Genomic DNA, 72,089 nt, shown 5'->3' on the forward strand with positions numbered 1-72,089 from the left:
CCAACACTTTCAGGACGTGTTGTCCTTCCCTGTGGTTCCTAATGTAGAGATAGCACGGGCTAGGTTGAAATATCAAGAGGTCAGAAAAACACTTGTCTAGAATTTTGACACCTAGAGACTCCTCTAACTCTAGAAGTAGTTAAAAGAAGTTGTTGACGTTATGGCTGAAGGGAAGAATCATGGAGAATAAGTCTTCCTAAATTTTATAAAGTTTTTTGGGAGCATGTAGGTCCTTACCACCCTCCTAGTCTAGTAGGAAAGCGTAACAAGCTTACAAGTACCTCACAATTTAAATGGTAGGATAATCAAGCTAATTCCAAAGGAGGGGGTAGATGTGAACTTAGAACATGGAGACCTCTTGATATGCTTAATTGTAGCTACAAGATATATGAAAAGTATTTGTCCTTACTAGTTTAGAAAAGAATGGACAGGAGGATTCTCTCTAAGCCAAAAGGGTTCATTAAGGCATCTCCTTGAGGCAATCATCAATATATGGGAAGGATGTGGATATGCCAAGCGCATTGGACAAGACATTTGTTTCCTCAAAGTAGACTTTGATAAGGCCTATAATAGGCTAGAATAGGGCTTTAAGCAACATGGGCCCTAGCTTTGTGTCTTATGTCAAGATCCTTCTCACTAATGGAGATAAAGGTGTGTGAATGCAAAAACTTCCAACCTTGTCCTCTTAAAAGATCAATTAGATACGTAGCCCCCCTTCTCTTTACAATAGCTACAAATGCTTTGGGTTGGCTCTTGAAGAGCAAGTCAAAGAAGGGGTCATTAAAAGGATAGAGCTTCCCTTAGGAAAATAGTTAATTAACCAAACGATTGTAGATGACACCAACCTCACCTCCAGGAACGCCCCCTAAGCTGTCGAGGGAGTATTAGAGTGCTTAAATCTCTTTTTCTCTACTTCAAGGTCTATTATAAACCACACTAAGATAGGGTATGCAACACGAAGAAGGAGGCCTAGGTGTAGCAAACATTGAGCAGGCCTCCAAAATCCTCTCTACATCTTAGTTTATTAAAGATCTGCTCTCTCGCAAGAGTGATTGGGAACAGCTTCTTCTAAGAAATTTGGAGCAAATCAAAACCATCCCGAGCTCCTAAGTGAAATAAATAAGCTCTCTTATCTACCCTCTGCAACCATGAACCTTATAGCTCTAAAGGAAGCCCTCTATGTCAATCTCTTTTGAAAGCTTTTGAAGACATCAAATGCTATATAACTTTCTCTAGAAAGGGAGTTTTCATGGCTTTTGATTCCATTCAATCTCTGCTGCTATCTTTCCAAATCAATCCTTAGCAACCAACATTTTAATAGAGCTAACATTTTTTTAAAGAAAGGACTTCAAAGCTGGGGACAACTATAGGGCAAAGTGATCTTCAAGCTCAAGACGTGGCCATAGATCAAAAGAGAATTTGCTCTTCTAAACCAGGGCTCAGCGCTCATTTTGAGCAAAATTACTCTGTAAAATGGGGACATTCAATGGAAAGGGATTCTATCTTAGTATTGAATAAAGAATTGAGCTCGGTGGGCTCTAATATTCTCTTCCCTATTCCAACACCTCCCTCCCACACACAATACAGAATGTTGGAAGAATAGGCTCACTGGGGTTTGGATCAAGAACATCCTTGAGAAAATGTGCTCATTGAGATGGCTAATTTTGCACAAGGCTACTTGGGCAAATGCCAGGAGCTTCTCCATTGGCGAGGGGGTGGAAACTACAAGAGATGACCTGGTCACAAGGAGGACATCTTTCATTTGTTTTGTAGCTTGCCCAAATGCTAGGAGAGTTTGGAAGATAGTATAATTGCAGTTTGGGGACCCTATTAACTGGAAGACCATTTTGTTAGGAGATGCCTCTGACGTTAAATAAGATCTATGGAGTCAAACTAGTTCTCATGCCCTTTGGTTCAATTGGGTGACTAGAAACAACCTCATGTCCGATTCGTGCTTTTTGACAGCAGAGATAGTCCTAGGTGGCACATAGAGCCCACCCTTGCTCGTTAGGAGCCACATCATTTTGTTCTCGGCAGGCAGATGGGTGTGAAAGCTTGTTCAGCTATGTGAGAATTCTGATTGGGTAGGACCGCGTTTGCTTGGAGCTCCCACAAGCGGATGGGGTCCTACTTAATCAGGATTCTCGACAATGTGCGATCTGAATACAAGAATTTCTAGACACAAGCAACGGTTTTGGCAAGGAAGGCAGTTGGATGTATGCCAAAAGGCAATTAGCAATTTTGGCAAGGTTTAGAAAGGCAATCAGATGCCTGACGGATGCAAACGGACCACACAGGCAGGCAAGGGCTGGCAGGAAGGGGGAAATAAAGAAGGTTGCTTCTTGGATTTCAACTTGAACATGTACCCGTAATTTCGGTAGGGCTTCAAGCTGACATGTGCCCTTGATTCCGATTACATTCAATAGGAAAATTTATCTAGAGCCTCTCGCCCTAGGCACATGAGAGGTTCTGTAAGCCATTCAGGTAGCTTCTAGTTGAGGTGGCAAGCGGAAGGCCATCGGAAGGTTAAACCTTGCATGACCCTTGCAATCGGACTTTAGAGGCAAGTAAGGGTCAGCAAGGATCCGGCAACCAATGAAATGCTGCCGTCAATCTCAGAGAACATTCGCTAATCCGGCAAGGTAGAGCATACTTCAGGCAAGCATGTGCCTCTAGATCAGGAGGGACGTTAAACGGAATGGAACGGAACACATACCATGCGCCCAGAAGCGTTCTGAATAATCAGCAATAGCAATGGATGCTGTAGGCCACGGAAAGATTCAAGTTTGCTTGAGCTCTGCTAGACGCGTTCTGAACGATCAGTGAAAAGATTTAACGTTATCGTCTTCGCCTACTTCAAACTAGCAATGGATGCTAAGCCCCATCGCGTCATCGCTTACTTCGTGAGTATCATTTGTTGCATTCTCGAAGCCAATTTATAGTTTGCCATTTTGCTTGTTCTACTTTGTCTCCACCATGCGCTTTCAAGCTGTTGGAATAACTGTCCTGGTTATCTTATCACGAAAGCCGTAGATAGGCGTCGTCTCAATGCAAAGGAAGAAAGCTCTTGCAAAGCATTTTGTTTCTTCGTTTGGATTCGGGATCTTCCTTAACAGGAATTTCTCATGGCTGCTAAATTCCGCAAATGTGCAGGACATCGACTGCTTTTATGCTCAGGCTGAAATTTTACGACGCCCTGGTTTACAAGACAGGCCTGTTGGCGTTACACAAGTAAGGCAATTTCTACTTTTTATGATAAAGCTTTTCAAAATTCGATTCTGTCCCCATCTTTTTGCTATCATCCTTGTCAATACCTGTCTGGCTTTAATGTTGTTACTGGGTTCTCATAAACTTCCGCGAACATCTAGCGCATGTCAGCTCTTGAATGAAGATCTGCACAGAATTTTAACTCATGTAATTGCATCTTTTTCTCCAGATTTGGCATGTCAGGTGTATAGCAGAGTTAGTGTGTGGAGCTAGAGGAGATCTAACCGTTCGATTCGATTAATCTCATCCCGTGGGATCAACTCGAGCGCTGCATCCATGCTATACTGAAATGGGGGAGGCTAATTCATTTGAATGTCGTGACTGGCAAACCATGCTGTACCTGCCTCACTCTTTGCTAGTTGTATGGAGGACTCTAGTGCCAGCCTTGGAAGTCTCTCGTGAGGTAGGTCCCAAACTCTATGGAGGAAAGTCACTGTACTATCTGATGGGGGACCGAGGGCTTACTCCGAATCATCCTAGAGCCCATAATCACCAATAGCCGCTGAAATCTCCTCCATTCTGCTGATGGCAGTCGACCTCACTAGAGTGTTGAAAAGCCAACACTTCGTTGGTGGATCCTGGAAGTGCGCCTGGAAACATTGTCGCTCTAGTTGGGCCAAAGCACCGTGCCCTTGTGTGAGTCGTGCTCTGGCTGTGTGGGTCATCGTGAAAACTCGCCTTGTGAAAACTGCACCCAAGTATGTGCAGGACTGCACAATCTCCACTGGTTGACTTTGGTATGTAAAGCTATGTTGGTGAAGCACTGTGTAAGAGGTGATGAAGATCATGACCTTGGTCTTGCCAGGGTTAACCATCAGGTCTCTCTCTCTGCAGAACACCTCTAGGGCATCTAGATGTCTCTGTAGTCTCTCTGCCGAAGATGACAGGAGGACTATGCCATCTGCGTATAGTAGAATCTGTATCATCAAGTCACTAGTGGTGCTCCCTCGCCTCCTAAACGGTCTATGAAAGATGTAATCTCATCAATGTAGAGCTCGAAGAGAGTCGGTGAGAGAGGGCATCCCTGCTTTACTCCGATCGTGCTCTCAACCGAATCTGATAGGCCTCCTTGGACACGAACTCTCCCTCTAACGGATTCGTATAGGCTCACCACTCCCTAGATCAAAACCTTTGGAATCTGCATATCCTGTAGTCTCCTGATCATGCGGGATCGCGAGACAGTGTCAAAGGCCTTCCGAAAGTCTACAAAACAAGCGTAGACTTTCTGGCGTCTCAGCCTCACCTCCTCAATGATAGTCCTTAGAGTGAAGATGTGGTCTAGTGTGGAGTGCTGTCTTCGAAAACGTGCGTGCCCTCGAGCACGTTGCCCATGTGCCTCTATATGGCTGCTGATCTCCCTCTCCAGTATCGATCCATAGATCTTGGCCAGCGTGTGGCCAATCATGAGAGTGTGATAATTCCTAGTATCCATGGGGTCACCTGCCTTGTGTATCGGTACTATGGTGGTGGTACTCCATGAGGGTGAGAAGTTGTGACAAGGCGTGGTTGAACATCTGTGCTAGGACCAGAGCCAAAATCTCTTGTCCATGATCGAAATGCTCAGTTCGTAGCCCCTCATGGTCCTGTGCTCTTCGGTCATGAAGCCGGCTGAGTGCAGGCCGCACATTCTGTGCAGTGAACAAGTGGCAAGTGGTGGGCCTGGGCATAGTGGACATATCAGGTGTTGCCTGCATTGGAAGATCATAAAGAGAGCATGCATAAGTGTGCCAAACACTTGGGTCTGTGATGGGTATAGGTGGCTTCCCCTCCGATAGAAGCCCCTAGCCAATGGTGGGATCCCCCCCTCGAAATGAACTGATCACCTCATCCATTCTGTGGGTGAGGAAGGCCAGCCGCTTACGGTGTGTCAGTCGTCGTGAGATCCGCTGTGCCTCGGGTGATGTCAAGTGGCCAAGGGCACGTGTGAGGTGAGCTCTCATCTCTCTGCACTCATCATTATACCAAGGATTTTGTGGCATCTTCCCTAGTGAGGCACGTGCAGATCGAGTCGTGGGGAAAGACCTGATGGCTGCGTCCATGACTACTGTGGCAAGGGTGTTTGAGGCGTGGGTGAGGTCTACATCATCTCCAAGTAGTAGGGCTGGAAGCACCTGCGCTAGGTTGCTCACATAGATGGGGTCCAGGGCATGATCAAAGTGAACCTGTACACGAGTGGGCGTGGGGGGGACCCTCCCTATGACTGGCATAGTGGTAGAGATACAAAAGGCTAAGTACGAGAGATCATCACCAAGTGGGGAGGGGGCACAATAAAGTTGTATATCCGTGCAGTAAAGGCCAAGGGACCCAATAGGTAGTCCACTGTGCTTGTCCCTCTGCTATGCGGGAAACAAATGAGACCACCAGATGATGGCCATCTTTGTAGACCAATGTAAATGATCAAATCATGGACAGCAGCCCCTAGCTCAAGTAGATGTCGTCCATACTCTTTCACCTGTGGTGCATCTGCAGAGTGTCTCACTATCCCGAGCTCAGCTGCATCTAGTTCTGGTACTATGAGGGAATCCGATGCAAAGTCCAGTAGGCCCACCTGCATGTTCCTTGTGCGTGCATTGAAGTCACCAAGAAGGCGGATGTCCCCTTGTCTGGAGAATTCAGTGATATCATCCTAAATCGACTCATACGGGCTGTGCCCCTCTATGGTGACCTCACGTGCATAGGATGAAGTACCAAATGTCCTGCAAGAAGATCCCAATTTGACAGACATGGATTCCCCACAAAAGCAAGTACGAATGTAGTGCAAGAGAAGATGTAGCTCAATGAGATAGACAGAAGTAAATGCTGCTGTAATAGCACCTGATGCTGTGCACAACACACAGGAATGTCGATGTACAAGCTCGATATAGAGGCTTCGAAACGGAGCCCAAACGAGCCCAAACGGGGCTGTGGAAGGTCTTGATTAATTATGTTCTATGTTTGGAGTTCATCTACTCTTAGGTACTTGTTTGGTTTAGTTTCGTTTTGCGGTGTATATCTATATCTATATTTATATGTCCTATCTATCTATCTATGTATGTGTGTGTGTGTGTGTGTGTTTTGGCTGTCCCTTTCCTGGGACTATTCTTTGTAATATAAGGACAACTGGCCCTAGTTAGTAATTTAATCCTACATAGAATGAGAATCAAAAGTGGGGAGCTTGATAGCCCATTTTCTTTTTAGTTCTTAGGTACGTTCTAAGTTTGGAGTTCATCTATTCTTAAGTACTTGTTTGGTTTAGTTTCATTTTGCGGTGTATATCTATATCTATATGTCCTATCTATCTATTTATGTGTGTGTGTGTTAGTTTTGGATGTCCTGTTCATGGGACTATTCTTTGTAATATAAGGACAGCTGGATTTCACAAAAAAGAAAAGAAAAGTGTGGGCACGCAAACTTTGTTTAGTATGTTTTCCCTCCCACTCCCTTATTTAATCACTTATTATCATTTTTAAATTTCAGATAAACAAATAAAAAATAAACTAATTTGAAAACAATGATAATAAATGTTTTGTTGTGTTTGTGTTGGGTGTTTCATTGTTTTCTTATTTGTACGTTGGTTTATCTTTGTTCCTTTCTATTAGCATTAGTTGTTATAGTTGCTGTTTCTTTCTTTTTCTTCTTCTTCTTCTTCTTCCTCTCTTTTTTGGGATTAGGTTGTGTTGTGGTGGTGGAAATTTAACCTATTTAATTCTTTGAGGTTTGACCAAGAGATTCTGGAAGCTTTCGAAACCCAAATGGCAGCTTATGCTTGGGTATTGATGAGAACATAAGAGTAGCTTTGCTTACCTTTTTTTTTTTTTTTGGGGGGGAGGGGGGGTAATAACTTTCTATTTCTATTTTGTAAAATTTTTTAATTTTTTTCCTCATTTTGTCTAAAGTCGCTTACAAAATCCCTTCTTTTGTTTGTTCTATAAAGAATTATACTTTGCAAGATTGGGTATATTCTAGTCTTATGAAGGTATATATCTTTCTTCTCAGTGTCGCAGAAGATTGTTGAGTCTTTTGGCACAAGATGACTCCTATGCAGCGCTTAGATGATTGCAGCTCTAAAGACTATGTGAATCTGTGAATGGGCAAACAGCCTTTGTGCAGATAAACATACTGTGTACTCTTACTGCTGACTTTCATTGTAAAGCCATGATATGATCTCAGATAGATTCCAGTGCATCGACATGGCTTGCTTTAGGCATACCTACCTCAGGAGTGCTCCCTCACCTTGTTTATGTTGCGATGGAATGGTTCTCATCATTGAAACTGATCCATCAGGTGATCTAAAACTTAAATCAGAACATCCAGCACTACACGCATCAATCTATACAATAAAAAGGCAAAGAGAAGCTATGAGAACAATGTCTAATGTGTGTAGTTTACTGATATGTATATTTGATGATGGTTTTAATTTTCTGGTTGGTTTAGCCTCAGTTAGTGAGGCGCTTTACCATTTTTCTAGGCATAGAAACTTACACTGGATTTGGTGCCTGGCATGCAGAAATTTTTGGTTGTCACCTGCAATTATGTGGCACGCCAACTCGGCGTGCCAAAGATGGCTCCAATTCAAGAAGCTAAGCAACAGTATGACATTATTCTGTTTTTTCATTGTGTTTACTTCTTAGATGTAAATTATTCAAAATCAAATAGCTTCACATCAATGATCATGTTCCTTCCTTTTAGCTTAATTTCAAGGACCGGCCTGCTTCTTTCATAATGTTTCTGTTTGAAATTTTGTTTCCAGTAGGTTGTTAAAATTCCTCTTTATCTCTAACCTTGAGTGCATGGAAAGACTGATCTCATGTAGAACTTTGCCTATTGTCTGCATTTGGGTGAAGCGTTGCACTGTAACGGGGCTATTACATGACTTGTTATCTGAGGAATTGCATAAGAGGCATAGCCTCTTCCAGTCTTACTACTTAATTTGAAGACAGCCTATGATGGGGTGGACTAAGGCTTTTTCAGAGGGCACAACGAGCCAGTTTATGCTGGTAGCTCCAATTAGATGCTCATTGCAGGCTGCACAAAGGGGAACTTCTCGTTCTCAAGATCGATCAGACATGGCTGCCCTATAGCTCCCTTCCAATTTTCTTTTTGTTGATTAGGTCCTGGGCTATTTCACTAGATAGTTTGACTACATTAGTGTTGTCTAGAGGCATAGTCTAGACTCTAGACTAAGAGACTCTAGAGACTAAGACGCATCTGAAGTGTCCCTAGGGCCTAATCTAGTAGTACTAGGCTAGCACTATCCAACTGAAGGTACAGTACTAGTCTCATCTCCATCATCTCCATCATTTGCATCATCCATCGACTCGGCGTCCTCTTCCTCCTCGTCCTCAAATGAGTCATGGGTGTCACTGTTTGAAGAAGAAGAAGCATCATCGGGTGCAATTGAAGTGCTAGCACCATCTCTAGATGGCTGCGAACGTGTGCGATTTGCTGGTGCTGACATCTCCTCGTACAACATGGCATATATGTTCAGCTCCTCTCATGGAATATTTGGTGTGGCCTTCATCTTCTCCATGTCCACCTTGTCAACATCCACTTGGCGAGGTTCGCAGGAGTTGGCGGAGTACTCAAGGAGGCGGAGGTTGCAATGGCAGAATACCAACTGCTCCAATTGAGCCGTGCTGAATCTATTCCTCTTCTTTTGGGGAAGAGGGCCCAAGTGCTAGTTTCTCTCACAAGGATTCGAATTGCAGTTTTGGGAGAGAACTCGTATAGCAAGGCGTTTTTGCCATAATCCATTCAAGCAAAGATAGATTTCAGTAACTTATTATTTATATAACTTCAAACTGCTTCAAAGTGAAGTTACAAGTAGTGAAGTTTCAAGTTGTGTCTACCATAAGTAGGAGCACAGCTGCCATATTTCTCCCACCAAGAGACAGGCTGCAACTGTATCTCTTGGAGTCGAGCTGTAGGTCGACCAAATGAGAGGCTGTGATTGCGGAACAGAAGAAGATCATCCTCCAATCTTCGTTGCATTTGCACATCACTATGTGTCCACTTGTGTAGGTATTGTTGCAGCCCCTCCTCCAACTCCTCATTTTCATATTGACCCTCACCATGCCATAGAGGATGCAATACGTGTGCCACCGCATGGATTGGGCGGTGGAACCAATTTCACCTATAATTCCACACTCCACGGATGTCCAGGATCCTAAATCACACACAAGATACAGAATTCATACATAAACTAGAAATTGCAGCAATGAGCTTTAGCCTTTCATAGTAATTTAGTGATTGTAGTCTTACTTGTCAAGCGATAGGGAAGTGATTCTGTTGAGGGCCTCTCCAATCTTGTCCATAAACTCATACAAGAGCCCTAACGTGCTTCCCTCCATGTCCGTGATGCGAAGCACTATGTAAATAGGATTTACAGCTTTGACTAATGCCTCTGCCTCATGCCACCAAGCTTCATCCATGATCATGCATGCAAACTTGGTAGACTTTGCATGTCCTTTGTCATCCCAATAATTCCACTCCCGAGACAAAACCGTGCGTACCAAGCCCTGGCGCACTGGCACAAGCCTCTCCACCACTATGAACATGTAAGCAAACCTCGTGGTTGAAGGTTTCAATAGCTCAAGGTCACTGTAGGCCTGATAGATGTTGAGGATTTTGGGTCTCTTCGTGACAAACTTCACGCTTCTACGGGCAATGGAGAAAATAGCACCAATCCAAGCTATCTTTCCTAGGTTCTCAATCAAAAGATCAAGGCAATGTGAGGCACATGGTGTCCACACAATCTTTGGGAACTCATCTTGCAACATCTCACCCATAGACACACAATTACTGCCATTATCTGTCACTACTTGCACCACATTGTCCGCACCTATCTCCAAGATGGCTGCCGCAACTCCTCTTGTGTACATCTGACAATCCATCACATAAGAGTATGCACCCATACTTTACCCAAGCCTATTTCAAGGGCTTCATTTGTGCTTCCACATGTATCCTCTCTCTTCTTAGCTCTCGTCCTCAACATGTAGGGCCTTCCCATTCATACCCAACGCGACTGACAGCTCTCATGGCCTTCGTCCATCGCAAAGTCTTCGCCACATGAAAGGGTATTACACATTGTATAAAGAGCTTTGTGAGCTCACTAGGTGGCATGTCTCTAATACACATTTTTCAGCATTGTGGAGAGGAGTAGGTAATCGGTATTTGGGAAAGGAGGAGGAGGAGGAGGAAGAGGAGGGAGAGTATGAGGAGTAGGAGGAGGACTCAGGGAGGGGGTAGAGTGAAGAGGATAGAGGAGAGTAGAGAGTGAAGAGGATAGAGGAGGAGGAGAGTGAAGAGGATAGAGGAGAGTGGAGTGGAGTGGAGGGTAGGAGAGTGGAGAGTATGTAGGAGAGAAGAGTGGAGTGGAGAGTAGGTACTAGGTAGACCGTAGGAGAGTGGAGGGTAGGAGAGTGGAGAGTATGTAGGAGAGAAGAGTGGAGTGGAGTGGAGGGTAGGAGAGTGGAGAGTGGAGGCGGGTAGATAGGAGAGCATGCTGCATCGCAAAACGTTGCAAAAGGGCGGAAAAACCCGATATTAGGGTTTTTCACAAAAATAGGGAACCAAAAACGGCGTTTCGGCCGTTTTTGTTTCCCCATCATTTTCCTTTCGGCGAAACGACGTTTCGTGCAACTATGGATGAGATGCCGTATCGATAACACACCTGATAGTAGTGATGCGTGATGTGGGAGCAAAGGTCTCCTCAAAGTTAATGCTATGCTGCTGTGCATAGCCCTTTGCAACCAAGCGGGCTTTGAGGTGGTCAACCCTGCCATCAGCTTTCCTTTTCACCTTGTAGACCCACTTTGTGCCTATGGCATGCTTGCCTTTGTTGGCAAGTCACACAACTCCCAAGTGTTGTTGGCATGAATGGATTCAAGTTCAGATTTCATGGCATCCATGCCTTGAAAATGTCAGCATTCCCCCTTTTTTCTCCATGCAAAGACCCAATAAAGAGTCATGAAAAAGGGAAAATATGCTTAGGTTTCTCTTACGAAAAGTTAAGTTAGTCTACATGTGGCATAATACTGGCCCACCAATGCCTTTAGTATTGGGTATTTAAGTTTTTCACCAAGTTCAAAATTTTTTCTCATTTGTTTGGGAAAAACTATATCCTCTCTCTATTGCGATTCATGCGATGCCCTTACATTTTGGAAAATATTAAAAAATCCATATGCGCAACCCCTTACATTATGAAAGACATAGGGGTGGGCAAGTGAGCCTTTTGGGCTACTTTGCTGGAGATGATGTCCTCGGCGCTGCTTGAGTCTGCCAGGATAAGGACCTTCTGATCACCGACTTGTCCATAAAACTGAAACATATTGGGAAACTGACGAGGCTCCCCCTTTTGCTGAGCTTCAAGCCCCTCTCATAAGGCTAAAAGTGATGTAGAGAAGCTAAAGAGGAAGGGCATTTGTCACTACTGCAAGAAGCTGGGTCACTACATTGGTGAATGCAAGAAGCGAATAGCTAAGGAGAAGAAAAAGGATTTTGGCTGTCTCAGATGCATCAGCTCCTAATGCACATGAAGAAGAGGATGTTAACAGCCAACTTTGTGGAAGAGGATTATGCCTTTTCGTCTTGCATTTCAAATTTTCCAGTGGCTGGTCCAGATACTACAGCCACTCTTGAGGATGACTCATATGCTTTCTTGACTTGCAGCTATGACCCTTGAAAGGATGCGTGCTCTTTCAGTGTCAATGAGACACTAAACACTTGGTATTTTGATAGTGGTGCTTCCAAGCACATCACTTCAAGGAAGAGTCTTTTTGCATCTCTGCATGCACCACTCGCTAAAAAGAAGGTGACATGTGCAAACAATTCTTCTTATTCAGTGTGTGGAGTGGGTGACATCATACTCATCTCCACGGATGGCACATATTTGAGAATTACTGATGTTCTTTCAGCGTCCTCTCTCAGTCGAGGAGGATTTCAGGTCATATTTGATGATGCTAAGTGTGCAGTCAAAGACAAAGAGAATGATTATGCTTTGATGTTGTCTGGCACTTTGTATCAAGGTCTTTTTCAGCTTGATATTTATGAGAAAAGATCCAATCTTGCACTTGCAATAAGCACTCCCACTGCTGCCATGCAGAATGCCGAGTTATGGCATGCCAGATATGGGCATATGGCACCTTGATGACACTTCAGAAGCATGCTATGGTTGATGCATTGCTAGTCACCTCCTCCTCATGCCTGTGAGGGATGCATCCTTGGTAAGATGCATAGATTTCCTTTTAAAAAGGATGGTGCAGTACGAGCTACTCGCAAATTACAGCTCATACACAGTGATGTCTGCGGTCCCATGAGGACACCTGCTTTTGGTGGTTATCTGTTTTATGTTACATTTATAGATGACTACACAAATTATACTTGGGTCTATGGTTTGAAGAAAAAATCAGATTTGTTTATGCATTTTAAACACTTTGTGGCCATGGTTGAAAATGAGAAAGGACTCAAGGTGCAGACACTTCGCACTGACAGAGGGGGGGAGTATATGTCTCATGAATTTGAGGCATTTTTGAAGGAGAAAGGCATCACACATCAGCTTACAGTGAGGCTTATCCCTCAGCAAAATGGCAAAGCTGAGCAGAAAAATGGCACTCTCATGGAGATGGATAGATGCATGCTAACTAGCAAGAAGTTGCCTCACAGATTTTGGCTCGAAGGCCTCATGTGTGCTAATTATGTTTTGAATCGGGCTCCCACAAAGGCTTTGAAGACAATCACTCCCTATGAGGTTTGGCATGGGAGAAAGCCTTCTGTGGATCACTTTAGAGTTTTTGGTTGTATTGCATATGCCCACGTGCCTGTGGAGTTTCGACATAAGTTGTCAGATAAGGCACTTAAGTGTATCTTTGTTGGGTATAGTACACAAAGCAAAATCTATCGTCTCTACAATCCTGCTACACACAAGATTTTTGTGAGTAGAGATGTTATTTTTTCAGAGAATTCAGCTCATACACATGCTGAATTCATTATTCCAGCTTCTTTAGATGATGTTTTTAAGGGGATGCTTCCTATAGCTTTTGGTTCCCCGGCTGAGGCTCATGCTGAAAATCAGAATTTACAGCAACCTCCTCTTGGTCCACATGCCCCGATTCAGCCACATGCTGATTTTTTTCCTTCATAAGCAGTGGATGATGTTATAAGGCAAGAGACTTAAGAGATACCTGTAGCCAAAACAGTTCCGAATTGGTTGCTACAGACTCTTAGGGAGAGTAGACTTGAGGCACCTTTGCCTGGTAGGACTCGTAGTGTAGTAAGGCAAGCAGGGGGGGCTCTTTCTGTTGAGTCAGCTTATGCAGGTACTCTTCTTGATGAAGAAGAACCCGACTCTTTTGAAGAAGCCAAGGATAATGTGATTGGATGAATGCTATGCACAATGAATTGCAGTCCATTGAGAAAAATCAGACTTGGGATGTTGTGGATTTGCCACTAGGGAAGCATGCCATTGGTACCAAATGGGTTTTCAAAGTGAAAAGCAAGCCAGATGGGTTCATTGAAAGGTACAAGGCACGGCTGGTTGCCAAAGGCTATCCTAAGAAAAAGGGCATAGATTATGAGGAGACTTTTGCGCCTACATTCCGGATGACCACCATCAGGTCAGTTATTGCCATGGCTGCAAATTTTGTTTGGAATGTCCATCAGTTGGATATAAAAACAGCTTTCCTTAATGGGGACTCCTAGGAAGAAGTTTATGTCAAACAACCTCCTGGCTTTGAACTTTCGGGCAATGCACTTCAAGTTTGCAAGTTGAATAAAGCTTTATATGGGCTGAAACAAGCCCCACGTGCATGGTATGCCAAGATTGATGCCTTCCTGGCAAGTAAGGGGTTACACAATAGTCCCATGGAAAGTACCCTCTACATCAAGAAGGATGGGGGGGGATATTTTGGTCATCATTCTTCATGTAGATGACATGCTGCTCATAGGGTCAAATGAGGAAATAATTGCAGATTTCAAGGTTGAATTGAAAGCTGAATTTGACATGACAGATTTGGGCATGTTAAATTTCTATTTGGGGATCTAGTTCATACAAGACAAGCGTGGCATTGTTATGTGTCAATCCAAGTATGTGCAAAAGCTTTTGGATAGGTTCAACATGCAAGATTGTAAGCCTATAGCCACTCCCATGGAGCCAGGGCTGAAGCTTACTATGTATGATACAGATGAATCAGTGGATGCCACACTTTACAACGAGGCTGTTGGATGCCTCATTGATTTGTGCAATACAAGGCGTGATATTCAATATGCAGTATCTCAGGTGTGCAGGTATATGCATAGTCCAAAGACAACACATTGGCAGGCTGTAAAGTGCATCTTTCGTTATTTGCAAGGCACAAAGTCTTATGGCTTGATGTTTCCCACCAAGGGGGGTGACTTGCGGATGCATGCTTACAGTTACTCATATTGGGCTGGAGACTATGACACCAGGCAGTCCACTAGTGGTAATTGTTTCTTTTTGGGCAAAGCTTGCATTTCTTGGCTGAGCAAGAAACAATCTATTGTGGCCACTTCCTCATGTAAAGCTGAGTACAGGGTAGCTTTCACAGCGACAGTTGAATGTGTTTGGCTGCGTCATTTGTTTGCTGATCTTCATCTCTTATTGGAGGGTCCTTCTCCAATTCTCACTAATAGTCGGAGTGCTATAGTAGTGGCAAATAATCCCGTGTTTCATGCTCGCATGAAGCACATTGAGGTTCATTACCATTATGTCAGAGAGAAGTTGCGTGCAGAGGAGATCAGTATGATCTATGTGTCAACACATGACAATGTTGCAGACATCTTCACCAAAGCACTTTCACGTGAGAAGTTTGAGGCATTTCGCAGTGCCCTGAACTTATCTCCTTTTGGTGATTGATCACTTCCTTGTACATCACATTGGCACTGCAGGGGGGTGTTAGAATTATTGGCATGTTCTAGGCAGTGACCAATGTAATCCATAAATGAGTTAGGGGCACTTTTCCCTCTCTAGAGGTTTTTCCCCCTAACCACAGTTAGTGGGTTAGTATGGTTTTGTCACTTGGACAGAACCATCTCCTCACTTGTACTCACCTTCTCTTGTCTATTGTATTCTACGTTTTGCTCTTGCTCACTCTTGCTTCCTATTCCCACATTCTCACATATATATGTCCGTCCAAAGCTATGGACACAATACAAAAGAGAGATAGATCCAAAGTCCCACCAGAGCGTGGTCCTTTGATCTTACCACCACGTACTTCTACTATCTGCCGGATATCTCTAGACTTGAGCCCACGTGCTCTACCTCGAGCGTATGTAGACTTTCTATCCAGATCTCAGCTTCTTGCTCCCCTGATAGACAGCCTAAGGTTCAGCCCTGTGAACTCAGTCTACAGCACACCTCTGGCTCACCTTCACCTCCAGTGTTGAGGCCCAAGGGAGAGGATTGCTAGCTGCTCCTGTCTGCTCACTCTTGCTGATCTGCTGGATACAAAATGAGGCCCAGGACCTCTCCTTTTATAGGTCCAAGGCCTGGTCAAAATAGCCGACCAATCAGGCTGCTTCTGGCCGACCCAAATAGGCCGACCAAGCCCTGACCTGGTCTGCTTTATAAATGCCCTTGAGGGGCTCTGATTACTAGGGCCTTTGGCCGGGCTGGTTGGGCTGGGAATAGCTAGCCAACCAGGCCTATTTATAGGCTTGGTACTAGGCCAGGCCATGCCTGGAAGTGTGCTGAAGGATTCCGTACAGTGTATGGACGGGTAGCGGGCAGATATAGAGAAGGCACGGGTGAGTGTAGGTTGGCGTACGGACAGCAGTGGGAGAACGTATGGTCGTTGTATGGTGCTGTTGCAGATCAGTGTATGGATGAAGCAGCACACGGGCTAAGTACGGACGAGTAGGTCGGGAGCCGCTGACTCGGGCCACTCGTCTGCTGGTTTGTCCCACCAACTTGCGCCATTTCTAGGCCCTGTTGCAAGCTGTGTACCTGCCCACAGACCCTGCCAAACAGCTTGCCACATATGTGCCTATGCTCCCGGTTAACCCTGTCATCTGGTGCTGCTCCAAATGTGCCTCTGACAGGCTAGATCTAGGCTGAACATCTGTAAACTACTCGGTGCTTTCTATCAATTCAGACAACGGATTTTGTAGAGGCGTTTGAATGAAATGATTGCGAGTTGCCAAACACATATACTTGAACTTAAGAGATTGCAATTAAGCTGGAATTAAGACTTATACAACTTAATTGCAATATGATTTGAGGGGCCAAGATGCCCCCCGCCCCCTTATCCAGGCTCACTTTATTCTTGAAAATGGAGATACAAGACCAAGGTGCAATGCACCTTCCAAACTGATGAACTTAGTGAAAGCCTAGGACCTAGATACAAGACTCGAGCATATGTACAAGGTAGACAACAAAAAGGACTCCTCCAAGCTCAGGTTTCAACTCTTGGCTTGCCCAATCCACAAGGAAGAAGCCTGCAACAATCACCACTTACATCCAACATTAGAGGCAAGCACTAGTTTCTAGAAAGATAGTAGAAACAACATGAAATAGTGCTGTAGATGAGATAAACTTGACAATACAGACTCCCTTCGTGACTTGACCCTTTTGTAGATGAAGTCCTTGATGCCTCTGAAGCTACCTTGGGTGAGGAGAGTGTGGAAATGGGGCTGGAATGAAAACAGCTTAGAAAAAACAGCTTGTAGGCTAGAGAGAGAAAGACTTTATGGAGTGATAGCTGTAGAGAGAGAGTGCCAATGCTGATCCCAAGGGAGGGTATGCAAGAGAGGAGCTGCTGCTGTTCCAGAGGTGCAGAGAAAGGCAAATTTCTGCAAGGGGAAGGGGTTGGAACAGTAGAGAGAGAAATTCTGCAGTAGAGAGGGAAAGACTGCAGCAGGAGAGAGAAAGGGGCTGTGGCTGCTCTAGGCTAGGAGAAGGAGAGAGGATGATGCTGCTGTTCTAGAAGAGCTGAGAGGGGGGCAGATTTTTGGAGAGGTGGGGCTGGAACTGTAGAGAGACAGTGTGCTGCTGTAGAGAGAGAAAGTGTTGCTGAGGTGAGAGAATGGCTTGGGGAGAAGCTGGCTGCACCCAAGGAGCTGGAGAGGTTCTGCTGCATCAACCAAAAGGAGGGAGAAGAAAAGTGATGAATTTTTCATGTAAGGAATGAAGGGGAGAGGCCTTCTTTTATAGGCTCAGCCCCCCCCCTCCCCCCCGGCTTAGAGTGGAAGGTGGACACTTGTCCCCGGTTTTTGGTGGGCTGCAGTCCCAAAGAGGACAGCCCACAACCTGCCCCAAATCTACCAGATTTGGGGCCAGACACTTGGCCTGCATGCCGTGCCACTTGCCATGCGTGCTCCCACATGTGTGGGACAGGTGGACTGACCTGCCAGCTCAGATTCCATGTGGCAGTGTGCCACGTGTCACTCTAAAAAACCCTAAAATTTCAAAGTTGTGAGAATTTAATTCTGATCGCACCCACGGGTTCCTAACAGCTTGGACTATCTATTGACATACTCTAAGGTCATAATTGAGCCATACTGAGCTCATTTGTTTGTCGTCTTATCTTGTATCTCCATTACTCTTGGCATGCTGCCAGGCCCACACCCAAAGCTCAAGGAACATTCTCTTGAATGGAGTATGCAATCTGTGCATTTGATTGGTCCCATGTTTGGGTTAGACCTAGTCCCCATTGTCCGTAACTGAACAGTAGGAAAACATTTCATTTCTTAATAAGCATACTATTGAAAAACAAAAAGAAACAGTACCAAGCAAGTGGATACATGTCGAAGTAGGATGACATTCCCTCTGTCTTTCATTCGGTTGGCCTCAACTGAAATGCTTCCTCATAAGCATCCAGGATTTCAGGACACTCCTGAAATGTAGCTCTGTCCACCCATTGGGCATCGGTGGATGGGAGCCCTCTGAACAGGTACATCTTGTGAGTCGTGCCTCGACGTCCCGTAGTCAAGTTATGCAGAATAATTTGCTCTGGGATCAACAAGATCTCAGTGTAGAATCCCGTAGGATAGAATAGATGCATCTTGCAAGAGGTGTGAGAGCACAATGAAAGAAAGATGATAGTTCTCTATTATGATTGTGAGAGAGAGGACTCTCTCTTATAGAAAGGGGAGAAGGTAATACCTTCCCTACATAGTGGCAATCAGCCCCTACATCAGTGGGAATCAATCCCTACATCAGTGGGATTGCCTTTGTCTTACATCATCACTTAGGTCACACAACTAGACACATCATAGCACTTGATGTGCCTTTACAACACACACAAACACACATGTGACTCCCCTAGATGCACACATGCACCATAGAGCAAGCCCTTGATCATACTTACCCCAACAAACCCCCCCTCAAGGGGTTGCCTCTTGCAGTGTCAAGGATACATCTAGTCTCATAGTTTCTCATGCCATCTCATGGTGGTGAAGGATTAATCTATGGCTAGGATCTCATGCTAGCAAGGGTTCCTAAGGGTGTGAGGTTCACAGAAATGGGATAGTCAAAACACATATTACATGGCCTACATCATATGGTAACCAGAGGTGATTTACATAACATATTCTTTTTGGAGTACTACTCCAGGCAGAGAACCTCAAAATTTGACCAAGTGATGATAAACAAAAAAGACAAAGTGCCTAACAAGCATAGTCTTCATCATGTGGAGACTCATCAAATGAAAGTAGATTGGCAGTTTTTGACTTTGTAGTTTCTTCCTTTTTGGCTTTAGAATACTTTTCATGGTGATTGTTTTTGCCATAATGTTTGCATGGATTGATCTTGAAGCAATCTTTTGAGAGGTGATTAGTCTTCCCACAATGTTTGCAAGGTGAAAACTTACCCTTCTGAATTTTTATGGCATAGGCTGTGTCATTGCCTCTCCGGAGTTCCATGTGCCTTTCTTCTTCTTGAAGAGCAGTAATAAGACCTTGAAGAGTAGGATTAGGAAGATTTTTCAGAGTGGTAACAACATGATCATAATCTTCAGGTATACTTTTGAGCAATACTGCCATTGCATCATCTGTAGTGATTGGAGAGTTGATAGAAGCAAGTTGAGTCATGAGACTCCGCATGTAATTGACATGGGCAGCCAAGGGAGTGCCACTAGCCATCTTCAATTCAAAGAAAGCAATTTTAAGTGACAATTTTGAGATGTGAGAGCTAGCACAAAAAATAATGTCAAGCTTCTGCCAAGCTTCAGAAGGAGATTCTAAATCAGAGATATGATGGATATAGTCATCTCCTAAGCCAAGAGCAATGATGCCATAGGCTTTCTTCTCTCTAGCAGGATCTCTTGCCGGGCATGTCGGAGCTGAGGATTCTCTAGCATTAGAGGCCGTTGAAGAAGAAGTTGAAGCAGGTTTGGCAAGCCCCCAGAGGTTTTTCCTCATCAATGCAAACTTAATCTTCATCTGCCATGTGTGAAAGCCTTTACCATTGAACTTATCCATATTCAAGATGGTAGCCATGAGAGGGTCTAACCCAAAATGGGTAGTGTCTACTCTCTTACAAGGCTAGAAAGAGTTGAAGAGCTTCAAAATACAAGCATTTAGAGTAGCAAAGACTTGTAACCAAATTCCATACTACAAAACATAATGGAAATGATGCTTCCACTTGCATGCTTCATAGAGGTGGCTAAATGAAAGTATTCCAAGCAAATCCAGGTGTAGCAACTTAAAGCAAAGCTGTAGCCATAGTTGTACTGAAGCTATTCAACACTTTAAAACATCAGAAATGCTAAAGTAGCATCTAATGTAGCATCAAACTCACAACCTTGTCAAAACTGTCCAAAACAGAGATCAGAACTTGGAGGGTGCAATTCTCACAGCTCATAGCTCTATTCAAGGGGATTTTTATGCAGGAAGAAAGGCCTTATACCAGAGAACAGCTACCAGCAAGGAGGGGCGCAATGTTGCGCCAGGTCGCCATAGCCAAGCTTGAGAAGATAGACTGGTTTTTCGTCGTTTTCTCCTCCATCTCTTGTCCAAATGAGCTCAGATTTCAGCAGCAGCTTGCCCTCAGTGTCGTCGAGTACGGGCTCAGAGGAATTTGCAGATAGGTAAGTACAGAGGCGGCATTGCGCGAAATTTCGTCAGAGAGTGAGTGTTGGCATTGCGCGTACAGTTGAAATTTCTCTGATTGCTTACAGCTGGAAGTTCGCCCATACATGAGGAGTTTGCAGCTCAAAGGGTTTGGGCAATGGTCGTTTGTAGGCAGAGAACAGAGCTCTCAAAGATTTGGGGAAGAAGAAGGAAAATGGAGAAGATGAGAAACTAGTAGTTTATGCTAGAGATAGCATCTAATGCTAGGCTAGGCTAGATCTAGAACCTAAAGCTGTGATACCAATTGTAGAATCCCATAGGATAGAATAGATGCATCTTGCAAGAGGTGTGAGAGCACAATGAAAGAAAGATGATAGTTCTCTATTATGATTGTGAGAGAGAGGACTCTCTCTTAAAGAAAGGGGGAGAAGGTAATACCTTCCCTACATAGTGGCAATCAGCCCCTACATTAGTGGGAATCAATCCCTACATCAGTGGGATTGCCTTTGTCTTACATCATCACTTAGGTCACACACTAGACACATCATAGCACTTGATGTGCCTTTACAACACACACAAACACACATGTGACTCCCCTAGATGCACACATGCACCATAGAGCAAGCCCTTGATCATACTTACCCCAACACTCAGTGTCCTCTACTTCAGGTGCATCGTCCAGTGTGGGCTCTTGAGGTGAATCCCCAATGAAGGGTTTCACCAAGCTTACGTGGAAGACATCGTGGACCTTCCAATGCTCTGGAAGTCTCAATCGGACTGAGACATCATTTATTACCTGCAACACATGAAAAGGACCATAATATCGAAAGGATAGCTTGAAGTAGATGCGCTTTTTGCCCACTTTGGTTTTTAACCGGGCTTTCTCAAATTTCAATAAGACCCATTGGCCTTCTTTCACTGCAAACGCTCTCCGTCTTTTATGGAAAAGAGAATGTAGTGGCTGATGCCCTTTCTCGTAGACCACGGCTTCACCATATTTCAGTTCCCTATCTTGATGAGCTAATAGCCCTCAAAGAATTCTATGAGGGAGATGCTGATTTTGCTCAGGCATGGGCACATTTGAAAGATGGAGGCACCCATCATGCCTACCACCTCAGGGATGGCTATTTATTCATGGAGAACAAACTATGTATCACAAAGCAGCTTAGATCTAAAGTGATGGAGGAAAGCCATAACCCACCCTATGCTGGTCATAGGGGTATTGTGGCCACTTTTTCAGCCATGGATAAATTTTTCTACTGGCCTAATATGAAAAAGGACATTGCTACCTACATTTCAGCTTGTCTCACATGTCAAAAAGCTAAGTATGAGAGAGGAAAACCCAAGGGTTTACTTCAGCCCCTACCCATTCCTGAGAGACCATGGGAACACATCACCATGGACTTCATTACAAGAATTCCCAGGACCAATCAAAATCATGACATGATTTTAGTGATAGTAGATTGATTCAGCAAGCAAGCCCACTTCATTCCTTGTAGAAAGAATCTCAAGGCACCTGAAGCTGCCCATTTATTTATGAGACACATCTTTAGACACCACGGCATGCCCAAGTCTATAGTATCAGATAGAGACTCAAAGTTCACTTAGTAACTTCTAGCAAGCTTTGTTTGAGAGCCTTGGAACTCTTCTAAGTTTCTCCTCAGCTTTTCATTCTCAAACGGATGGCCAAACTGAAGTTACGAATAGTACACTCTTGGATTTGCTGAAATTTTATGTGCATGACCAGCAAACCTTTTGGGAGGAATTCCTTCCTCTTGTGGAGTTTGCTTATAACAACAAATGAAATGATTGCAGAAAGGTAGACCATTTCATATGTCTCTCTCTGATCAGAGGTTGAGTTAGAAAATATTTAAGACTTTCATGATCAGTTTTGACAAGAAAATCTATCCCTAAAAGATAATGTTTCCAAAGTTTGAGAGCATGAGTTACAGCTAAGAGTTCTTTTTCATAGATATCATATTGAAGTTCAGCATCTCTTAGCCGTCGGCTTTCAAAGGCCACCGCATGACCATCTTGGGTAAGAGAAGCCCCAAGGCAATATCTTTGATCGTTTAGGAGGATTTGAAATTTTCAGCCGCATAGATCTTAAGAGTGGCTACCATCAGGTACGAGTTGTACCTGAGGACATTCATAAAACAGCCTTCCGAACCACATTTGGGCTGTATGAATATAGGGTAATGCCATTTGGCCTTACCAATGCCCCAGCCACATTCAATCGGCTGATGGAACGGTTGTTCACGAACTATAGACAGTTCACTGCCGTCTTCTTTGATGACATCCTCATTTTCAGCCAGAATGAGAAAGAGCATAAGGAGCATCTAAAGATTGTATTTCAAATCTTAGCTGAAAATGCTCTTCACATCAATGAGAAGAAAAGTGAGTTCTTTCTTCCTGAGATTCACTATCTTGGTCACATTATCTCACGAGAAGGTGTCCGTATGGACCCAACCAAGATACAGACAATTGTAGAGTGGCCTGACTTGCCCATGAGGTAAGGTCTTTTCTAAGCCTATGCTCATATTACCGAAGGTTTATTGGCATTTTGCTGAACTTGCAGCTCCTCTACATGATCTCACTATGAAAAATCTGAAGTTCAGATGGACCCAAAAAGAAAAGGACTCTTTTAATGCTCTAAAGCATGCCCTGACTATAGCTCCTGTACTTATCATTCCTGACTTAAGGAAACCATTCCTAGTAGCAGCTAATGCCAATGGCCGTCTATACGAGGAATCGGGAAACGATTCTTAACCATCTGTTTGTTTAAGGCTCTATAGTCTATGCACATCCTGAAGGTTTTATCCTTCTTTTGGACTAGTAAGACAAGAGAGCAAAAAGGAGAACTACTGGGTTGGATCAATCCCTTGTCTAAATTCTTGAATGATGCTTCAATAATCTGAAATCAACATGTATCATGACTAACAAGTTTGGCATTACAAGAATCTGGAATTTAGAAGTTTGAAGTACTTTAAACTTAGCACACCAGTTGAAACTTGAAACTTGAAACTTGAAAGCATCCAATGTCCAGACTCCATAGATGATCATGATTCATGATCCACAAATTTCATGATCATGACTCATGAGTCATGCAAGACTCAAAATAAAAGCACCCATGGATGATATAATCCAATGCTTTGGAAGTCTCAATCGGACTGAGACATCATTTATTACTTGCAACACCTGAAAAGGACCATAATTTCGAAAGAATAGCCCCACCAGAGCGGGGTCCTTTGATCTTACCACAAGGTACTTCTACTATCTGTCGGATATCTCTAGACTTGAGCCCGCCTGCTGCACCTTGAGCGTAGTAGACTCTTCGTCTAGATCCCTTCCACCTTGCTGTCTTTGCACCAGCCTAGGTGGGGAGCACCCTCAGCTAATTCTGCAGCTTTCTAGTGATGAGGCCCAAGACAAGCTCCGTGCTGCTCCTTTCTGCTGGGACTTGTGCTGCTCCAAGTGAATGGTTGTATGAGGCACACTGGCCTCTTTTAATAGGCCCAAGGACTGCCCCAACAAAACCGACCAGCAGCCTCAATCTTGCTGACCCAAACAGGCTAACCAGGCTGCTGCAAAACCGCCCTAAAAGGGCTCTCATAACAAGGGCCCCTTGCCCACAACACTAGGGCTTTGGCCCTCACTTAAAGCGCAGATGCCCTCCTATATAGTCAGGGTCCAGCCCCCAAACCTGCTGCAAACCTGCACCTCCATGTACTAGTTCCATCGCAATCTGTCCCAGACTATCTCGCCTGTGCTCCAGGCTTGTTCCAGCTCTAGGGCACCTGCCCAAGCTCCGTACATGTCCCTGAAACCAGCCGTACAGCAGGCGCCTGTAATCCGTACAGATCTGCCATGCTTCTGTACTATTATGGCCCTCTGATCTGCCCATAACAGCTCTGTACTGTTCTTCTCTGCCAGCCGTATTGCTGTCGTCACATGCCAGCTCATCGTGGCTGTTCGTGGGTCCATGCTGTAGCCCTCTGCTCCGCCATTTGCTCCTGCAGTCCATGCTCAGCTCCATGTACCTCACTGGGGTGCTGTCCACATGGCAAGCCATGTGCTGCCTATGTGGCATCCCCTTCTCTTGTTTCTCTCTTTGATTCCTGCCCACATGGCAGTCAATACTTTGCCCATGTGTCAGTCTCTCAAGACCCAGGTCCACCTCCCCCATGCTTTCCTCATATGCGGCTTACAGATGGGGAGGTGACCTTTCCAACAAGATGGTGTAGATATCCTTGAATGTGTACCCTTAACTTGTCGATGAGAGGGTATACCTTTTCTTCACTACTTCTGAAAGCCCCATGTGCTTCCTGGGCCTCTCCTTGATCTTCTGGGGCTATCCCAAGTTCTGAGCCATCTCAAGAGAAATAAAATTGTGAGTAGCACCATTATCTAGCAGAAAAAACGGATTTATCCTTTACTTGATCCCATGTTTTGAGTAGACTATGGGCACCGGTGTCACCTTCTTTTTGTGGGGTAGCTTCCACGTTATTCACCACCGGAGTCTTCTTGCTTTGGGTCGCCTCTTTATTGTTGTTGTTGGGGCTGGTTTTGGCAGCCTTAGGGCATTCATAGAAGTTGTGGCCTCGTTCGCCACACTTGAAGCACCTTCCCTTAGAATAGTACTTTTTCTTGTGTTGAGGGGAGAGGGAACTGAAGGGTTTTTCTGACTTCTTTGGAGGAGGCTGGTTGGTCTCTTTTTGATCCTTTGGAAGGTCTCTTCTCTTCTTCTCCTTTGAAAGTTTCTCCGGAACTTGGGCTTGTCTTTGGAGAAAGTGATCAGAATTGAATCTTGACATCATCAATGGGTTCCTGACGAGTAGTCCTACACATTGACCTATTCTAAAGTTGTGTTTGAGCTTAATTGACCTCAGTTAGGAGGTTTATTTGTTTGTCATCTTATCTTGTATCCGACTCACGCGCAAAGCCTTGAGACCTTCTCTTGGATGGTTGCTAGTTCAGTCTACAATCTGTGCATTTGATTGGTCCCAAAGATGGGTACTCAGGTGGGGTGTGATCTCTTGATGTCCCTTCTCAAGAGAAGGCATCACACTTGTGGGTCACTAATGCCCATAATCCCGTGCAAGGGGGTCCATCCCCAAGTGCTAGACCTAGCCCCTATGACCTAACTGAAACTGTAGGAAAACTTTTATCTACTTTTGCAAAACATGCTATTGAAATTGAAATGTAAAAGAAAATTACCAATTAGGTGGATACAAGTTTGCTGAGGAGTCACACCTAGTTGTTTACCACACTCCCTCAACATTATATTGGGTCCTTTCTTGCATTAAAGAGTGACAGGAATTGGTGACGTTTTGAAGAAACACACAGCCATAGGCCACGTGTCAACAGAAGTGCCAAAAGGTTCCACACCTCTGCATCCTAGCCACCGCTACTCTCCCCCTATTAAGAGCCGTCTAGGGTGGGAAGAGGGTCCTCATTCACGGTCATATATTTAAAGACATCCAATTTACAACATTGTATATGGGAGTATATTTTGAGACTTACACAAGGGCCTTAAAAAATGCCCGCTCTCCCTCCCTCACAACCCATGGACAAAGCGGGGATCAAGTTTGACGACCCATCAGGTTCGAGCTCCCAATCAAATGTGACCACCCATAAAGGGTCAAGCCATCAATCAAATTTGACCACCCACAGAGGGCCAGGTTGATACGTACGCATGGACTGTCACGGGCCATGAAAGCCTGTGCTAGACACCTTCAGGTTCGCTGTAGCAGCCTTCTGAATAATCGAGTCACCCGTAGTTAGTCACATCCCACGAGTGCAGCTGCAATCCACACTGCCCGTGTGCAGTCTGTCACGCCACAAAACACAGTCCATTCCACTAGCCTGCATAACCTGCTCTGATACCAATTGAACGTGCCATCTGGGAGCATGGGATGTTAGGTTCTTGGACGTCTCACCCTTGGGCTGACTGGGATGGGAGGAGGGTCTTCATTCAAGGGCATATTCAAGGACATCCAATTCACAATATTGTATATGGGACTATATTCCCCCCATTGCCGTATGTCCCAATTCTTATACACAGGCTTTAAGCCCCTCAATTTCTTTACCATATGAGAGATTGGACCGTATTCCAACAAGTTTTCAGTCCCAAAGACCTTATCCTATTTGTGAGGTCAATAAAAGATAAGCATCGTTTCGCTTTGTTATTTCAATAAGCATCAGGCTATCCAAGAGAGAGAGAGATTATACTGTTACGTCCATCAGGCTATCCAAGAGATTCTACTGTCTTTAAAATCTTGGTAAGTCTCGTGCCTGGTTTATCAAGATTCTCCAGTATGTATAGTTGTGTTTTCTTTGGTGAATGCGTTTTGGTTTTGAAAAATTATAAATTTGCAAGATTGGATCGAATCTGTGCCCACCAAGATTAAGTGTTGTTGCTCTTTGCTTGTTTTGGTTCTCAGATGTCCTGATTTGGTCCTGATTAATGGAGAAGATCTGACGCCTTACAGAGCTGCAAGCAAAAGAATAATGGCTGTCTTGAGTCGGTTTGGCATCCTGGAAAGGTTGATGATTCTTTGAAACTCAGATTATACAAATTTATTTTTCCATGTAGCCCTTTTTGGTTTGATGGTTCTGTGAAAGTTGAGTTGTAAATATTATGCCATTAGTTCACATGCTCAAGAATTCTGCAAGCTTTTTTCAGCAAGAACCTGGTTTTTGCAGGCGAGGCCTTGATGAAGCTGCATTAGATATTACCATGGAGGTTTTCAAGCGTTCTATGTCCAACCCGAGTTTAAATGATTTTCCCGGTTATGTGCTTGGCTTGAAAGACAAGCCAGTGTCTGGGCTGGATGCTTCCATAGCCTCAGGCTCTCAAGAAGTTGATTTAGGCGAAAGTGATTATCTGCTTATGGTTGGGAGTCATATCGTGGAAGAAATTCGTGCTGCTGTGGAGACAGAAACAGGGTTCAGGTGTTCCTCTGGAATAGCCAGCAATGTACTTATCTTCTGCTTTCATTTGAATACAGCCTATTCCGTTTTTTGTAAAGGATAGCATGCAAAAAGAATTTCTTAGTGCCACTTGTTAATCTGCAAAATTGGTGTGAGCCTGCATTTCCTGTTCCTGACAGAAGCACTGCCAGCAAAAATAAAAAATGTACTGAATATTCTTCTGACGTTTTCAAATGGTTGTCATCCCAGTAAATGGTACGTGGGAATTCATACATTCACATCAACCCAATGCTCATACTAGGATAACGCCCAATGGCTGGTTCAGTCAATCAAATTACCAGAGGAAAAAGCCTTTATATGCTCGACTCCCATCTGATTGACCCCTAGGAATTGAGATTAGTCTACTTCTTGCACACCGCTCTCATTTGATGGCCCCAAGCTGCATTATCAGTGGCATGAGTTCATCTTGATGTGCGCTCTCCTGTCAAAGTTGAAGCCTGGGTCTGGAGCTATATCTGCAGGGGGTTATTTGACCCTTGACCTATGATGGTATTGGCCTGGTTGAGACACCACGTCACCATGTCAAGAGGTTGACCAGTCGCTTGGTTTTGATACTAGGTTAGATGTTATGTCTACTGCAAAGCTTTCACTGTAGACATCGGCTATCTCTTTAAAAGTTAATAGTGTGTTTTCTCCAAGTACCTTGACAGGGACAACAAACTGCAAATCATTTTTGTGGTATATGTATGACTGCTGCCAGACAGAGGGACAGCCATGTATACACATGGTTGTGGAGACCTTGGACATGACAGTTCAATCATTTTATGTCTTCTTGGACCTATCAATTTTCTGGGTCTTTCATATTGGGGTGGGGCCTGGTGGTTATTTACATTTGTGAAGAGTCACGTGGTGACTCTTTTGTCAGCTTTTGAGGGCTCAGTCATGGACTAGGCTCTCTTCTGTGAATCTGCTCCTGGTCACATAGAAGGCGCTAATGGATCCGGCTCTTGCTTGACATCATTGTTGTGCTGTCTTGCTCCTAGAGAAATGGTTCAAATCAAAGAGAGAAATTTTAACTCCTCTGCAACTGGTGGCTTTGCTCTTCAGAAATTGGGCTTATTTGGCCTTGCAGCAATGGTCTTATAGCTTTCAATACTAAGCAACTGGTAAAACTAGACTGACTTGTGCTCTTTGTCCACACTGGCATTCATGGCACATGGAGCTGCTCTGGGAGGAGCTGCTGTCAACTATGTTTGACTATTCATTGTATAGAAAACAGCTCTCATGGTTTGGTGGATAAAATGAACGCTTGATGCAGTCCACCAGCCCTAAGAACAGTCACTACAGCTGCCTACATCAAGGACCATGCTGTTATCAAGAAAGTTAAGGGAACTGGGCAAATATGATAGCGTGAGGTCTATAAAAAGAATTTATGACAACCTAGTACCAGTCTCGCAGGTTTATTGATCAGAATGCATGGGTACAGGAAGGTGCTATCATACATGCAAAATACAATTTATACTGACATCGCTCATGCCTATTCTTTATGTCTTAGCACTTTCTTGTGACTTCAACAGTGCTGCCACTTATGCTGTGAAAGCATGCTGCTTGGAAATCACATTTCAGATCTCAATTTTATAAGCCTGCTTTTAAAACAACCTTGTCTACGATGGCATAAGTATTGTCTCTCCAGCATGGAACAGCTGAAGCTCTAGATCTCCATATTGTATCCAGTGGGCTGATCTAGCACAGAGGGGAGGTCCTGACCCAGTTTGTTTGAATGGGTGCATGGAGATGTGATGAGAGGAGGCCTGGCCTGAGCTACCTGCCATGGCTGATTAAAACCCGTGGGATTATACAGTGTGCTGCTGGCCCCGGGCAACCTAGCTTCTCTCCCATGCAGTTTCTTCCCGCCGGCCGTCAAGGCCTAGTACCAGTACAATCTAGTTGGAATGCATAGCCGCCAAAATCCAAAATAGTTAGTTAATGGGTAAATTAGTTCTAATAAAGTTCGATTCTGAAAAGGTTTCTTGTTCAGTGTTTCCCTGGCTATTTTGTACTGGTAAACCAATTTTCTGGTGCTGCTTAGGGTAGTACTGAGCCAAATTCCTTGATTCTGAGGGCTCCACGAGTGCTCATTCTTTTGGAACTCTTCTAAGCATTATGCTTATCTATATAACCCTGTCAGGGGAAACTTGTTAGCATCCTAATTACTTTTATGGCTGCCGCAGAATGGGATAGACATGCCACAAGAATAGTATAGGAAATTTTTACCAACGTGAGGAGAGCATGCATATGACAGACATATTTTATATCTTTATCCTTGACTCCATAAATAGACGGCAAATATTGGTTGACCTTGCTTGACTCCAAGATGATGGATAACGTGAATGTTCTGGCTAATGTGGCAGAAAATGCTTGCAAAGTTGGTTTCTTCAGTGAACAAGCCAAACAAACAGACTTGCCTTCTTGGGTCAGGTGTTTCTGCCTTTCTTCAGCCCCTTCCTGTGCGAAAAGTAAGGCCTTGTGTTATCAAGCTTTACCTTTTTTAAAACTCAGTATCAATATTGATTAGTTGAGCTTTGTCCTTTTTGAGTTTTAATTTACATTTTTTTGAGAACGTGTGAATGACAGCTGCCAGGAGTTGGTTATCAGATGGAGTCTTTGCTTAAAGACATGGGAGCAACAAAAGTATCTGATCTACAGAAGTTCAATTTGCAACAGTTATCAAGCAAGTACGTCCCTCGCTGAATGAAAATATCTAGTTTACCAAAATTAAGGGTCCAAGTTCGTCTCATTCACTGCTATCTGAAATTTATCCCGCCAAAAAATCAGTATGCTCGGTATGTCTTAAGTGTAATCATCTTGCAAAAGCATTAAAGCCTGAGATTTGTCATTCAAGTCTGTTCAACGCTGAATGATTTTACTTTCAAAATATGAATTCAAGTTAAATCTGTGATCTTCCAAAGAAGGTCATTTGCAATGGCTACAGAGAGACTCAGCTATACGTAATAATACTAAGTATTCCTACATTATACATTTGACTGGCACCTACTTGTGGGATTTGGGATGTGAGTAGCAGTCAATCTGTGAAATATATTCCATTTATTTATGGTTTCGGCTTTGTATGTTTTCTGCACTGAGCACTCTCAACACAGCCTGCATTCTTTTTATTTATAATTCTGAGTTTATAGATAGATATTACCATATGTTATTGCAAAAGACTCTAAATTTTATCTGTGCTTTTGATAGGTTTGGAGGCAGGGTAGGCTTGTTTTTGTACGACAGCTGTAGAGGCATGGACAACAGTCCTGTTCAAGATAAAGGTCCCCCTAAATCACTTTCAGTAGAAGATTCATTTCAGCCCTGCACGGCTATGAAGCATGTCGAGGTGCATTTCAGTCTGTTTCTCTCAAGATCCTTTTGGGGGGAAAACCAAGCCAGGTTTTTGCATCTTAACTTAAAGGGAGTTTTATGGAATAGGAAATCATTCGAAGTTTGGCACCGGATTTGATATCCAGGCTGGATGAAGATAAGGAAGAGAATGGCCGAATACCAAAACTCTTCACTGTGAAGTGGAGGTACCCAGGGAACTGGTAGATAAGCTTAATTGTACCTTGTTTCAAAGTTTTCCGTATTTTGAAAGGGTTGCCTTTCTATGATCTAGATCTTTGGCAATTTGTTGTTATTTGGTCCTGCTTGAATGCTTTCTCACTGTTTATCTCTGCAACTTCTCACAGGGCTTTCAAAAGTGCCTCAGCTCCTATGCCAATGGAAGTGCTTTCAACTAGTGTCCCTTTAGAGAAGCGTCTAGATACTGTAGTAGAAGTTGCAATGAAGTCATTATCACATGCCCTGGGGAGTCAAACTTTTGCCCTTGTTGTGCTCAACATTGGTGCAACGAATTTCGCTGCTAGCTCTAGTGGTAGTATCGGTGCTTCCCATGATATACGCACCTTCTTGCATAGCTCGTCACAATCAGCAAAACAGAAAACGAAGGTTGTGAGCAAGCGTGAAGCAAGGATGAACAGGGAAGTGTGTGAGAAAGAAAGAGCTGCTATATCCATCACTGAATCTGTCCAGCTTGATGGGGATCTTGACAGTCTTACTCCAGTACGGGGGTGTTTGTCACATGATTCGCAAAAAAATGTCAAGGCTGCTTCGCAGATGAAGATGCAAAATTATAGTTCAGAGTTTTACGATGGTAATATGCCTATCTTCATAATGCTGTCTCATGGGTGTTCTATATAAAAGTTAATTTTATATAAGATTGGATATATTCTAGTCTTATGAAGGTCTATAGTATATACTTTTGTGCAGGATGTGACCAGTTTACTTTTCTTTACCTATTACTAAGTAAGCAACTTGAGACAACAATAATCTAAAATCATCTGAATGCCTAATTCAGTCTACTTGGATACAATATGCCCTTCAAACGTCAATTGTCTACTTGTGGTGTAAGTTGATGGGAATTTTGCTTTGGCATGAGAAAAGTCAGATGTCAGCAGAGTGCATCCTCTTGAATTATGATGAAGCATCTGCAATCAACTCAAAGCAGCCACCTTTTGCAGTGTTTGCTTGAATTCAAGGATCTGTGTTTTTGGGCAACCTCGATGTTTAATGTTTCTTGTTTTCCATGTTAAATTCAAAGATAAACATTTTCTTTTCTTTCAAACCTAGTGAGTGACAGTGTTGGGTTTATATAAAATTGGTGATAGCCTGTTGGGTTTGCATGTGCAGAAGATTTGTGTCAAACCTTCCATTTGTACATCTACAAAAGCTTTTTGTATCTGATCTATAAGATCAAACTTTTTGGCTTCATGGCAGATACTTCTCTCAGTTGAGTATATGTTTGTTGTCAACTGACTTATCGATGCTTATTGCCATGTTATTCAACAGGTGAAGGGAACTTTGAAGTACACGACACGTTTTCTTGGATGGAGAAACTGCACAGTGTTAGGCGCAAGGATTTATTTGCACTGCCATCCAGATACACTGATGCTGCATCAGTGCAGCTCTTAGCCTATGAAAATGGTTGTGCTTCTCCATTAGAAGTTCATTCAAGGGATGAAGATTTGCCAGACAAAACTTTGGTTGTTGACTCTTTCAGTACTCCTTTGGACAGGGGTAGTTCCTCTTGTGACACTACTGTCGTCAATTGTACAGGTAGCTTTGATTTTAAGGATATGAATGGATCACCAGATCAGAATGTTGCAGGGTTGCTAAGGAATTTTAACAAGCCAATTAAAGTTTCACAGGAGATGCTTACAGAAATGGACACGAATTCACATGGAATTTCAGATGGATTGGGCACATCAACTTACAATCACTTTCTCTGTGAGAAATGTGGACAAGAACTGAAAGGAGATGCTCAACTGAGACAGGAACATGATGACTATCACTTGGCCGTGGAGTTACACGCTCAAGAACAAAGTTTGGCAGAAACTTCTGGCAGGCCATGCTCAACACCAGCAGCCAATGTTTCAAGATCTAAAATAAAGATCAGTAAGAGATCCCTCCATCATCACTCACTACTTAAGAAAGCCAAGACTCAAAGTGGCACTCTTGATTGCTTTGTTTTCCGATCTAAAGAGTAAAGATGCTATGAATTCATTCTATGCCATGCTCTTCCTGTAATAACTTTTTGTACACAATGGAATGTGCGTTCAAGCCCTCTATATGACAAATGTTTCGAATTGTTTGGACGAAAGAGTGGAATCCAAACTTTGAAGGAAACTACTGTGTGTGGGTTGCCACCCAGCACACCACCTTGATGTATATAATGAGAAATCTGCACAGCTACTTGCAGTCCTGTCGATAATATTGCTGAGATGCCATCCTCTGCTTTTGTAGAATTTTACCCTTTCATGAGTGGAGACATCTATCCAATGAATGATACCGTCCACTAGTGAGACATCAATCAATGATGTCTCACCACTGAAAGATAAAGGATGCAAAAGAGGAAGGCGTCTGCAATCTGAATATGACTCGTGGGTACCAGTGTAGTATGATGTCCAAGTTTGTATTCTTGAAAAACCATTCACATCCCAGTTGCATACTTTGAAGGGTGATCATATGGTGCTTAACAGTGCTTTGATTCTTATGTCCATTGTTAAAAAGATGTTTTGCGCCACCACATGTGCAAGCATGACACCCAAATTAAGCTACTACGACGTGTCGCAAACCAAATGAGTATGGCAAATAGGATGTTGCTTTTATCATAAACTCACATGTGCATGTTGTAAGTGCTGTTTTAGGTGCGAAGTCCCTTCCTTCTTGCATGTTACTTGGTTGTATCTCGATACCCTTTAAAGTAAGCATGAAATATCTAGTCTGTGTACTTTGTGTGCTTTTTGTGTCTTTGGCCCTCTATTAACTTGCACAACGAGTTGATGTATGATAAGTGCTCTCTCTCTGTCTATCTCTGTCTCTGTCTCTCTCTTACTCTTGGACATGTCCCCTTGCCCTCTCTCAACTTCTTCACCTCATATATATGTGTGTGTGTCTTTCAGATTAACGTCACCCTTGCGAATAAGTTGTGAGTTTGTAACAACTTTTTTGGAAAGGTATTATAAAAATAAAAGAAAATGTTGCAATTTTATTAAGAGATGAAGAGATTGATCAAATCCTAAGTATACTCCAGTGTCAGCCGTTTGAATAAGCATAACATTTCATGGGGCTATTTGGAACTTGATTGCTTGTTATTATATTCAAGCTAAATAGTAAATGTAAACAGCGTGTGATAGTAATTGAACAATTGTATGAATTGTTTGATAGTATTTGAACATATGTATGGCTGGTATGAGGTATGAGGAATGATATAGGGCAAGGTAATTACTGCATATTCACCATTTGTTGGTGCCATGAAAATGAATAAATATATAGATAAATAAATAAATAAATAGAATTATAAATATAAGTAATAGATACGTAAATAAATAAATATATGAGAAAAGAAAGAAGCAATCGTTAGCTCAAGCAACATTTGAGTATTATGATTCTTGCCTTGTTTTATGGTTTTGGCACACTCGTTCCAGGTTGAAACAAAAAGAAGAAGAAGAGGGGGTCACGTGGTTATATCAAAGCAAAGGTATATGTTAGTTTTTGGAAAAAAATGATGTTGTAATCTATTCGGTATACAAGGTAAAGACAATAACACATATTTGTGTGCACATTGCATCACAATAAGGGAATCATATCAATTGTATGATGCATGAAAGTTGTTCATGCTAGTTGTTAGACCCAGTTTGTCACGAGGAGATATGAGGTGTGTATATTTTACAAGAGTACAAAGTGAAAAGACATTTTTGGAAATATCCATCCATAGGTACAAGAGTAGTTTAGGAAACACTTGTTATATATCTCAATATTGTTGAGGCTTCCAAGTTGCTAAAAAAACCTTTGTATTAGCATATCAGTCCGCTCTTATGTGGCAGTGCGAGGGACACCATAGCCACAATATGGTTGAGAGGGACACTAAGACTATGAAAGCCAATGTAAAAAATTTTAAGGGTATAGCTCATAGACTACAAAACATCTCGAGGTAACTCCAAAACATATCATCACTTTCATAAGCAAACATAGTTTGCTTCCAGATAAATGGAGGGGAGAGCAAATCATATGGAGATCACCACTAGCATCTTCGCAAGAGGTAAGGAGATGAGGCCATAGGTAGAGTAGCAATGGGTTCCACATAATTGGAAAGGAGCAGGGAGGCGCAAGAATGAGTGGGGTGCCAATGGCGACGGTTGGGGAGTGGGGAAGGCAGAGATTGAGGATCTCAAGGTGAAAAACTAGAGAGTAAGAATGTGATGAAAAAAGCCTTTTTAAAGATGGTGTAGTTCAGCAGATGTATAGTACAATGTGATATTGAAAGATCATGTGAAATAAGCCAGAATCATCATTGAGTGTTTGGATCATTATTGTTTAGTCATATTCTAGCTTGATGTCGGACGACTTGTTATGTGTTCTTATAAATTATAATGAAGAATCAAATGCACACTATTTTTGGAACCCACTTACGTGTGCCCTTTATCCCTCCTTACAAAAGTAATTTTAGTAAAATCTCTCGTATTATTATTTTCTTCTCATCAAGCATATACTTCACAAAATTTAGACTTCAATATTTCTTTCTATACTTACATTTTGTCTAGGCTAGTGAATTTCTTATTTACACCTCATATTTGCAAGTTGCATTGATTTCATTCGACTTGTATTCTTGTCCATTGTCACATGTGAGGACTATAACATATCTTCATATCACCTTCCCAACTACTACTTTGAAATTCATTAAAGGCTTGTAGTGAGTGCATTTGATCCTGTTTAAAAAAGAGAATCCATATTTTCGTAAACTCTTCAAATATGGATGCGAGTACTTGCTAAATCAAACCACAATATAAATTGTAGTGCCTTGTGGTTTATTGTCATGAATACATAATTTGATCTCATGTTAGGTTGAAATGAGTGCTTCAATAGCTTTCTTGCTAGTAATTTTATCCAGCTTTCATGTTAGTAATTTTGATGAGAATTATTCTGATCTCTATTTCTGCCTTAATGTGGTACTTTCCAGTGATCATATTTATTCTTAGGTAGGCTTCTCTACCTCAAATTCCTAATGTTATTCTACATTCATACTCCCAATATATTTGGGTAGGTCTCTTTGTATATTTCCACATTCAAACTCCAAATTCCTTGGATCCCTTTGCATATTTTCACGTTTAAACTGCAAATGCCTTGCATCCGATCATGTTGTCTTTTTTGAGAGCTATTTCAACTATTGCATTAGCAAAATTTTCCTTAACCTATGGCGTAGGTTCATCTTTGGCTTAATGATCATGTAGATTGTCTAATGATAGATGATTGTTAATGAATGCCTATGTGGACTTTGTCAATAGTTACCTCTCTATGCATATTTCCACGTTTGAATGTATTTCATCTATTACTAGTCAAAATTTATCAAACCCTGGGGTATGTCCCTCTTTGATTTGAATGATAATTTAGATAGTCTAATGATACATGATTGTACAAGAATGCTTACTTGGAATTTTCAATAGTCACCTATACCTTGAAAATTGCATGAGCCTTTGTTGATGGTTGAAACCTACTCCCTCTAGCAAAAATGCTTGTTCGTGATTTTCATTTTGGCAGCAAATTACACAATCTTTGCTAAGACCAATGAATGCAATCAAAGAAACTTGTTATATTGATTTCTTCAGTCGAAAGACATTGGGCGATCTACAATGTCCTTGAGATGAGGCCTTGTTGGTTATATTCATCAAATTTTTTGCATTACAATGCTTGACATTTTTTGCATTGTAATCCTTAACATTTTTTGGTATTCAACATATTATGGTGCATGCATTAGAAACTGTCCTTTGGTCTTTGATGATTAGTATCATCACATTTTTGCACATGCTTGGTGCTAAGCTATCTTTTTTATCGCATTATACCTACTTGCTTGCAATCTTAGCTTATGACTTATGGTAAATGAAGGTTGGATGTGAAAAACAATTGAAATCAAGTTTTAAAAAAAACCAAATGGATCTAGACACGTAAAAAATTACAAATGTTTCTCTCTCTCTCTCTCTCTCTCTCTCTCTCTATCTATCTATCTATCTATCTATCTATATATATATATATATATATATATATATATATATATATATATATAGGATGGTCATAATTAATGGGGCACACCAATCAAAATGGATAGGGAAATATACATACCACTACATTGCACATGCTAGGAAACCTTACACTTTCCTATCTAGATTCATTAGAGACGCTCTAGATTTAGATGACTATAGAGACATTTTCAAAATCATATCATAGAGTGTTGATGGTAATTATTTCATGGGCCGATCAAATTCTACAACTTCCCATATTTTGTAGAGAGGTATGAGGGGTCCCAGATTACTATAAGGTTGCCTATCAACATGACAAAAATTGGAATATCTTTGCACATATATTCAATGTTTTGCTTCAAAATGATTTACATTAAAATATAGCAAGAAACTCAATGCGGATTCCTTCTCATGCACTACATAGTTTTATGAGGAGTGTAGAACAATGAGGACTAGCATGAAATTTGTTAAACCTGAGTTTTCAAAGCAATTGATGAGCAAAACCAAGTGGTTTTTTGAAAGACAAACAACAAAAATAGGAGGACATAAGGAACATCAATCTAAAGCATAGGTTCACACATACAAAGGCATTGTATGAGCAAGCAAGCTGCAAAAAAATGCTTGCAATTTGTGGCCATATTTCAACATTAATTTCTTGTTTGTAGATGATGTCAACTAGGGTTTACAAAGTTCGTAGACGATGTTAACACTAATTTTTTGTTTGCAGACTATGTCAACTAGGGTTTACAAAGTTTGGCTCTAATATGTTAAAGTCAATTATGCATGAGAAGTTTCCAAATGAGTCGATAGAAATTGGATCAAGTCACTCCAAAAGTATGGGATACAAACTTGGGATACTTTTGAACCATTATGGTGGGTAGTTAGTTTTTACGGACCACTTAGTGACTGTGTGTGTCCTTATGGGAGAGAGCCAACTATGGGAAGGCCTCTACTACTATCTTATTGACTTCAAGAAGGATTTTGACATGGTTCTAAGACTCAAGTTTTGTAGTAGAACAGTACCTCTAAGTTGTATAATTGTCATGACAAGAATATATAAGCATGATCATCATTATCATAATCATCAATCTCTATTTGAAAATGTACAAAAAACTCATTAATCTCTATTTGAAAATGTACAAAAATTGGGCTTGATAAGACTTGGAACAGACTCTTGATTTTATAGATGGAAAGGAATCTATGCAAAAACATAATTGGAGTGATATAATCATATTCATTAAAGATCTTGTGAGAAAGGGACATAAACAATCCTAAAAGATCAGCATGTTCACACAATAAAAAGAAAGTTCCAGAATGCATTTGTTATTGAAGAACCATTTTAAGAAAGCGATAAAGGAACGCATTAGGAACAAAGCAATAGGGTTTTGCAAAGCTTGGCAAACAAACACCAAACTCACCTAGATTCAAGGAAGGAACATAAGGGCTATAGAGCCATCATGCTTTAGAGTCCTATGTTACCTTATTAGAATGTATAATTAATGAATGGAATGAAACGATTGAGCCATATCACTATCACTAAGAAGATTTATCCAAGCATGAATTTTAAAAGAATATTTGATACATTGCCTAGGAGGATTTGTTGGGGAAAATGATAAATGTAAATGATAGCAAAGAACAAAGAGAAGCCACGATGTATATAGGTTATATGAGTACGTATTGGATGAAAAAGTAAGACTCTTTTTGGTTTTTATCAAGTTGAGAACCTAATCACACATAAGTAGGGGCATCAGAGTCAACACAACAATGGGAAGGTGAGATGGTTCCATTTGAATTCTAGGTTTGGGCCTTGGGATCTTGCAATGGATTTTAGGAAAGGTTACAAATGGTAAAAAAGAGATCTATAACAAAAGGACTAGGAATAAGATGTAAACTCCCTAACTATCTATGCCAGTGGAAATAGGCATGGTACCATTAGAAGGAGAAGTGTATGCCATAAAAAGTGTGCTAATAGGTTGCCTCATAGAATAATGGAAGCAACTAAAGTAAAAAACTAGTGTAAGTTAGAATTGGATTGATTGGATTTTTAGAAAATAGATGCCTTAGAGTTATTGGACAAATAAGTAGCCATAAGAAGTTTGGTAATACAAATAAGTAGCCATAAGAGGTTTGGTAATGCAAAAATTCTCATATAAAATGTGGCAAGAGTGAAAGGAGAATATCACAAGAGGCTAGTAGACACTTGAAATTCATTTAGAACGTGTGCATCATACCCTTATTGATTTCAAAGAATATTGTCAAAATAGGAAGAAGCATAATTACAAGATCAGGTGTTGATAAATATACACTTAAACAACTAGCCAAATGTCTCATATCATATCTAAAGGAACTAATGAAATGCAAAGAAAAGATCTTAGACATGGGAACAAATTTTGTGATTCATATGTTGGATATAATTACAAAGTCATGTGCCATTTGTAGCTACTCATGATTGGAGGATTAGGGGAAGAGAGTGGAGTGCACAAGATAGGTAACTATACACTACACATTTGTATACAACTTTGTATTAAAGATAAACCCTTAGGGTTAGGGTTCAACTCTATGCCTATCTATGGTGAAATTTGTACCATACTTAACACCTCCTCTTAAATATCACTGAGTACGTAGAGGATGCATGTACATGATTTTTTTGGGATTTTGTTTGGTGCATATGATCAACGGAAGATTGGGAAAAACCAGAGTAGTATGTGCATGTGTGAGCATAGTGACTATGCAATGGAAGTCTTTACAATGTGTGAAAATTACTAAATCCTATAAATAAATGTGCATTTCCCCCTCTTAAGTTGTAGGTTATAATTCACTGTTGGGAACGAAGCCCAAAAAGTAGGCATAAGGGATGAGGGAAGAATGCAAAAAATGAAGTCGTCAACGTAGATCAATGATTAGCAGATCAATGAAGTTTGTCAAACCTATATGCTCCATTGTTATGAGCTAAAGGTGATGTATTTTGTGCATAATGAAACATTCATCGACAAAGATGTAGCAACTATCATAGGGTTAAAGTGAAGCTGATAATAAGAAGGCATTGAAGCTTGAAATACAACTAAAAATGCATAAACTATGCTCGAGGCATATGAGTTTCCAAATGCTCTCGGAGAGAGATCTAAATTCTTGGATCTAATTAGTATTATGCATCAAGTATGGACTAGACATAATTGCATGTTGGAACACTAAGGTTGTCTTGGTTGCTCTATGGCCAACAAACCTAATAATGCCCACTGCCATTGGGGCAAGATTGCTATGATGCATAAATGTTCTCATGTTGAGGAATGATCTGTTGAGAGAAAATGGTCACTAGGTCCAATTGTGATGCAATATGGCATAATCAAGCTGATGCTATATTATCTTGGAGAGAGATCTACTGATCTAAATTGGTGGTAGGAACTGAGTCCATGACTAATGCTCTTTTATGAATGCTGAAATGTCATGATGGCCGATTTGTTGATCACTCTATGAATAATAGCAGCTCTAACTCAATCATGCTAGCCTATCACAACCAAACTAGATCTACTATTGGAAAGAGGCTGTCACAACTCAGATTCTACTCTTGTATACTAAACCCTCTACTTGGAATGAGGTAGTCGATCCTGACCACATTCTAAGATTGTCCTTGTGAATCACCTGAATGATAGGTCTCAATTGGTCCAATGACACTCTTGAACTTTTGCATTTTTATGAATATTAGAGGTGCACCGCCTACCCCTTGGTGTTGGCCTTCTAAGGTTTAGAGTCTAGGGTTTGGTAGAGGGTCCAAGGTCTAGGGTTTAGGGTTGAGGGTCAAACATCAAGGGTTTAGGGTCTTGGATCAAAGTTTTAAGGTTTAGCTAGGGTTTAGGGTTTAAGATCTAGGATTTAGGGTTTATGGTTGAGGTTAGGGTTTATGGTCTAGGGTTAGGATCTAGGGTTAAAATGTAAGGTTAAAGGTATATAGAATTTAAGAAGATTATTTTCACTCGGTTTGATATTAAAATTAATGATTTCTAGGGTTAAAGATTACAAACTAGGGATGTATTGAATTGATGATTTCTAGGGTTAAAGATTACAAATTTGGGATGTGTTAGGCTTTTATTCATAGCTGCTAATCTATCTTTCTTGAAACAATTATGCACCTTAATAGAGGCTTTAGATGTGGTGTTATTTGGGAATAAGGAAGTAGTGGCCTTTAATACATAGTCTTGCTTTATGAACATGTGTGATTTTCAACGTTATGGTAGAAGAAGAAGCATAGTGATAATCACCAATGTGATTATTCCTAAGTTATAGTTAAAGTATCCATATGGAGACTTTGAAACATTGGGTGATATCTTATAATGTGACATTTGATATATGAGCATATAGAACTCTATGGAATTGAGATGAAAAATTTCCAAGAAAAAATATTTTGTGGGGGAACACGATGAGATATCTTGCTATGAGGAATTATTAGCAGTTGGCAAATTCAAGGGCTATGCATAGTTTGGTTTCTCAGATGTACTAGTGGAACCATTTGTAATTGGAACTTTATGTGATTATCAGTCTCTTGAGACATAATATAAAACTACTTTTTTTTTGCCCAAAAAAAAATAATTCTCATATCGAGAGTAATCCCCTTGGTTAGAGTCTTGGTGTTTAACCTCCCAGTCACACATCACTTGCTCAACTAGCACCTGGTTTACCAGAATGACTTGTGGATGTGGAGGTTATGGGCCTAGTACCGATGGGGGAAATGGAATGGCCTCATTCCTATACTATCTTAATTAAGCATGAACCCCTATGCTGCCATTTGGGTTGGATTGGGTACATCAGACAAGGTGGGAAGACAATTTGTGGCCATGTCTACTAAGCCATTTGAGGAAGCATCTTAAGATATCTACATAGAGTAGTGTCATTATTTCTCCAGCAAGCACAGTGACGGCCTTGCCCTAAGGCATGGGCACTTGTTACTAGGATAATTTTCATTGTATACCCCACAACATACATTATCTCTTCATGGGAAGAGATGGGGGTGGCTAGGAGCCTCCTTCAATGCTCCTACCTCCCATTGTTGATCTAGTTGGTTTAGAAGAGTAGTGGCCAGATCTTCCATGTTTATTTCCTTAGAAGGTATGCTTTGTGTCCTTGGATGCTTCTAAAGAGGAATCCTTTGCCATTTTTGACACATCGGAGGAGGAAAAGGATTTAATGATTTGGGCTTTCTCCATCATGTTATCACCTAGGGATATCACCATCATACTGATAACTCAAGTAATGTAGGATTCATGGCAAACAGGTGGCCATGAAGCTTAGGATCCCATAGCGCGATGAGGAAGCATGGAAGAAGATGCACATTGCTCATATTCTTGGGGGCTTGCATTGCAAGTTCAAATGTTTAATAGAGTATCTTAAAGACTCTGCCTCCTTCAGAAGGAGACAGAGTCTTTAAGAGACTATATTCAACATTTGATTTAGCTTGTAAAGGTGCTTGGTGGGGCTCCATTTAGGGCACATAGAACATATATCACTTTATTACGATGAGTATCATAGAAGTGGTACATGTGGGAGATCGCAATGCTCAATGATGCAACATCGACAATGAGAAACATGCCAACAATAGATCCACAATAACCTACTCCTGAAAATGGAGTAGCTCCATAAGAACCTTCTACTGTAATCAAGGATCTCAAAGAACTTCAAGCAACGTTACTGCCAATAGGATGACAATTGCTTGCCAACAAAGATCTCCAGTAATGTCTTAGAAACTCTCCTTCGAAGTGGGTATCTGACTTACTCTGAGGGTGTACGAAATGATGTTTTTGCTAGGTCTAGGTGTGTCCAAAAAGAGTGATAAAGTTATAACATGTGGAAGTCCTACCACTCTGCTCACATGTGGAAGTCCTAGGTGAAAATAGGAGTAGGTGAAAATAGGCATTCAGTCCTCTTCAGCTTCTCATCATGGCACACTCAGCAAATCACAAGTACATCAGCCCAATGGCCCCTTGGTCGGGAAGATAAGCCACAAACACTATGGAAAGTTGATGCACCAATCAGCATCAACAACAAATCCCATTAGTAGAGCCAAAACAGAACAAGACATTGACTTATGCCTAAGTCTACATGGTCTTGAATTTGAGTTTACACATGGAATGACAAGTGGTTCTACACAAGCAGCTCTCGAGGATGCATTCAACTCTAGGGTGAAGGTGATCACACCAATATGGGTTTGGATGAAACAAGTTTGAATACAAGCTCCCTCTTCTCTTCCAAGAGAGTGTTTTGGGTGTTCTCTTGATTCCATTGTATTGCCCTTGTGGTTGTCACTCTATCCCCCTTCACTCCCTTCCCCTTCTTCCCTTCCTCCTCCTCCCTTCTCCCTCCTTCTTCCTCTCGCCTCCCCTCTTCCCCTTCCCTCTTTCTCATGTGAAAACACATTGCAACACAATTTTGAAAAATGATGTTGAAACCTCAGGCAATCCAGGTTTTGAGCTCAGAGTCCACTTATACCTACCACCATCCACACAAACTAGGTGTTAGAATAACATAGTTACATTTGGGTAGACAAGTAATGCCTAGTTTTCTCGGCTTGTTATCGCTTTACCTAAGAATATAGACAATCATATGGATTCTTAGATAATTTAAAAAATGTTTAAGTTACAAGGGGAGTAAGGAGCTAAGGAGAGCTTGGGTTGAGAAGGGATTAGTGGAGATATGGGAGGATTAGTGTGCTTGGTGTGTGGGGTGGTTAAAAAAAGAGTATAAAGGGAAGATTTCACGTGGTGTACATAAAAGAATAATTCATCATTGGGGAAGAATACATGTGTGTATGTGTGTGTGTGTGTGTGTGTGTGTGTGTGTGTGTGTGTGTGTGTGTGTGTGTGTGTGTGTGTGTTGATTTAAAAATCCCATCAATAAATGAACCATACAATTAATTTAGTCATTTGGATAATAATAAAAAGTTGCATATAATAAATGGATTGAAATTTTTAAGAACATAAAATTGACATGACTTTGACCCGAGTAAGAGGGTCAGCAATATAATTTTTTATTATATTGAGGTTGCAAATTTAAGCAAAGAAATAGTACAAACATGTCGAATCCATCAGGTAGTTCAAGCTCTGAGGTCATGGTCTACTTACCTACCACCGTCCAAACCAACCAATTGTTAGAACAATGAAGTTGAATTTGGGTAGACACGCAATGCCTATATCCCTTGGCTTGTCATTGCTTTAACAAAGAACTTGAGCAACCCTTTCAGAATTCTAAAATAAAAAGGCCCTTTAAAGAGAATTATGCAAACACTTGGGAGGGTTTTACATTTTAAAGCCAAAAAGAACCTAAATAAAGTTCTAGAGGCTAATAAATAAAAGTGACATTGACACAAGGGATTTAGTCAAAAATTATAGTATACCACACGGTGCATCAACTAATCAAGGAAAAAAATGAAAGTGAGGTAAACCACTCTCTTGTGTACCGGTCGGCGGGATAGCGCTATGGCGTCGGCCCATGGGGATAGGAACACACAGTTTTACCGACTGGTTTTGATGATTTATTAAGATTTGGAAGCTTTTGTTCATGTTTTTTTGTGATGGGGATACTAAACTACCTAATCTACCTACTCAATGAAAAAAACTTGAAAGAAAGACAACTTTTGAAAGCCAAAATGCAAAATTTCAGAAAGGCTGAGTTCTAAGACACAAAACTTCTTTAAGATTTGGCAAGAATCCTCATTTTTGTTGTTTTTTGAGGTGTTTGGACCTCACACACACCTTAGCAATCTTTCAAACTATCTTCCTACTACTAACTTAAAACACTAAAAAACTAGCTTGAAATGCTCTAAAATGACTTTCCAACCAAAAAAAACACTTTTGCTACTTTTTCGTCCAAACCTCTCACTTCCTCCCTCTCTCTTCTCCTACAACTCCACTAACAAGCTCCAAGTTAAGTTTGAAGACTTGTGCAATGGGTAGATATCGAAGAAGACAAGTGCAGAGCAAGAGAAAAATGTCGGCTGGCTAGAAGGAGTACTATCCAAATATTTGACTCCATTTTTCTAGACAAGGAACTCTCCATTAAAGAATTAGAAGGTGTAGTTACTACCATGGCAAGGGGAAAAACTCCTGGTGAATACGAACTTCCAATAGAATGTTACCAAGTTTTTTGGAACACAGTGGGCTCGCGCCTCCTCCTCCTTTGGCAAGAGTACAAGTCAAAAGGTTTCCTCAACTCATAGATAAACTCAGGAATGATTAAACTGATACCCAAAGGGGGCCCCAAGGAAACACTCAAGAATTTGGAGACCTCTCACCATGCTTAATACTAGTTACAAAATATTTGCTAAAGCATTAGCCATCAGACTCAAATTCAAAATGAAAGACTGGATAAGGGAAGAACAAAAAGGTTTCATCCAAGGCAGACACATCCTAGAGGCCATTTTAACTCTTTGCGAAGGACTAGAGCATATTGATGAGACAAACCATGATATCTGTTTTCTAAAAATAGACTTTGATAAAGCCTATGATAGAATGGAGTTGGGATTTGTTCTGTCCTCCCTCCAAGACATGGATGCAGGTCCTGGGTTTATATCATTTGTTGACACTCTGTTGAATTAGGCTAGAGCCAAGGTAGAAGTTAACAGATCTATCTCCTCCTCTTTTACGCTCAAAAGATCTATTAGATAGGGTTACCCCTTAGCACCTCTCCTCTTCGCCATTGCCATAGATGCTCTTGGTTGGCTCATCAAGAAGGAAGAAGACAATGGTAACATCAGAGGCATCCAGGTGGGAAACAGAGTACGAACAGTCTGCTAGCAATTTGCAGATGACACGAATCTCACACCAAGCAATGATGCCAGATGCCAGATTAGTTGAGAGTGTCCCTAGGTGCTTGGACACCTTCTGCACATCATCGGGGTCTAAAATTAACCATGAGAAAACAGGAGTCTTCGGTACTAGGGTGGCTCCTCCCCAAATTCTCATAGATAAAAGATGTAAGATCCTCAAGGAGGGTGAGATCTTTCATCTCCTCGAGATCCCAATGGGTTTCACATGCACAAACAAAGACAGATGGGACTGGGTAATTGACAAGATCAGGAGCAAAATCAGCAAATGGCATGGGCTACAACCTTCACTGGCCAGGAGAAAGTTTGTGCTGAATCACTACATTTACCCGTCCATTCTGTATTTTATAGCTTGTTGGTTCCCTACAAAAAAACAGTTCGACCAACTCAACAAATTCTTTCGAACCTTTTTATGGGGGGGCTTCTTGGAGCACAACAGAAGTGCCAAGGTTAGATGGAATTTTTATTCTCTACCAAAGATGCAAGGGGGTCTAAGAGTGGTAGATGTTGAAAAATCATCAGCAAGATTCATGGCTCAGTGGATCCTTAAAGCCTACCAAAGACCAAATTCATCTTGGGATTCTCTGCTTTTGAAGAATGTGAGGAAAGTTAAACCTGGCCGATGTAGGCACTGGAAGGAGATTCCTCTAGGATCCCTCCTTTTTAGGCACGAAATATGTTTCACAAAAGGGTCAGAGCTTTGGAAAGGAATGTAGAGAGCCTAGGAAAGTTTGCGACCTTTTTTAAAATGGAAGGGTTTTACAAGGAAAATAAGCACATTCAAGATTGAATTTGGTCCTCGATCTTGTTTAGCGCCCATCCACTACAAGAGGACTAGCTCTCAGACTAAGCAAGAGAGGGGTCAAATTCTAGGGGGATCTATGGGATTGTGCTCAAGGTAAGTGGCACAATGATAATTTCCTACTGGTATCACATAGACTAACTAGATTCGACCTTCCCTTGATAAAGGAACGGCAGGCTCTTTGGGCCACACAAAAACCTCCCCTGGCTAGATGGTCTACTATCTCCCGCGATGAGAGAATTTAGATGGGTGGGCCAACGGAACCTTTCTCTGGTCCCGATTGTCAATGATGGACATGAGGAGATGATAGCCAGACTTAACAAAACATGGTACTAGAGAGATGATGATAATATATGGTCTCTCACATTCTCTAGAGTCTGGTGGGACCAAGAGATCGTTGAAAAGCAATCTTGCCTTCTTTGGCTCATCCTACATCGAGGTATCTGGACCGCAGTTCGAGCCCAAAAGATCGGTCATGGGAATGGCTTGTGTAAACGATGCAACAAAGCGAGAGAGGATATCCCACACTTGTTCCTCAATTGTTCATATTCTAGGGAACTATGGGATTTGATACACTGATGCATTGCTCCTTGCCCTTTTAGCTACTCGGTCATTCTACTTTGAGACTCTCCTAACAGGGCTCCGCAAAATTGGAACATCATCAGAGCCTCAGTGCTTTGGTCAATTCAGATTCAGAGATGCAATAAACGGATTAATAATGTTCTAATGGATACTAAAAGTGTTTTTGAATCATTATGCATGACCACAGGAACGAAGAGCTAACATCAAGAAACTCGATCTTCTGCACACTCAAGCCCAAGACTGCATCAAGGTTGAAGAGAAACTTGCAAATGAAGAATTCACCTTGCTAGACCAAGCCAAGGTGCTGGATCATCAACTGATGGAAGCCAAAAAAGAAGAGTTCTTGCGGAACAATGGCACCCTAGCCATGGCCCCACAGCCCTAGCCCCCTCTGTCTTGCCGACTCCTCCCCCCCCCTCAGTTCCTCCTGCGTCATCACTTCCTTCTGCTACTGGACCAAACATCGCTGCTCTCCTAATGCCTCTCTATCAGTTCCTGCTGAAGTCAAAGAAGAATTGGAATAGATGTGTATCTTGTGAGGAATGCATCTTGCTAGGCCAAATCATGTTCTGTAATAACCCTGAGGACTACTTGTCTATACCTACATCTCTTTGCATTGATAGTATGTTTGATGCCTATCACAAAAAGCTTTTTTGTTGATAGTGCAGAGTTGTATATAACCTTTTTGGTAATATAATATACCTCTTTTTTTTTGGGGGGGGGAAGGGATCTACAGGGCACACTAGAAAGCCAATTTGTTGCAAATACACAGTAATGTGGCCATGCCATACTCTTGGGCTTTCTTCAACCCATAGATAGCTTCCATAACTAACACAATTATGTGGAAACCGATCATAACCTAGTGTCCATACCATGTAGATTTTCTCCCTCAACTCTCCATGAAGAAATGCATTCTTCATAACCATCGAATGCAATTGCCAATAGTTAGCCATAGCTAATGCAACCACCATCCTTATTATAGCCATCTTGGCTATAGGACTGAATGTGTCATTATAATTGATGCTATACTACTGGGCATAGCCTTTTGTTACCAATCAGACCTTATACTTGGTATTGCTTCCATCTTCTTTATGTTTAATTTTATAGATCCACTTGCATCCAATAAAATTCTTGTCTTTTGGAAATCTACCAATGTCCATGTGCCTTGCTGCTCTAAAGTATGCATCTCTTCATTCATGGTTTGTACCCATTGTGGGTGCTCTCTAGCATCCATGAACCTCTCAGGCTCCTTATCGTGTAATGCATTCATCATATATGCATCGTGTATTGCTACAAATCCATCATAATTGAGTCTCTCCACTAGGTATCTCACCCGACTAAACCTGCTAGGTAAAGTGCTTCCCAATGTACCCCCAGCATGAGGTTTTAGGCCCAATTTGCTACTCAAAAATAGCAAACCCTAATGTCCCAGGTGGCTACAAAAATATCAATCCCTGATGTCACGGCCACTCAAAAATAGTATTACCTGATGTCACATGTGGGCGACAAAACTCATCATAAACATTATGCTTCCTTGAGCATGGGAATGTGGACTGTTTGGCATTAACTTGAAGCCAGTAAGCTTATGGCTTAGGGGCTGATTTATCTCTGTAATATCATCCATATATCTGACATTTTGAAGCATGCTCATTCTTCTTTCATTTGCCCTTAGCAAGACTAACCACAGATTTGTCGTTTCTACGATAGTGACTCTACTTCCTGACCCAGATGCAACCTCTGCATGTGGCTGTCCCTGCACTTGATCTCCATCCATATCCATGAATGTATCTGACATAGCAACCACCGGCTTATACCAACAACTCAGCTCATTAAAAACATCACTATTAATCCATAGCTTCCATGTGACCAGGCTATGACATCTATAGCCCTTTTCCTCTAACATATAACTAACACATATGCATTTATTAGTCGGGTTCTAATTTCCTCCTCTCAACTGGTAAATGCCCATAACAAATGCAGCCAAACACTTTCAAATGTGAAACATCGGGCTTTACCCCATTGTATGCCTCTTCCGGTGTCATGTTATGTAGTGTAATTGTAGGCATTGTATTCATCAAATATACTATGCAATACACTGCTTGTACCCAAAACCACCCAAGCATGTTTTTCTCATTCAACAAAGCATGCCCAACTTCTGCTATGCTTCGATATTTCCTTTTTGCAACACCATTCTACTAGGATGTATATGCACATGAGACCTTTCTTTTAATACCATGTTGCTACAACTAAGAGATGAATTCTTTTGACATATACTTTCCCCCACCATCCAAAGAGATTGGTCATAATGCATTGACATGTCTCTTTCTCAATCATGGCTCTAAACTTCTTGAACTTGTCAAAGACTTCCGATTTCTCCCTCAAGATGTATACCAAAGTTGTGTGTCATTGATAAAAGACACAATACTTCAGCCCACTCATGCTGGGCTGTGAGGCCATCCATACATCTATGCGCACGAGCTCCAATATTGTATGAGATCTCTTTTCCGCCTATGGAAATGGTTTTCATGCTTGTTTGGCAAACTGATAAGAACCACATACACACAGCAACACACCCATTGAGCTTTGGAACTCCTATGACTACACCTGAGGCTGGAAGGGCTTGTAACTTTTGATAATTCATGTGACCAATGTGCTTATGCCACATCTCCAAATCTAAAATCTCAGCATGAAACATAACAAGATTATCCTACTTCTCCTTGGGCATAATAGCATTTAACATAAACATGCGATCGACCTTCTGTCCATGAGCCACCACATGCATGCCGTGATATGTATCCAAAACTGTAAAACCATGCATATTGAATCAGCCCTCCAAACACCTCTTGGTCATTTGTCCTATTGAGACGACGTTCTTTGTTATGCTTGGCACATACATTACATCATCAAGGATATGCTTATGACCATTGTCTGATTCTATCGGTACGTTCCCGTTATGGGTAATTTGATTCTTAGTATGCATACAAAAGATACATGTGGAACTAGATTCATGCCATCAAGCCACTCTCCATGTGGCGTCATCTAATTAGAGAGTCCTGAGACAACATACTACTCTTTTTTGTCTATAGCACCAAACACATGCTGCATGGCCAACAAATCTCCTGCATGCGACTTGTCATTTGATGCATAATTATTTTGTCGTACTTTCCCTAACCATATGTCTGCTTGCTTTCTTCTGCTCTCAAATGCATAGTGCCCAACTATACTACAATAGTTGCAAGATCCTAGTTTTATCCCTTGTTAAATTCTTTTAATTAGTCCCCCTCGAAGTGAAAAAATTACCCCAAGTTAAATGGTAAAAATTAATCCTCCTCCCAAAAATCAATCCCTCATGGCCTCTCTATTCCCTACCCTGGCTCTTCTCTCTCCCTGTCCCTTTCGGCTTCTGCGTCCTCCCTTGCGCCCCCTTCCCCTATAACCAAGGCATATAGTAGCTGATGTTTTAGAGTCAGTGCTCCTCCTTGGCCACGATTTCTCTTCTTGCATATCCTCCATGATTTTGCTAAATTTGGGGCTGATTTTGTTGTGTCTGGTAACCTCCACGGCCTTGGCCTCAACCTCGGCCCTAGCATTGATGCCATAGCCTCTTCCATGACAACCTATGGCTAGTGCCTATTCCTACTTGATGGCACTATTGATGTTGGTAATGCTTCCCTCATTGATAAGCCTCGACTCTTCACTTATAAGCAAAGGGATCAGATCATTAAATAATGGTATATTCTCACACACACAGCTACTGGTAACAAGGGATTGGTACTCTTTTCCCAATCTATGTAGCCAATCTACCACCACTAAATCATCTTCATCAACCTTTATGTCAATACTCCCTAGTTGATCTATAATATTATGGATCTTCAACACATAATCTTGTATGCTCATGGACTTCCTCTCCACTTTGGCTTAGGAAAAAGGCAGGTGCCAGGACCAATCAGATTGGCAAGGATAACACAAGAGCCATTTGGATCCCAGGCAAGCAACAAGAGGTTAACACAAGTGCTATTTGGGATTGTGGTAGGAGCACTTCCTAATGCCAAGATTATCCCAAGCGCTATTATATGGTAACACAAGTGCTATTTTTGACACATGGAGAAGCGTGATAACACGAGCTACAATAGAAAGAGGAAAGGAAAGGATAGAGAAGATGCCTTGGCACCATATGGGCCCAAGAGCCTTGTAAATGTAAAGAGAGGGAGAGTGCAAAAAGGAAAAGGGTTAGCGCTCCCTTCAAAGGTGACTTGTATAAAAGGCCAAATGGTTGACTTTGGTCTTCATTGTTGTAAGCACAAGTTTGGAATACAAGCTCCCTCTTCTCTTTAAAGAGTGTCTTTGGGTGTTCTCTTGTTTCCCTTGTAGTGCCTTTGTATTTGCCACTCCATCCCCCTTCACTCTCTCCTTCCTTCCTCCCTCTCCCTGTGGGGGTTAAAGGTCACTGTGCCTTTACCCCGGTTATGTACAATACTCAAACACATATATAAATGAATGAAAAAGAAGATTAGGGTGGTTCTGCACCCACCAAAACTTGTGTGGCTCTCTATTTCTCTCTCTCCCTCTTCCATTCTTGCTTCTGTTGAGAGCACTCTCAACTGGTATCAGAGCCCGGGTGATCTAGCTGAGCGTGCGTGAATGCTTGAAGCTCAGCAGCTCTGTGGGAGAAGGAGAAGCTCTGTGGGAAGCTTTGTGGGTGACTTTACTTGCATCCAAGTGTGTAGAGACCTTAAAGGAACCTTTGGAAAAGTCACTTTGGTTTTGCGAAGTGGTTTTGAGAGCCGGTTAAGTGTTTTCAAAGAAAAAGTCATTTTTTGAGCTTTTCCCTGTTCTGTTCAATGACAGAGACTCCGTATTGACTTGTAGAGGCAACTATTACTTGCTTTTGGTGTCCACTTGACTTCAGGAGCTTGGAAACACCTTCATTCTTGAATCTGGGATCATTTCATTGGATTTCTGACTCACTGTGTTAGTTTCTGCGTTTTTCTGCCCGGGTGTTGGAACTCAAGTTTGGAGCAACCATTTGCAGATCTGTTAGTTCCGGTGGACTCAGGAGGTCCTAAAACTTCTATGTTGCTCATCATTCGCACTCCGGTGGAGTTTACAAATAGCTCTGTTTCCAAAAACGTTTTTCAATCCATGTGTTGGACCCAGTGATTGAGACCACGGTTTCTAAAACCGTCTGTCCCATTGCGTTCTAGATGCCCAAAAACCCCTACTTGTCAGTTCTTACACGATTCGATGGAGGATTTTTAGAGTTATAGATCTCTGTGTATTCGATTTCGTCTCTCTGTTATGCATTTTTCATTCTAAGGTTTTGAAACCTTAGATTTATGCCACATGGCAGTGGATAAGTGTTGACTCCCATTTCTCACTCATCGTTTGGGATTTTGGAGTTCTAGCAGAAGAGAGATATTTGCAGATTTTCTTGCTGAGTCTGATTATGCAATGGCGCCCATGTTTTGAGGCATCTCAGGTTCTATTTTCCAGTATCCATTTGTAGCGTTTCCTAAGATGCATGTCAGCATGGTTGCTCAATTGATACTTTGCTTGTACATTACCGTGGGACTATGATTTCTTGAGCATACCTTATGCAGATCACTCTGGTTGTAGTTTGAGCAGTGTGCGCTCATTCGTGGTGTGCATTGGGTTGCATTGGATGATTTATAGGCCATTTGGATGCATTGTGGTCCTTATTGGATGCGCTAATAGGCCCAAATTGCCTTGTGGGATGCTATTTTTATGGACGCTTTGCACATGGATGCTATTTTATGCTAAGGGACAGCTTTGACACATTGTAGGTGATGCACTGATAGTGCTATGCTCTCTTAGATGAGATATTATTAATGCATATGCCAGTGGATGGTGTTTAGGCTTGAGTCATTTAGCACTTATTGGCATTTTGGATTGCCATTGCAATTGGCATTTTCTTTTGGGCCAAATTTGCTCATATGGATGCATAGTATATGCACATGAGTCGGATGCTTTGAGACATGAGTTTTGGTGATATTTCACTCTATTGTGGCATACACATTTGGGTGCACCTGGTATTTGGTGTGATTCTCTCTTGTAGGCACTAGCATTTGGGATTTTTGCTTTATTTGCATCATGGCATCCTCTTCCATGTCTGAAAAGGAGCTTTTTAGCATTAAAAAGTTTGATGGGACAAAATTTTCTTTGTGGAAAGAACAAATAAGGGATGTGCTTATTCAAAAGAAGCAGATTAAACCCTTGGCAGGGATTGAAGCTAAGCCTGCAAATATGTCTGAGGATGATTGGAATGAGTTGGATGCATTAGCAAAATCTACAATTAGACTTCATCTTGCAGAGTCAGTTTATTTCACAGTAGTAAATGAGCAGACTACAGAAGATTTGTGGAAGAAACTATGTGCCACTTATGAAAAGGAAATTACCTCTAATAAAGTTTACCTCATGAAGAGGTTGTTTGAGCTACAGATGAAGGAAGGGGTCTCCATTGCTTCTCACTTGAATGAATTCAATATTATTTTCAGCCAGGCTTCAGGCTCAGAAGATGAATTTTGATGCGGAGACTAAGGCAATATTTCTCTTATGTTCATTGCCATCCTCATGGGATACCTTTCGTACAGCTGTCAGTAACTCTGCACCTGGTGGAGTACTGAAATTTGATGATGTTGTGGGTAGCTTGTTGGCTGTGGAGATTAGACGGAAGTCTATGGATGGCAACAAGCAGGAAAGAGGGAGGTCTCGTAGCAAATCCAGGGCACAGAACATTGAGTGTTACCACTGTGGCAAGAAGGGCCATATGAAAAAGGATTGCTACAAGCTGAAAAGAGAGCAAAAGGATAAGAAAAAGAATGCAAATTGGGGTGCAAATCAAAAGGAAGAGAGTCCAAGGGAGGACAAAGGAAAAGTGAAGATCGAGGAGATCAATGCAGTCACACATGATAATGACAATGACATTCTCTTCATGTCTAGTTTATTTGTAGAGTTGCTTACCACTTCAGATGATGCATATTACCAGGATTGGATTTTGGATTTTGGTGCTTCATTCCATGTTACTCCCCATAGGGAATGGTTCTCCACTTATGACAGTGGAAAGACAGGTTGTGTGCATCTTGGAAATGACTATGCATGTGACATAGTGGGAGTAGGTGGTGGGAGTAGGTGACATAAAGTTTTCTTTTGCAAATGGGTCTACATTTATTTTGAAACATGTGAGACATGTGCCTAAGTTGTCCAAGAGTCTTATTTCAGTGGGTCAGCTAGATGATGCTGGTTTTCACACCACTTTTGGCTTTCAGAGTTGGAAAATTCAAAAGGGCTCTATGCTTTTGGCCATGGGTGCCAAGTGTGGGACTTTGTATCCCTTACATGTATCAAGGGTATTTGATCATGTTGTTGCAATAATCGAGCAGCCAAGCACTTCTTTGTGGCATTGCAGGTTGGGGCACATGAGCCAAAATGGAATGAAACTCTTATGCCATTTGGGTTATGTACCGCATTTGAGTTTCTCTGATTTTGAATTTTGTGAGCACTGTCTCTATGGGAAGCAGACTAAATCAGCCCATAAAAGAAGGGGAAAGAAAGACTTTGAAAAGCTTGATTTGGTGCATTCAGACGTATGTGGTCGCATGCCTACACGATCATTAGGTGGGGCTGAATACTATGTGATATTCATTGATGATGCAACTAGGAAAGTGTGGGCTTATGCTATAGCTCGGAAGAGTGATGTGTTCCAGGTATTTCAGAAATGGCTGGCCTTGGTTGAGAATCAGTCAGGTAGAACGCTTAAATGTCTACGGATTGACAATGGTGGAGAGTATCTCTCTCATGACTTTCAGCATTTCTGTGATACACATGTGATTAAGAGGGAGCTCACATCCCCTTGTACTCCAGAGCAAAATCCAGTTGCAAAAAAGATGAACCGTACCATTCAAGAAAGGTTGCAATGCATGCTTTCCAATTCAAGTCTTTCTGGTGGTTTTTGGGCTGAGGCAATGAAGACTGCAGTGCATGTGATCAATAGATCACCTAGTAAGAGTTTGGATGGTGGTATTCCTGAAGAGGCATGGAGTGGCAAGAAGCCCTCTTACTCTCATTTGCGTATATTTGGGTGTGAGGCATATGCACATGTGCCAAAAGAGCTTCGAAAGAAGCTAGATCCTAAGTCTAGGAAATGCATCTTTCTGGGTTATGGTGAAAGTGGAGAGATGGGCTATCGTCTCTGGGATCCAGAAGCAAAGAAGATCATAAGCAGCCATGATGTAGTCTTCAATGAGAAGAAGATGCATAAGGCACCCATGAGGGATGTGGAAATGAGGAGAATCACTTTCCAGGATGTGAATCCACCTGCATATGTTGATAGACAGCAAGCTGTCCATGCACCAAATGTGCAAGAAATGGTACCACCAAGTACTCCCACAGGTATACAATCAAGGGTAGATGATGGATCATCTATTGGTGGAAATGATGAGCCAAATGTGGCTGATATGCGGGTGGTACAGCAAGCTGAAATGCCCTTGAGAAGATCATCTAGAGTGTCTAGACTGCCTGATAGGTTTGTTCCAGGGGTAGACTATGTGATGCTTACTGATTGCGGGGAGCCTTCTTGCTACAGAGAGGCTATGATGCACGAGGATCAATGCAAGTGGGAGTATGCTATGCAATCAGATATGAGTTCACTTATAAAGAATAAGACTTGGGACTTGGTTTCTTTGCCACATGGAAAGAAAGCATTGCCATGTAAATGGGTCTACAAAATGAAGGTCACAGGTGATGATGTGCCTAGGTGGTCGCTAAAGGGTTCAAGAGAAGGGTGTGGACTTTGATGAGATATTCTCTCCGATTGTGAAGATGACCACACTTAGATGCATGCTTGGACTAGTGGCATCAGAGGATATGGAGCTTATGCAGATGGATGTCAAGACAGCTTTCTTGCATGGGGATTTGCATGAGGAAATTTACATGGTGCAACCGGAAGGCTTTGAAGAAATGGGCAAAGAGCATTTAGTTTGCAAGCTCAAGAAGAGTCTCTATGGTCTTAAGCAAGCACCTAGAGAATGGTATCAGAAGTTTGATGCTTTCATTCGATCCCAGGGTTTTAGGAGTGAAATTTATCACTGCCTCTACACTAAAAGGGCTAAGGATAATAGCCTGATAATCTTGGCACTATATGTGGATGATATGCTATTGGCTAGCAAGAATACTTATGAGCTAGATGCATTAAAGGCCAATTTGCATGAGGCCTTTGATATGAAGGATTTGGGACTTGCAGGTCATATTCTTGGTATGCGCATCACGCGTGATCGGAGTAGGAAACTCTTTTGGCTTTCACAAAAAGAGTACGTTACAAAAGTATTGCAGCGTTTCAATATGGAGGGGGGGAAGGCAGTGAGTACTCCATTGCCTCCATATGTGAAACTGAGTCATACAGATAGTCCCAAATCAGATGAGGAAAGGGCCATGATGGCCAAGGTTCCTTATGCATCAGTAGTTGGGAGTCTTATGTATGCTATGATAGCTACTAGACCAGACATTGCATTTGCAGTGGGAGTTATTAGCTGGTCTAGGAAAGAGGCATTGGGAGGCAGTTAAGTGCATCATGAGGTACATGAAGGGTATCAGGAGATGTGCATCTGCTTTGGTAGAGGAGACATGCGTGTACTTGGCTACATAGATTCAGACTATGCAAGGCATGTGGATAGTAGGAGATCCACTTCTAGTTATGTGTTCACCTTTGCAGGTGGTGCAGTGTCGTGGATGTCTCATGCACAAAAGTGCTTGCTTTGTCTACCACAGAGGCTGAGTATGTTGCAGCCACAAAGGGTTGCAAGGAGGCTATATGGCTTGATCGGCTAGTGGGAGACTTGGGGATTCATACAGGTGTACCGACATTGCATAGTGATCCCATGAGTGCTATTTAGCTAGCACGGAATCCGGTCTTTCATGCAAAGACCAAACACATTGAGGTCAGGTACCATTTCGTCAGGGAGGTACTTGAGGACAAGCGCATAGAGCTTGTCAAGGTTCATACAGATGATAACCCTGTAGATATGCTGACGAAGAGTCTACCTAATCAGCAGTTTGAGTATTGTCGTGTATTGATGGGCATTGGATAGTATGCTCACTGGTTGTTCTCCCTTAAAGACACATTGTCCTTTAAGTGGGAGGTTGTGGGGGTTAAAGGTCACTGTGCCTTTACCCAATCAAACGCATATATAAATGAATGAAAAAGAAGATTAGGGTGGTTTTGCACCCACCAAAACTTGTGTGGCTCTCTGTTTCTCTCTCTCCCTCTTCCATTCTTGCTTCCGTTGACAGCACTCACTCCCTCCCTTCTCCCCTCTCTTCTCTCCCTTCTCCCCCTTCCCCCTTTCTCTCATGGAAACACATTGCAACAATCTGGAAGCTGGTTGAGTGACACATGAGGATGGCTCGTGCCTTGTATTAGTCTTGGGTGGCAACCACAAATTCTTCCTCATCATAACTATCTTCCATTTGATCTTCCCTTTCATTAGTAACCTCTTTACCTTTCCCTTTCGTCTCTTCCCTTGGGTTCTCAACAGTTAACTTTTTTTGAGCCTCCTTCCGTTCCATGGGAGGAGAAGGGACTGGATGCTTAATAGGAGTCTAAGTGTCCTTAGTTTCCTGAGGGTCCTATTGGGCTGTGTCTAAACAGTCCTTGATAAAGTACCCTCCCATACCGCAGAGGAAGTAGGAGTTAGGAATGTTCTTGAAAAAAACTTTTTGGATCCGTCCCCATCAAGGATACGAATGGCACTAGGAGGGTCAGAAGCGCGGTCCATCAGGACACAGGCTTGAGGGTTAACTTGAGGGCTCATAAACTTTTCTGTTTCCACACCGAGGAACTGGCCGAGCGGTGCGCAGAGAGTCTCAATCTAGGGAAAGAGAGACAATGGTAAATCAAGGAATTGAACCCATATAGGGGCCTTAGACGAAGGCGGGGAATTGGGACTAAAGGAGGGCTCCCAGAGCTGGATTGACAGAGGCTGATTTATAATCGTCCATGTCCCTTTTTGCACTACTTCTGTCGCCATCTCTGGCTTTTCAAAGATGGAGAAGATATACCCATTCTTGAGGAAACAAATGGTTGTAACAACCAGACCTTTACGCGACCAGAAGTACAAACCCATCCTTCTAGGAAAAGTGCAGGTGGCCTTGGGCCGTGAATATATCCTACAATAGCGCATGAACAGAGCCATTTCATCGTTTCGTTAAGAAGTATATTGTGCACTTTGACTGTTGGAATCTTACCTTTGAGAGCATCTGCAGCCTTTGTAGCGTTTGGATCAGCGGCTCGACAGAAGGGAACTTCGTGAGTTCTGCAGTAGCAGAGGAGGGCCGGATGCCACTAAAGATTCTCTTGGCTCGTAGCGAGAGCTGCTCCCAGGCTAACTATCTCGGCATTACATTATTCTCTATGTGGAGACTTGATCCTTATACGTAGTAATGAGGACTTGATTGCACATGTCAAAGCTTATTTGAGAGGGGAGTTCTAATAAAAGATCTTGGTGGTCTTATACGAGATGGCAGTAATACTTAGCTTTTATAGCATCAATATGCACTTGATATGTTGGCCAAATATGGCATGATGACATGCAAGCCAATGTCTACCCCTCTTGATGCAAATGCAAAGATGACAACAGACATGGGTGATGAGATAGAGGATAGTGATACGTATCACAAAATGATCTCTAATCTATATTACCATTACGTAACCAGCAGATCTCAGTTATGTAGATGTCTTGTCAGCCCCATTACATGTAGACACCCACACCCAAGAAACCACACTTAGATGCTATCATATGCATTATATGATATGTGAAGCATATGGTTGACTATGGTCTATACTACAAGGCTGATGTAGAGATCGAGCTATATGCATTCGTGGATGCCGATTGGGTAGGATGTTTAGATGATCGAAGTTCTACTTCAAGTTATGCATTCATGCTTGTAGGAGCTGCCATGTGCTAGATTTCCAATAAGTAGCCAATAGTGGCACTATGATCTACAAAGGAAGAGTACAAATGAGTAGCTATTGTAGCATGTGAGGTAGTATGGTTATGCATTAGGCCAGCTTGGCTATGACACAGTGGACCCGATCCCATTGTACTATGATAATATTAGCAGCATTACGCTTGCAAATAAGCATGCATTTCATGCTCATACAAAACACATAGAGGTCGTTCATTCGAGAGAAGATACTCAGTGTGGAGAGGTAGACTAGCAGCATGTGTCTACAAGGGAGCAAGTTGTAGACATCTTCACGAAGGCATTACCTCATGAGAAGTTAGAGTTGGCATATATGGTGCACAGGATGCTAGACACCGGATCTTATCCCCATTAGCTACTTTGTGGATAGGTGGATGGTCAGCTATGGGGAATAAGTGGGTGTAGCACACTGCTACCCTGCATATTAGATGCAGTGTGTGTATGTGACTGAGTATATAAGCCACACTTAGTCATTCTATGTTTTTTGGGTAGCATACTTGGAAGAAATTGACATATTAGATGCAGTGTGTGTATGTGACTAAGTATATAAGCCACAATTACTCATTCTATGTTTTTTGGATAGCACACTTGGAAGAAATTGACTGAGCTCAAGAAGCTCCTTTCCCCCATTTTTATCTCTGTGTGTGCAAGAAATCTATCACATTCTTGATAGTTTTTACATATTGTTCATTTTTAGATTTATGTGTGCCTCTATGTGAGATTGGAGAGAGTGTTGGATGTTGTTACATGTTGTTCATTTCTAGATTTGTTGTGCCTCTTTAAGCAAGTATATCAGATTGGAGGGAGATATCAAGGTTTCCTTTATTTTTTTGACAAGCTCCATCAACTCCACACTCTTCATCACATCATGACTAAAAGAGGCCACGAAGAAGCACAAAATGGTATAATCATGCCTCCAAGAATAATGCAAAACTCTTCATTTGGATGTGGTAGATTTTATGGGAATCCTTTTGTGCATCCATTTTAGGTTTATTGTTCCGATTGTATCTTACAACACCATCATTCTAATATAGAAAGTAGGATACCCCATGAATGCTTATAACTACTACACTATAATGATATGCCACTTGTTAGACAAGGTGCCTAGACTTGCACACTACAAATGCACATCAATGAGCCTGTATAGTGAGTAGGCAAACTAGTAGTTGCATCATCATCTATTTCAAACCTCCTTGTACCATCATTCTAATACAGAAAGTAGGGACACACCATGGATGCTTATAACTACTGGACTATCATGATATGCCACTTGATATTACAAGGTGCCTAGACCTGCACTACAAATGCACGTCAACGAGCATGTAGAGTGAGTAGGTGAACTAATTATTGCATCATCATATATTTCAACCTTCCTTGTCTCAACCCTGCCATTTGGAGCCAACCATGTCAGCTCCCATAGCTTTCTTGCACCATATTGGTTCAACACTTCTTCTAGTAAACCAATTAGACCTAGACCTAAACTAATTTCCACCATGACCTACATGACTCCTATAATGCACCGTCCTTGCAAACATTAACAACCGCTTATATCTCAAAGCCAAAGATGCCTCTACCACACATGCATTATGCAATCACACATAGTAGTACTTCGCTAACACAAGGAAGACTATTTGGTTTATAGCAGCCATAACATAGGACTAGGGTGAGCAACAATAGATGCCTTACACTAGCATTGTCTTTGCCTCATAGCTTGCCCAACAGAGGGACAAGGGTCACAAGTCTAGGTCTACAATTTGAGACATTGCCCTCTTCCAGTATAGCTTGGATTCTTCGACATGCACCCATCCAGAAACCACATCATTTGATTGGATCTCCTTGGCTACACCCCAAATTGTTGTTGCGTCCAATCTACTATGCTTCTTGAAAGGCTAAGTTCTATATGAATCATTTTTTCCATATTAGTGAGGATGCTTTCAACTTACCGACTAACATATCTTCGAATACACACAAGCATTGAAATTAGCCTTGGGTTAGCTTAAAGTTCCTTTGCACAAAATGAAAATCAAGACAAGTAGTGAGATTATCCATTTATGTCAACATGGCATGCGACTTATGTTAAAACCTTAGAAAGGTGGTGGTAAAATGGGCAATCCAAGCCCTTGTAATATGGGTTGCCATGTGGCAAGTGCTCCTTGTGGATAGTCCCACGTACAATGTGGGTTCATGATATAGAAGGTATTGTTTTAGGGGATCAATACCATGGAGTGGCTAGGTGACTAAGGGACAATGTGCAGCTTTGTACATATGGCACCACTAGATCAATGGCCATTTGAGTTCAATGACATGTCATGTGAGTGTTGCTCTATCCTATGTTGGTCAAGCATGGGTGATGTCTCGCTGTCATGTGGTACGGATACAAAATCTATACTTCGTGGTAACATTCAAGGAAAGGCGTTCGACTTTGACGCACAATGGTTGGCAATATGTATGTGATTGAGCCTTGGAGCAGACAGGAGGCCAATACCATGGTATTGTTTTAGGGGATCAATCCTCTAGGAGTGGCTAGGTGACTAAGGGACAATGTGCAGCTTTGTACATATGGCACCACTAGATCAATGGCCATTTGAGTTCAATGACATGTCATGTGAGTGTTGCTCTATCCTATGTTGGTCAAGCATGGGTGATGTCTCGCTGTCATGTGGTACGGATACAAAATCTATACTTCGTGGTAACATTCAAGGAAAGGCGTTCGACTTTGACGCACAATGGTTGGCAATATGTATGTGATTGGTAGACTATACAAAGGCACCTAGTCCACACACTTGCCAACAATTGGCATGATAAAACTACATAAAGTAGCACATGGACAACTAATCGCTGTGATGAAAACTATGAGCTCCATCACGCTTAGCAAGGACTAGCTACTATGACATCCCCACTGACATCATCAATGCCCAATGGTGGGTGTAGACCTTAGTATATAGGTATGCTCTTACACATACAAATCCACATACCCCCACATATTTGAGCATCCATATATAGAAAGGTCTTTGGATCAAGTTTTTGTCGGCACTCCGGAGGTGAAGGGCAGACTCAGCCATAACATAGGCTAGCTCTAAAGATCAAAAAGTTGTCCACATTCTCTTCATTCAAGGTACAACCACTTCGAAGACTAAAAGATTTCGCTTTAGTCTCTCCCAAACAAGCATTCGGCAACTCACCACATAAGACTCGTAACATATAGAGGAACACGTCATACTAGTGCACATACAGCTATCCCAACTCGATAATGAGATCACTGCAATACTTGCACGATCACATACAACAAGAGCGGTGAGCATCTCCATATCAGATATTTTTTCAAGTTCCCCCCAAAACACTTCTAAGTATCCTGCTAGTCCCTCCCAAGAAGGGCTGAAGGGTCAGCCCGATGGTGGAACAAATCATACAGGTATCTACTGGTTGGATTCTTCCACCTTCTCAATGACAGGAACATTGCAGTTTGATCGTTTGACATCCGACATCCACAGCCTAGAAGCTGATCTAGGGTTCTGCTCCATCAATCCAAGGGATGTAGAGGCGAATCAAAGGCATGTTATCTACTTCGAAGGTATACCTAAACATTCCAAAATAAGAGTCTCATAAGAACCAACCAAATGCTTCTCCTCGCAGCCCCTTTTCATTCTCGTTTCCTTCTGGGGTCCTGGGAGACTTGCCACCCTGGTATAAACGCTCTGGCTTTCCACAAAACACTCCTTGAAGAGTCGCGTGTCCCCGACTGCAGGTGGGTTAAGTAAATCATACAAATGGGGAGTTTCACTTCAATCAATCCTGTGTGGCTAAGCCACCATTCAAAATAGCAGAGCCTCTTCAAACACCCAAAGGAAACGAAGCCAAAAGCACAATTGGTATTATTATTCACATTACTTGAGATCACGGCCAACATGTTCTCCACAGTCCAAGAGACTGTAGGCCATGAAGCTTAGGTAGCTGTAGAAAAATCATCGGTCCATTCTAACTCAACTATGACGTAAGAAAGCATTTACCATTACCTCAGCTTCCTTTAAAAATTGTATAGGTAAGATTAGAATATATGCAAGCTTTAGATGAACGTCATGGCTATGGAAGCGGATGCACCAAGGTTCAGAAAAACCACGCTCGAGAGTGTACCTAAAATAATGATATGATGGAAGATAGACACATTGCCAACTAAGAGAGAGAGAGAGAGAGAGAGAGAGAGAGGCATTTGCAACAAATCGATGTAATAGAAACTGATGATCCCTGTATTGAAGCAGTATTTACACAACTTCTGAAAACGTCTTTAGTGCACAAGCAATTTTAATTCTGAGCTTCCACACAACTGGCTATTCAGGCCTTTGCCAAGAATCTATATACAATGTTCCAATCCTCTGTACACGAAGGTAACCAATGCAAATCCTAGCGCATATCAAGCAACACTGATTGCACTACCCAAGGTCCCTTGAGTATCGACTTCTGAACTTCCAACTGAGGGCATCGCATGAAATGCTGAATGCCTTGAACCCTCGTCCAGTAGCTTAAAGGATAGAGGCGTTGGTTCCATAACAGGGCGCGTGTTACTAAGGCTCAGCTCCGAGATCTTCAGAGACTCATCGATCCTGACAGGTGCAGTGGGAACTATGGGAGTGGGCTTCACAATCTTGGACTCAGGGGCCCAATATCCATGGCTTCCAAAGCTGTGAGCTCCAGCCCACGAGAAAAAAGGAAACAATGTGGGAAAAGCAGGGTCAAATTCAGCAATACTCTTAGCCCCTGATGAGGATGAACTACTGGGTATGACTGCTGGTGGTTGCATTCTATCCAAATTCTCACATGCCTCTGCTTCTGCGGCTTCATTTGATTTAGCTAAGACGTCTGGCACCTTTGCTGGTGCATAATGGCGGGAGGGTGGTGTTGGGGGCACAGGGAAACCAGCCACAGGAATTCCAAGCCTCTTGAAAGCATCAGGATCCATGCCACCACCATCATTAAGAGGCAAGCTCCCTCCATAGCTCAAATGTGGACACAGATCAGTACCCTCCAAAGACAGCTCCTCTGGCGTAGCTTCATCTTGATTTGAGACCTGCAAGCACACATGGCTTTTGTCAGTCTAGTTGAAACTCCAAGTCTTCATCAACATGCTTGTACTCTACATGAATATTCATTCAGAGCCTTTCTCATTCAGAGCAGAAAGGCATGGACTGGCAAATTACTACACAAAACGTGAATACAAGGAGTATGGTTTGCATTTCTTATCGTACCGAATCGGGAGTGATATCAAACAAACTAGAACGGCGCCTCCTTTTGTTTAAGTTACTCCGCCTCAGAAAATACTTCTGGGCATGGCTGGCCACTTGAGTAGGGGTCCTTGTCTTCACAAAATTCCTCGAGATCCCTCTCCAATCTCCTTTTCCAAGCTTTTGAAGGCCGAGCAAAAACAGCCTGTGCTCTTCCTCTGTCCAGGGCACTCCTGTAAACGAGCACAGAAGGTTAGGAGAAAAGCAGTTCTAACTGAAATCCGCTGCGTCCTCATATCGCGCGAGCTCTGAGAATTCCAGAAAAAACGCACACCTTTCTTTCGCTCTCGCGCGCTGCTGGTAGTCTGCACGAGATCGTCGGAGACATAGCCCTCCTGAGAGGCGCCTACGTCTGGCTGTTCCAGGGGGGAGGCGCTGGAGGACGGGGCCTCGGGGGAGGCATAGCAGGTGAGGTTGCCCATACTAACACTCTTCCTCATGACGAGGGGGGAGTCGGTAAGCCGGACACCAAAGAGCTTAAACCCCTTGTCCAGGCAAGTTCTGGCGTTGTGGCCATTGTGGCCGCAATGGGAGCATCTACGGAACATGGCGGCCGACGCAGAACGGTAAAAGCAGTGATGCAAGATCGAGGGGGAAGCAAGGGGAGCTAAGTTCGAGGAGGAGGAGCTATGGCAGGCATGTGGGGAGGGCGGATCTCTAAGCAGGGCCTGGGGAGGAGCGATGAAGCAGGCGGAGCAGAGATGAGCAAATCTCGATCTGTTACAGGGAGGAGAGCTCGAGATCTGAATTTTGCAAGCTGTGCAGGGGAATGGGATAGCGTTTGCAGAGCAATGGGATGGAGCGAAGCTCAAGGCGAGGCGTTGCAAACTGTGCGAGAGCTGCAAACCGACCGACCAATTGCGGAAGCTATGGAGCGAAGCTTTAGGAATGAGGATAAGAAGCAGAGGAGCCCGGAGGCTGGGGAGGTTTCTCGAGCAGAGTGGAATGAGCTGGTCGAGCCTTGGCTATGGCGGAAGCTTCAGAGCATGGCGGGGATGCAGAGGAGGTTTGGCTATGGCGGAATGAGCTGGTCAGCACTGAAGACTGTGGATCTACATCCAATTTCATCCACCAGTTCAGTAATAGAAGGACGGACGACACTTCAGTTGAGAGAAGGAAACTCTTCACCTGTAGCCTCCAACTTGGAATGGGTACCAGGCTCACCCTTTCCCAGGCGGAATCCCGGCACGCCTCCGTTGTCTCGACATTTAGGGGGATAGTCGACACGTTGCCCGCTGCGTCCAGGGCAGCCCGCAAGATTGCCATGCTGCTCCACATGTTAGCCTCGTGTTTGAGTTTTTGGTTTTCAGAGTGTCGCCGCGGTCGGACAGCTCAGATCTAACCCCGATCGACCAACAACCTTAACGAAATTGGCTGCACTAGAGGAAGCTTTTTGCCTATAGCCCAAACCCTTGCTCGACTACACTGCCATTATGATTAGGCTGGGTTCACACTCACGCGTGTCGTTGCCCATGGTTGTCTGCCACTTCAGACGAACCACCCATCCGCTCAACAGTGTTGGGTGAGTAAGCGAGCCATCAGTGGTGGATCAAAGTGCGTAAGGGGGATGTGTGGGCTTGGCAACCCGGACGAGATTCCTCCTACCTTGGCCGTGAGCTGTATCTGTAGCTTAGGTTGGGCGACAGAGAGGCGTCGGACCGTCTAAATACCTATTGCCACCCTCTGTCGTCTGATTGGAGGTTCGTCACTCTTTGCTTGTGGCGCCAGGTGATGTGAACCCGTCTTGAGACATTGGACTTGTGCCACAGCCCCATGAATGCTCGCTAACACTTGATCACTTTTGTCAAGCCTAACAACAATGACATTGATATGTTGATGAACACCTGTCAATTACAAGTGTTTTACAGTTGTAAGATCAAGGCCTAGCGAAGCAACGGCTCCTTCGGCAATAGGGCGTTTGCCCACTTGAGCTGGTTGCCCATGTTCAAACCCTACGAGATGTCTCTTGTTGCCCCGCAACATAGGCCCGAGGCAGATATGCCCCTTGTAGTAAGCCATGGGAGAGGGAAAAAAAGATCAAGGCCTAGGGATGCCTGGGTCCATCAGGCCCTTGGTAGCTTCTCCACTTCCTACTATATTAGCAATGGGGGTCCACACTTGAGGTGGCACCGAATTCATAAGGTGGGGGTGTCTCACGGGTGCGAGTACCTACACAAAAAGACAGCTCTCAAAACAAAAAACGGAGCTGTTGTGTCAACCCATGACTCCCTAACGATTCTAAAAAGGGCCCTAGGTACCCTCTTTTTATTTGCACGCTCTTGACCTCAATCATTGCTTGCTTCCAAATGCCCTTTCCCTATAACTATCTACTTTGTTTTCGATAGTCCTCGTAATCACCCCTCTCAATGACCCTCAATCACATTTCCCCCTATCAAGTTGGCTCAGATCTCATTCACCACCCAAATCCCTTGCCTACTGTTGCACTCCCAAGCCCCTACCACTCCTTTCCCTAGGCAAAATGACTATCTTGTCAATGTTACTTACACCATCTTACATCAATTACCTCGTCCTTCCATGATACTTACAATTGCATCGTAGCACTGTGGGCCAACCCATGCACATCGATTGTAAACATTCTATGTTGGGTTTGATAGTTAACCCTCTTAGCAATAATTATCCTCTTTGTTTTCAATTCTTGCCTCCAGAAAGTGCAACCATCTATTCAATCCAAGCATCAAAAAACCAATGTGAGACCATTGGTGATACCCACCCATCGTCATCCTCGACCCATATGCCATTATGCACTAAGGGGTTCTAATCCCGTCATCGTCCTTGACCCACATGCCATCGTGCAGTAAGGGATGCTAATTCCATACTGAAGCGGTAATGGATGTGTGTTACAACATGTTCACCTCCCCATGTGAATGACTCTAGTGGCATTCTTGCACTCAGAGCCCCCACTCACTAATTACTATCTTGACCCACCCCATCTTGCACAAGTACAATTGTCGGTCCTATGTACACCATAAGTAGAATGGTGGCCAAGGATTGCAACCTTATGTTGTAAAACATACTCAAGGTCAAATTAAGTGTGTAAGGAGTAGGGACAACAAGAGTACAAAATCTCAGACATTGTTTTAAATTCAAGGATGCCCAAGATTTTGTGTTGTCCTTCTCGCCTGTGGGGCAATATGATAAGCCAAAATGAGAGCCTTAAAACAACGTATGGATGTGTTCTTGCTTCCCCACCCCACCATGTTTCAATTGACATAGACATGGCATCGTCTCAATAATGTCTTGGCATGCTTATGCCTATGCCTATGCCTATGCCAAAGCTTATTCTCGTGCCCATTATTCATTTTACCTAGGATCCTCATGCTTGACTTATAGCACCTTATGGACAATGAGACTCATTGGTATTTGTTAAGGGACATATCTATTAAAGGTAGTAGCTACTATAAAACTATATTGTTTTCCTTTCTCTTGGATTGACCAATGATCTTGGACTTATCTTCAAGTACCAAGAAATATTAGAAAACTCATAAAACAAAAGAAACATAGGAGACAAGGTGTAGAATGATTGATCAAGACTCCCACCATTTCTTATATGATAGTTATTACGTTTATCCAAAACCAAAAACCTTCAAGGATAATATACGTATGAACTTCAAAATATGTAGTTGTTCTTTCCCTATGATCCACAACCATACTTTAATGCAAAGACATGCACAACATAGCTTCCCACCAATTAGCTTGATCCTTTTAACATAAGTTGTTCAAATATTTACAACTGTGCAATGAGCTATACCACCATAGGCTTGGAACTCATCAGCTAAGCATCCATCTTTAAGATTTTGTGTGTGAGGGGGGAGAAACTACCATCAATTTGCTATAAACTAATAAACAACTTTTTTATGTAAACAAGAGTACTACCTCCATGTTTCTAGCAAGTGCTTTTATTTCATGTCTGGATATACAATGAATTTCCATGAGTCATCAAAGGTTCAAAAACACTCAAGATATCACTTTCTTCTCAAGTCAAATCCATAGCATCACTTTTTATTTTTATCACATGCTTGTTTATAAATGTCTCACTCCTCCTTGCTGGCACATATGTCACATGTGAAGAATCGAGAAGGGAAGAGGAAAACTAGATTCAATATTTAAAGGTATCCATATTAAATAGAAAAGAAACACCCTGTAGGCCCACATGCAATTGTATTTGTGGGCAGTTTTGAAGACATTTTGCCTAGTATTTTTTTTAGAAATGTCTCATTGTGAACTGTAATATTAATTCCCTAAAATTACTCATATTCAAGCATCATGCAAACAAATTTACTAGGTCACACCTAGAGGAGATTTGCCACAAATATCACATATGTACATCTATAAAAATTTATCAATACACATAAATCGTACAAGATGTATTCCAATAGAAAAATGTAATGCATTACGTCATTGGCTTTCATGAAAACAAATTGCATGAGGATATGAACTTACTTGTTGGCAAGCCATTGAATGTCAAATATTTCCACAAAGTTGAGGCTCAACAGTTATATTCACATCGACTTATGGTCTAAACAAAAGCATAGTAGAGATATCATTTTAACTCCTATAATTAGGGAGTAATTGTAATAGCATCACTTCAAGTTTTTTCTACTGAACAAAGTTTCTTTGAAAGGTTTGGTTTAAAAATTAGCCTTGTATTCCAACAAAAGAAATAAGAATCCTTGGCCATAACATGCAAAAAGCAAATGAAGCATGGCAATTGATTTTAGTTTTGCGCCCATTAACTTTATCCATAATCCTTACAACTTATCACACGATATTCATTGTAAAAGATGATAGATGAATCCTGCAAATTGGGTCCATGAACCATGCATTTTAATATTTGTCTTGAGAATGATGATTGTTGTTGAATCCAAGTAAAAAGGAACGTCCTTGTTAGATAGTGGGAATCTACAAATACGTTATATATCTTGAAATTTTGAGTAGCTTGAAGTCTTTTTTTGTAATAGTTTACACAAGAGTAATCCCACAAGAATCCTAAATTTTAGGTTATGTAAAGTACTCATAGTCCACATATCTATTCTCTCCCCCTTCCACTTGTAAAAAGGGCTCATGATGTAGATCGCCCTTAGAATTATATTATGGAATATAAGAAAGGATATGGTACTAACACGGAGCATATACCTCCCACGGTGCACTACAATGGCCTAAACATGGATAGTGAGACGATAAACAAGTAAATAAACTACAAATGCAAGAAGTTTTAATGCTCCATTTACATCTACCATCAAAATGTGGGCTTTACAAAGATGAATTAGAAAATTTTAGAAGGGGACAATGTTGGCAATACATTGGAGAGTTAATTATGATTTGCATTGAATAATTGATAGGGCCTACTTCAAACTAAAAATCCTTTCATCTTGAGGCAAAGACCATTTAGATGGACAGTTCTTATAGAATACAAATATCTAATGAAAAAGTGATATAAAGATCATTGGATACTACAGCCCAATGACAGTACACTTTAACTCACAAAAGTATGATTATCATAGAAGCTAGATATTTTCAATGTAAATAACAAATGCTAAGTTCAATTACCTAGCAAGTTATCATATTTACTCTCTATTGGTGTGTCCATTCATTTCCCATCTTGATGTACTTTCATTTTATGCATACATCCCCACCTTACACTCCTAAAAGATTTATAATTGTACCACCATTATGAAAAAATAGGTAATACACACCATAGCTCTTTCAAGTCCAATTAAAAATGGCTTACATTGTTGTGTAATTAGGTTGTAATAATTACATAGCACTTTGTGATCTCACATGGTAGTTATCTATCTATGTATTGGTATAATTAATTAGTCCTCATTGGGAGATTGGGACCATCTTCTACATTAAAAGCCAATATTATGACAATTCTTGTAATTTACTTGTGTAACTAAAGTGAATTCTATATGGAAAAATGTTTATGATGTTGTATGCTCTCCAAAACCATCACTTGTTGAAACTAATTGCGAATCCATGGCTTAACTATTTTGATCGAGAATTGCACAAGCTAACAAAGAATCTCTTAAGTTTTATTGGATCTATCATCAAAAAAATTCTAGTGCTGCAAGTAGAGATGCATACTAGATTTTGGTTCGTAGAACAAGAAATTATTTTAAATAAGGAAAAAGTTGAAAGTGGGAAGTAGCCATTAAGAAGAGCTAGATAAGGGCATCTTTGTACTAGTTAAGCTAGAAGAGACTACCCAAATAACTTATATATACCTTAAAGCTAACATTAGATTAGTGAATGAAAGTATGAAATGATTGGGGGACTCGCACAATTATCAAATATTGTGTTAAAGAGCCTCAAACGCTCACAACTTATTTGTAGGTAAAAACATATGGGGGAAATCTGGTCTCATAGTGTTAAACATATGGGGGAAATCTGGTCCCAAAAGACCTTTTCTCAAGAAACAAATGTTTAACAATTGGAAGGGGTGAGGAAAGGTCTTTTAGGCTATCTTAAATTGTCCAATTTGTTGGTCATGTCAAAATGCATAGCCTACTTCAACATGAGTTCAAGGTGACAGATCTAGGAGAGTTTCACTACTTCTTTGGTATGAATATGATAAAGCAAGAGGGAGGAGAGGAGAGTGGAGGTGGAGGAGAGAGGCATAGTTAGGAGCACACATAGAATTGATTGAACTGTACAATTGTATTTGTTGAAAGACCTACCTTTTATGTTTAGTATTAAAGATAGGTTTGGATGTTATTTTCCTTTTTACCACTCTTTAAAGGTTAGTGCATATTTCACATATGATGTGGAGATTGTTCCCCTACACCTTCACTCAAAAATTAACATCAAGATCATCAAATGAGGTCAATAAATACATCTCCCTAATTAAATGTTATGATGGGGAGGTTCAAGATTCACCTTGTGTTTGAACTACTAGCAATATAACTTTCTTTTTAGAAAAATACTAAATCACTTTGCACATGGTGATTCACTCTTTTTTTGTTTTTGTTGTTTTCATTTTGGACCAAATATCTACATTTAATTTTCATCTTAAAGTTTATTGGAAGCTTTGGAAATCGATGAGATTGTTTGTCTTTGCCAAAATACATGGTTAAATGATCACACATGAGTGTATCACCAAGGTAGTAGATGTAAAGATGATCCCTAAATATGGACTTATAAATAAATTATGCCAAAAAATCATGTGTTGGTATTTGAACTTTGACTTACTTTGCATTCTGTGAATCAAAAGTTACTTATATATTTTGGTTTGTTCCACTTCTTTGATGTGCTTTACATCTACCTTTTCATATTGCTCTTGTATATGTACTTTTGTTGCTTGTTGCTTGATGTTTGTGTACTTTGTCTCATTTTTGCATAAGTTTTGATGGGCTTGATCAATCTGAATTTTGCTCAAATTTGGTGAGTATCTTCTACCTTTGATTACATGGCATTGTCCCAAATCCCCACTATGGCATTGGTCTAACATTGTTCATGTTCATATCTGCATTCTATGAATTATCTTTGTGGCAACTATTATTGTGTGGATGACCTTGTGTATGAATTGTGTCCTTTGGATGTACTATGATTGCCTTCGTTGGCTTCTAGGTGCTTTCTTTGGAATGGTCCTTGTCTTATACTTGAGAAAGACGTATTGATGGGAAGATATATTGGTTTCCTTTAGCTTTTAGTGCCTCTAACCAACATTCATCACCATAATCATGATATATTAGTCGAAGTTGGTAATTGGCATATTCCGATTTGCACTCAATAAAGTATGTACATTGACTATATTTCTCATGTCACATAACGCTTTC

At 41.9% G+C, this 72,089-nt stretch overlaps 2 protein-coding genes and 1 pseudogene across 3 annotated transcripts; 1 reads left to right on the forward strand and 2 right to left on the reverse strand.

Annotated features, from left to right (window-relative positions):
* Positions 1-2,514: 2,514 nt before the first annotated feature.
* Positions 2,515-33,324, forward strand: LOC147881691 (uncharacterized). 2 transcript variants are annotated; one of them, XM_087402045.1, is made up of 11 exons: positions 2,515-2,903; positions 3,154-3,231; positions 7,754-7,836; positions 26,715-26,794; positions 26,994-27,250; positions 29,616-29,720; positions 29,839-29,939; positions 30,457-30,595; positions 30,688-30,800; positions 30,945-31,408; positions 32,104-33,324. In XM_087402045.1, exons 1-11 carry the CDS (start codon positions 2,868-2,870, stop codon positions 32,799-32,801), a joined length of 2,154 nt encoding a protein of 717 aa, XP_087258171.1. In that variant the 5' UTR covers positions 2,515-2,867; the 3' UTR covers positions 32,802-33,324. The 2 variants fall into 2 exon arrangements, with proteins under 2 accessions (XP_087258171.1, XP_087258170.1); XM_087402044.1 differs by having other exon boundaries at positions 2,516-2,903; positions 26,715-26,816; positions 26,977-27,250.
* Positions 9,092-9,803, reverse strand: LOC147881692 (uncharacterized; annotated as a pseudogene).
* Positions 33,325-63,240: 29,916 nt separating the features above from the next.
* Positions 63,241-65,419, reverse strand: LOC147881693 (transcription factor MYBS3-like). The gene is made up of 3 exons (XM_087401769.1): positions 64,568-65,419; positions 64,258-64,466; positions 63,241-64,079 (listed from the first exon to the last, which is right to left on the reverse strand). Exons 1-3 carry the CDS (start codon positions 64,839-64,841, stop codon positions 63,426-63,428), a joined length of 1,137 nt encoding a protein of 378 aa, XP_087257895.1. The 5' UTR covers positions 64,842-65,419; the 3' UTR covers positions 63,241-63,425.
* Between the last annotated feature and the right edge of the window lie 6,670 nt (positions 65,420-72,089).

The sequence above is a fragment of the Dipteris shenzhenensis genome, chromosome 30, assembly GCF_047967505.1.
Source record: "Dipteris shenzhenensis isolate YYH24624 ecotype China chromosome 30, Dip_SZ_1.0, whole genome shotgun sequence".
Lineage (NCBI taxonomy): Eukaryota > Viridiplantae > Streptophyta > Polypodiopsida > Gleicheniales > Dipteridaceae > Dipteris > Dipteris shenzhenensis.

Bases quoted from the DNA above. Each gene is read 5' to 3' on its own strand.
- LOC147881691 (XM_087402044.1), top strand. From the start codon at position 2,868: ATGGATGCTAAGCCCCATCGCGTCATCGCTTACTTC. The intron at 29,721-29,838 runs GTAAGGCCTTGT...TGTGAATGACAG, and splicing joins AGCCCCTTCCTGTGCGAAAA to CTGCCAGGAGTTGGTTATCA. The intron at 30,596-30,687 runs GTGCATTTCAGT...TTTATGGAATAG, and splicing joins CGGCTATGAAGCATGTCGAG to GAAATCATTCGAAGTTTGGC.
- LOC147881693 (XM_087401769.1), bottom strand. From the start codon at position 64,841: ATGTTCCGTAGATGCTCCCATTGCGGCCACAATGGCCACAACGCCAGA. The intron at 64,467-64,567 runs GTGTGCGTTTTT...GCTCGTTTACAG, and splicing joins CGCGCGAGAGCGAAAGAAAG to GAGTGCCCTGGACAGAGGAA. The intron at 64,080-64,257 runs GTACGATAAGAA...GTGTGCTTGCAG, and splicing joins TTGATATCACTCCCGATTCG to GTCTCAAATCAAGATGAAGC.